The sequence below is a fragment of the Syzygium oleosum genome, unplaced genomic scaffold, assembly GCF_021117445.2.
Source record: "Syzygium oleosum isolate NSW1041296 unplaced genomic scaffold, Sole_v2.1 Sole_v2.01, whole genome shotgun sequence".
Taxonomy (NCBI): domain Eukaryota; kingdom Viridiplantae; phylum Streptophyta; class Magnoliopsida; order Myrtales; family Myrtaceae; genus Syzygium; species Syzygium oleosum.
Window position 1 is genome coordinate 33,541,098 of NW_026607485.1, and position 71,207 is coordinate 33,612,304.

Below are 71,207 nucleotides of genomic sequence, written 5' to 3' on the forward strand. Positions count from 1 at the left end.
GAAGCTGGAGCTTGAGCCCGCGCTATGGCAGTTGTGATGGAAGCCCTCTCTCCATCTCTTAAATTTGTTTTCATTTATGTTGTTTAATGTGGTGTTTATCTTAATATTCTATGACAACCATATCAGGGTAATGAAGTGATGCTGGTGGAAAATCAGGTCTATGGCTAACCGTTCGGTAAAAAAGAATAAACTTTTAAAAAATTGAAAGTCCAATATATCTATATTATGTGCACATTGGGTATTTAGTATTCTTCATTTATGAATTCTTAAATATCATTGATTTTAATTTCGGAGAAATATTCCACCATCTAAAATTTGTAGTCAATTATTTCCTTTTCTTGAATAATGTCATTAGATTTGTTTCCTTAAATATTTACACAAATGCAAGACCCTGATTTTCTATTCCGGTTGCCCATAGTAGACAAGGTAAAACGAATGGCTCAAGTTGCAACGTTACTTATCAAATGTAACAGTGCCGTTAGCCAAGCATTTCCCTTTTATATATTAGTCTTAGTAAACACAACAAAAGAAATTTTTTTTTTTAAGTCACCCAAAGGAAACAAAAAATAGTAAGTGTCGCATTAGGGTCAATCAAATGCGACAAACTTGGGGTCGCCCAAAAGATACAAAATGTTATGTTTGTCTACAGTAGGCCGCCAAAGGATGACAAATTATATGGTTGTCGCCTTTGGTCATATCCTAAGGAGACAAATCAGAGTTTCGTCTCCTTAAGTTGTAAAGCTACAACAACAAACACGAAATTTCGTGCCTTGGGTAAGACCTAAAGTGACAAAGTCAATTTTGTATACCAATCTTAGTGACCATACTACTTCGACAATTTTTTTGATGACAAAAATCATCAAAAAATGGCGATCCGGTTTGTCAAGATCATTCCGGTAGCTCCAATCTATGAAAAGCAATAATTAAATTAAATTTGGATATATGGGGGGGGACCAAATTGCATCACTGTAAGCAAAACAAAACTTGACAGTTAAAGGATTAATCTTGGGCTTCAAACATGACTTTGATTTGACAGTTAGTCCTAAAAGGGGACTTCAATCAAGTAAAATAATGAATACTTTTTAGGAAGGGTTAAATCCCAAACCGCTAATCCAGAATATATTTATTCCAAATTCGTCTTACAAAAAATTTAAAATCGATATCCCTTACCCAAACCTACCCTTGATTAGCATCCGTTGAACATAAAGAGGATTAAGATTCTTTATTTGATAAGATGACTAAAACATGTATGATGAGTATATACCAGCCATTCAAGCGCCAAGATGAGAAATGTAAAGGCCACATACTATGGCAATGCAGAAATGCATGGACAAAAAAAATCTATATTTAGGGATCGTTTATTTCGTGAAAAACGTTTTTGGAAAAAGGTTTTCCTCAAAGAGGCCAGGCCCGAGACTTCGGTGTCCAGGATCAGGTCCTCGATGCCTGGGCCTGAGTCTATTTAGTCTTATCAAACAACGGAAAATATTTTTCAGTTCTTCTTCAGGCTTAGCCAAACACCAAAACATATTGTTATTTTTCCAGAAATGACTTTATGGAAAACATATTCCAGAAATGTCACATTTTCCGCGAAACAAACGAAGCCTAGATCTTGTTTTAAATATATCGATATTGGGCATCCTATTTAGGAAATCTTGATGTCACTATGGAAAATTCATTTGTACCTTGCAATTATGAATTTATGTCGATAAATTTATATCGATATTGGGCATCCTATTTAGGGAATCTTGATGTCAGCAAATTCATTATAACTTCCAATAATGAATTTATGTTGGTGTATTTGAATGTGTGATTAATAACAAATGTTGAAGAAAACAAATTAATCCCACATTCCAATTAACTGACATACATTTATAATTGCAAGTTACAAATGAATTTGCTGTAGTGACATCAAGATTTCCTAAATAGGATGCCAAGTATTATTCATACATTACTATATTGCCATTGTAATTTCCCTTCACATTGATTCATCTTACAGCTTACATAGCAAAAATCTAATCCTCATACATTACTATATTGCCATTGTAATTTCCCTTCACATTGATTCATCTTAGAGCTTACATAGCAAAAATCTAATCCTCATACGTGATTTAGCCAGATTACCAAATAAAGCCACCTTATTCCTCTTTAAATCGATTGGTCCATCGTGCCTCTATATGCATATTTCAACAAAAAGAAAAACAAAGGTTACAAATATGAAGTCGTCCCTTATACCTTTTGTGGTATTCATGATCATTGCTGCCCTCCTGCAAGCTTGCTCCGGAGACATATATATAAGTGAAAAAGTCTCTGTCCAAATCTTCAACAATTTACCCGGAGGAATAACTCTAACTGTTCATTGCAAATCCAAGGACGACGACCTTGGCTTTCACCCGATCCCTCCTAATGGCATGTGGCAATTTCGTTTCAGGGGCAACTTTTGGGGAACCACCCTCTTCTCTTGTTGCTTCCAATGGCCTGGTCAACTTCACTGCTATGATATATATGTTGAGAAAAGAGATTTTGAGCGTTGTTTTGATTTGTGTCAGTGGTATGTAAAGCCTGATGGCCCGTGTCTTAAGAAGACAGACTGTGACAAATGGAAATCCTAAAATTTCCCATCATATTGTAATAGTATGATGTTTGGCCATGAATAAGATGCTACAAGCTCCTCCTTTGGATGAAATTAAAATAGTTGGTAGATATCTTTCCATAGTATTGAGTGTAAAGATTTCCTTTTGTGCCTTTACTTTTTAGTTTTTAACACTTAACAAGCATATATGCACAATTGATCACAATGACTGTATACTTAAGCCGATGATAAGAAAATAGATTAAAGTTGGTAAAAAATAGGAAAAATGATACAAATGATCCCTCAATTTTGGTCAAATATGCAATGTCGTCCATAAATTTTAATTTGTTCAATGTGGTCTCAAAGGTTTGGTCTTGCTTGAGGTTCAAGAGAGTAAGGCCAGCTCTAGCTGCTTGAACATGTTGCTAGAGCCAAACCAAGAATAGGATAAGAGAATGAGTGAGGTGGGTATGGACGTGTGCAGACATTTCCAGCAATGTATTGAGTTTAAAAGATGGTCTAAAAAAAAAATCCGGAACCAATAAGAAAAAATCTTCTTATAGAGAGAAAGTCAACCGCAAAAACTTATGTTAAGGCTATATATTGGGCCAAAGAAAGCTGCATAAGCAGCTCTACGATAGAATTATCAAAAAAATCTTAAATCTATTGCAATTATGTCAATTCAGTCGTACACTTTTTTTTAAAGCTAATTTATTTCTAGACCTTTTTCATTTGTATCAATTCAGTGCATCCGACCACTTTTGGTCAGGAGTCTCTGACATGGACACCAGTCGTCCTACGTGGCGTGGCCGGCACTCACGTGAATATTTTTAAATGATATTTTGATAATTTTCGAATTTATTTATTTATTCTTTTATTTTTCCTTTATTTTCTTTTCTTTCTTTCTCTTTATTTTTTTTTATTTCCTTCTTCCTTTGGCCGGTCACCTAGAAATTATGAAAATATCATTTAAAAATGTCCACGTCAGTGCCGGTCACGCCACGTAGGACGGCTGGCATCCATGTCAGCGATTCTCGATCAAAATTGACCGGATGGACTGAATTGACACAAATATAAAAGATTTATGACTTAATTGGCAAAAAAGGACAAAAAAAAGTTTAGGACTGAATTGACACAACTGTAATAGGTTTAGGATTTTTTTGGTAATTTTCCCCTCTCCCATAGCCAATACACACGCCCAAAATCAAACGCAGAAATAGAATAAAGCTGGAACCGATAGAGAGGGAATTGGAAAATCATGAGAGACCATGACATGAGTCTAGGAGGAGAGTTGGAGAAAGCTGTGAGCTAGCCATCATATTAGACCATATGAATTTCAAATATCTTGAGTACAAGTAAGAAAGGAGGTCCAGGATGGCGTGTGAGAAGAGAGACAAAACCAGCGCAAACCTAACAAGAAAAAAAAAAAGAGAGAACGGAGTAGCCCGTGTGACGGGGTGAAAGAAAATGAGAAATTCGTGAGTTTAGAGATAGAATTAGGCAAAACCTTGTACTAGAGATAGAAACTAAACTCCAACTTCAAGGAGCTGGGAGTGGTTGAAAGGCAGGCTCAGATTACCGTGAAAATATAGCCAAAACATGGGCTAATCGCGAAGGAGGGAAGGAGAGAGAATCAGGAAGAAATGGGAGACAGTTGGGTCAAACCACAAATAAGAGAACATACGAGGATGCTTACATAGGATAGGCAGAAAAAAAGTTCGGGTGGCCTTGAAATCGAGCTTAAAAGCCAAAGGAAAACTAGTGCCTGACTTTATAGCTAGGTTGAAAGCAACTTCATTCCCTTTAGTTTATCCTCCTTTCGTGCTAAAATAAATGTGAACCTTCATCCTGCGACTGGATCATGTCCAGCGTTATAAATAATTTCCCGACAACGTTGGCCGTGATTGCGAAACATTCGTGGAGTACCTCGCTTTAGAATACTTGGTACCGAACTGTGTATCCTTATTGGATTGGCAGGCCGTAACGCAGCGGTCATATCCTCCTCTCTCCTTTGGGTCCAAAGCCAAGAGGGCTGTCTAGGTGTAATATGTCCTTGGCGTGACTAGCATCCACTATTGCGAGATCAATGGATACGTGGGAGAGCATAGGGAGGTCGGTCGAAGGAGTGCATGGGTTGCTCCGTAGGTAGGTCTTGCAGAACTCGGGTCTTTCGTGACGCCACTGATGGCGAAGATAGTTTCGGCGGAGATCGTTTCGGCGGAAATCGCATTGGAAGAAGAAGGAAAAAAGAAGATAAAGATGACGAAAGGTGATGAGAGAATGGTCACAAAAGATGTATATGAGGTCATTTTTGGGTTGACAAGCAAGTGATCTTATGGTTCTTATTAAAAATCCGAAAAATAAATTTCTGGAAAAGTGTCAGAAAAGTCCTAAACTTATTGTATTTGTGCCAATTTGGTCCTAAACCTTTTGATTCTAATGCCAAGTTAGTCCTAAACTTTTTGATATAGTGCCAATTCAATTCTTCTTATTAATTTTGGCTAGATATTGCTGACGTGGACACCAGCCAACCTACATGGCACGGTCAGCGCTGACGTGGATAACTTTTAATAATATTTTAATATTTCTTTCGAATTTTTATTTTTTTCTTTTCTTTCTTTTTTTTCTTGCCTTCCCTTCTTCCTATAGCCGGTTGCCAAGCTCGTCGGCCACTGGCGAGGCTCAACCCTCATCAAACCTGGAGGAAGAAGGGAGGGTAGGGAAAAAAAAAGAAAATAAATAAATAAATAAATAATTAAAAAATATTAAAATATTTTTAAAAGTTGTCCATGTCAATGCTGACCATGCGACGTAGGCCAGCCGATGTCCATGTCAGCAATATCTATCCAAAATTAGCCGGAAGGACTGGATTGACACTATATCAAAAGGTTTACAACTAAATTGGTATCAATGAACCACTGGGGGTTTACCCCAGTGGCCACCCTTCTCACTTGAGAAGGGGGAGGTGGGGAGTTCGAATCCCCACCTTCGCAGGGGGGTAGGGGTGGGGCCGCGTAGTTTAAGATGTGGGTTTCGACGCCCACGCCCTGCAAGAGGTGGGGCGCAAATCTGAGTGTGTATCGTGAATGAGAGATAAAGTAGGATCGACAAAAAAAAAAAATTGGTATCAATGCAATTGGTTTAAGACTTTTCTGAAACTTTCCCAATAAAATTCTATACAGCAATGTAAGCAAGTGATGCGACGGGTCTAAACCAAGATTTTTGTTTGACCAATTAAATTAGTCTTTTGTAATGCACACCATCTGTTATTTCGGGATTACAGCATTCACTATATGCCAAGGCAGTAAATTTCGATATCTTATATATATATGTAAAAGAAAATCAAGCCATGCCATTGCACTGCGACTAGTTCTTTTATAAGTTATCTCTTCTGCGCAAAATGAACAAATGCAGAATCAAATGAAGATGAAAACGAATTGAATATTGACGTCATTATTCTTGCTTCCTTTAATTTTTTGGCTTGAGTAAGGCAACTCCAATCACATAAATAATCAACGAGGAAGTTTTATTCTTTCAAAGGCCTCTATCTCATCATTCCCTACATATAAATAGTGAGTATACACGTAATAAGCAGTTCTCGTCAACATATCGAGGTAGTTGGGCATGCCCCCCAAAATGGCATGGAAGCTAGAATCGAGTGCGTCATAACAGTCATATACATCTGTGACCTTAGGCGTCGCTTGCGTTATTTCCTTAAATCTCGATCAGTTGACAATAGACGACACTCGCTCAAATCGACTTGGAAAAGTGGATTCTGGCACCTTTTCTCTGCTATGGAAGCCGAAGTCCCGTTGTATTACAGCATAATTGAAGTAAATTGCATCGGCTCCTTTCATGGTCAATTCGATTGGATGAGTGGAAAGCAAAGGAATATCTGCTGATTTGTGCACGGATCGCTCAAGAAGTGCATCGCGCAAAATCCGGAATCTTTCTGTCCCTTTGCAAATGTCAAGTACTGCACCTGGGATAATTGCGACGGAAGGTGCAAAGAAGGTGATGAAGACTGATGATGTGAGAACAGTTACAAGACCAACTTTACCAACTATTTTGATGTACGTGTTGAGATTTCGAGCAATGTGACGACGTGTGTGTGGTATGTATTGCCCGCTGGTAGGCCCATCAAACGGGCGGATTGGGTTGGGCAAAAAATAATCTGACTCAAATTGACCCATTTAGCCGGTTTAACCCATTTATTTACAATGTAAATTTATCAACCATACCCAACCCGAGATTTATTTTAATTATTTTTTCTCCTTAAGTTATTTTCTTTGAAGAATGGGTTACTCCATGGACCGGTTCATTGAGTTAGTGAGGGAGCTTAGGGGTCAGGTTTTGGATGGGTGTCGTAGAAAGTCTGGCTCGGGCCATCCACAAATTATGATACAAATAAATATATGCTTTATGCCATCATAGTAGTATGCTATTGGGAAGAGCAATAGTATACAAGTGAGTGGAAACACTCCCACTAGGTATGTACTCATACGCACAAGAAGCTGTGTATGGTGTTTCTGGCAGTAGCGCAACAAAGACCCCAGATTCCGATGTTGAATAGACGATAGGAAGCGTACCTTGTAGGCAAACAGAGAAGAACAATACGATATCAAATACATAGAAATTCACCTAAAAGAGTTGCCCGTGTTGCACAAAGGAGATCAATAAACAATTGAAGGGAGAGGAAGCAATCTCATGCCATTCGTTGATTTAGATTCAAGCTACTCACCCTCAATAAGGCGTCACCAGAACACCATACAAAAAGAACAGGAGAGGTTAGCTAGATACCACAAATGAAGAAACAATGTAACCCATCCAATTGAACCAACAAACGAAGCGGCGCATCATCAACCCACAAAAATTGGCAGATTAAAATTAATAATAGAACCCCAAAACTCCGGAAGAAGCTCGCTTTCCTACTTGGGAAGCAGGGGCCTCGTCGAAATTCTTGGTTTTCCGTATAAACCAACAGGTACAATCAATCTGCCGCATCAACACGTTCTTGTTTGCTTTAAACGTTGTCGCGAGAGCCATGAGCTCCTGAACATAGCTTCCATAAAAAATTCTCAATTTCAGCTTTTAGACTGACACAAACTGAAGAGGAAGAGAATCGTAGAAGAATCGAAGAAGAAGTTTTATATTTTCAATACTTCAACTTGTTCTGTATTCATGCACAAGGTTCAATATATAGTACATTGTATGGACATTAAAAGGAAAGAATAAGAGAGGATTACATGAAATCAATTCTAATCCTGTATCAATTCAAGCATATCACCAATACTTCCCCTCAAGGTAGCGTCTCATATATGTCCAAGACGTTTAGCTTGCTCAGCAGATATGCGTGTTGTCTTTGACATAAATGCTTGGTGAAGATCTCCGCAAGCTGTTATGTGGTTCCTTTTCCTCTTGTCTTGATTATCCCTTTTTGGATCTTATCTTGAGTGAAGTGACAATCAACTTCTATACGCTTTGTTCTTTTATGAATTATGGGATTTGCCACTAGTTTGAGTGCCGCATCATTGTCGCAAAATAGCATAGTCAGTCCTTTAATTTGTACCCCAAGGTCTAGAAGCAGTCCTCGTATATACACTATTTCACAAACAGTTTTGGCTACGGCTCTATATTCAGCTTTAGCTGATGACAATGATACAGTTGATGGCTTCTTCATTTTCCATGAAACTAAAGATTTTCGAAGTTTAATGCAAAATCCAGTAATAGATCTTTGGCTCATGGGACAAGTAGCATAATCTGTTTCACAATAGGCTGTCATCTCCATATTGCATTCTCGAGAAAGAAGTATGTCGAGTCTCAGACATTTCTCCAAATATTTCACAACTTTTTGGGCTGCATTCATATGGGATTGCTTCGGGTTATGCATGAATTGACTAAGTGTTTGCACTGCATAGCATATGTCAGGTCTTGTTATGGTGAGGTAGATAAGTAGCTCGATGGATCCTTGAGCAATGGATTATATCTTGGGACAATGATCCCGCATCATAATCAATTGTGGTCAATTTGGATTCTAGTCGATATGAATAACGACTGGCTTGCATCCTAATAGACCTGCTTCTAATATGATCTCCTGAACAAATTTTTGTTGGCTAAGGGAGATTCCTAGGTCTAATCGGGCAATCTCAATGCCAAGGAAATACTTGAGAAATCCCAAATCCTTGATGTGGAAAGTGGAGAACATATATTCCGTAAGACTCTTGACGGTAGATTCATCATTTCCCATAATGAGTATGTCATTAACATATATAATCAAATAAATAGGTGACGTACCTTTTGTCCTTGTAAACATAGCATAATCATGTCTGGATTGTTTAAAACCGGCTACTGTAAATGTAGTAGTAAATTTGGTGTACCATTGTTGGGAAGTTTGCGTAAGATCATAGAGGGATTAACGCATATGGCATAATCTAGACTCCTCATGTCTCTGTAAATCCTGTGGAAAATCCATATAAATTTCTTCGTCTAGATCACCATGGAGAAAGGCATTATGAACATCCATTTTATGTAGCAGCTAGTCATGAAAAGCAGCAATCGATAGGAAAAAACAAACTGTGATGTCTTTTGCTACTAGGGAGAAAGTTTCATGGTAGTTGAAGCCTTGTCGTTGCACCAAGCCTTTGGCCACTAAACAAGCTTTATATCTTTCAATGGATCCATCTGCCTTATATTTGATCTTGTAAACTCAATTGCAACCTATTGGTTTACGATGAAGAGGTAAGGGTACAATATCCTAAGTCTTATTTTCAATTAAGGCATGTAACTCTGCTTTCATAGCCTTTTGCCAACGTGGATCGGTGGCTACTTCATTGTAAGAAGAAGGTTCTTGTTCCTCATATGTTCCGACGATAGCCGATGAAAGGAAACATAAGACGAAACTGGATAGTGAGTACCTAAAGAATTTAAGGTAGCACAAACATAGTCCTTAGTCCATGTGGATAGACGAGTAGTGCGGTCGCAGTGTCGAGGTGGATCATATTGACTCTATGCAAGTAGGAGAGAGAAAGATCCATCAACAGTAGTTGTTGGATGAGACTTCGTGGAAGAAGGGGTAGAGTTCTATTTTGAATGTATGACATATTGCTCGATCGAGTGATCCAGAGTTGATAATGAATCGGCAGCATTTTCTATCTCTGGAGATGACATCGGATGAGCAGGAGGTGGAATAAGAATATATTGTTGAATAGAAGATAAATCTTCTTTAGACAAGAATTGACGATAATCAAGCATTTGGCCATAATGCTCAGGCGAAGGTACTTGAAAAGGGAATATGTCTTCATGGAAAACAACATCTCTGCTCATAAAGAAATTACTTGCAGATGGTTCAAAAACACTATAACCCTTTTGAAGAGTTAGATACCCCATGAAGATGCATCGATGGGTGCGGGGACCCATTTTGTCTCATGGGCCCAAAGCAGTAACGTGGCATAAGCAACCAAAAACTCTCAAATGATGAATATTTGGTTTCTTCTAAAAAAAATTTCAAAATGAGTTTGTCCACCAAGAAACCGAGTCAGCATGCGATTGATTAGGTAAGCTGTCGTGACTACACAATCACCCCAAAAGGTTTCTAGACTAGAAGCCTGGAACTTAAGAGCACGTGCAACTTCTAAAAGATAACGGTGTTTACGCTCTACAATCCCATTTTGTTGTGGGGTGTAGGTGCATGAACTCTCATGTAGAATTCTATGAGAAGAGAAAAGAAGTGCACATTCATTGTTAAAGAATTCCTTGTCATTATCAGTTTGAATGCGCTGAATAGATTTCCCAAACTGATTCTTTGACAGAAAAAAGAAAATTTTTAAATGAGAAAACACTTGACTTTTGGATTGCATAAGGAAGACGCATGTGGCATGAGAGTAATTGTCCACAATGGTAATGAAGGATTGAGAGCCATCATCAAATGGGTTGCGATAAGGCCCCCAAACATCGATATGAATCAATGAAAAAATACTGGTGGCACGTAATATTCCAGTGGGAAAAAAGTGCATGCGATTACTTTGCTAAAGGGCAAATTTGGCATTGATAACATGGGAAAGAAGAACTATGACCCAATCACTGATGAAAAAGAAAAATTCTATCATTGGTAGGAGTATTACACAATGATTGATTATTCAAGGCAAAACATGATAAATCAATTTTTTTGGGAAAGCTGATTGAAAAATATAGCCCTTGTGAGATAATGCCTAAGCTCATCAGTTTACCAGTCGAAAGGGCCTAAAAGAAACAATTATCATAATTAAAGCAAGCACGACAAAAATTGTCCTCACAGACTCTAGAAACACAAATGAGATTGAAGTGAAAATCGGGAACATAAAGGGCGTTTTGGAGGGTAATGAAAGGACTGAGGTTTACAGTGCCAATTTTTGTGACATAGGTGACATTCCCGTTTGGAAGACATACAGAAATAGGTGAGTCTAGAGTTTCGTGAACATGTGAGAAAAAACCTTTCTCGCGGATAATGTAGTCACCAGCACTTGAATCAATTATACATGCATCATTTGAAATGGAATTCATCAAGCAATAAGAAGTACCTGAGAAGCTTGCCGTTTTATCATAATTATCCAATTTCCTTAAGGCCTTCATAAGCTAATGATATTGATCATGAGTAATTGGCCGGTTGATTTTGTCAGTATTTTGACCAGTGACCTAATAAGCTGAATTTTTTTTTCTTTCTTTCCCTTTTCTTTGGGCTTTCCTTTCCATTTCCAACAAGTGTATATTGTGTGGTGTGGACGCTTTTAGTAGTCATAGAATAATTAACTTTCCCTTTACGAAAGTTGTACGATCCATACGCGTAAAGAGATGCCCACGAGTCGTCTGATCGCATCGCCAAATCTGAGCCATCCATTCCGCCCTTCTTGAAGCTTCGATGATCTTCCTCGACATACCCTAATGCTGCACGCCTCCAATTCTCGGTTTGCGCTTTGCCCACAATTCCTCTCTGTTGGGGGTTCGTGGGAGCCGCAAGCAAGACACTTTTTCTACCCCTGATGTACTTCGATGAAGCGAGTTATTAGCTCTCCTCCTGGATGGCAAGCTGGTAAAGCGACGACACCGGATCCATGGCCAAGATTTGGCACCGAAAGGATAGGTAAGTCTCATTCAAAATTAAAAGGAATCGGGCTACCTTTTCTCTGTCCATCATGGCGTGGTACTGTTGTAGTGTCGATTCTGGTCCTTCAAGCTTTTCTTCGGCCGCCTCTAGTTCATTCTAGAGAGCTAAAAGCTTGTTAAACAAGCCGTGATGGACATATTCCCTTATTTCAGTTTCGACTGTGTCTGGGTCAATGAGAAAAGCTTGGCCCGATCGAGTTTCCCATACATTTCATTGATATTTTCCCACATATTTTTCGAGTGCTCCATCGGGGAAAGTCCGACCACGACTTCTGGGACAATGCAATTTCTTATCCATGTTTAGACAAGTTTGTTGCACTCTCTTTAGTGTCGCGCCAGACGCTTGTCGATCAGTATTGGGACGATTCCGTCAAAGAAACCATCTTTATTCTTTGTTACCAGTGCTCACTGGACAGTTGTTGGGTGATGAGCCACAGCTCTGGCCCGTCAGCCGTGGAAGTGAATTGTGGATCGCCAGACTCCGGGCGACCCCTGGCGGTAGGAAATGTATAAGGCATGAACGGGGTGGAAAACCGGATAGGGATTTGCTCCAAATCCTAATCCTAATGTACCCAATTCAGGTACTTGACCCACATGAAAACAGCTGGCCCAGGGGCTGGGCTTGCTCCAATCATGGCTAGTGGGCTTCCCTCGGCCTAAGCGTATTCTCCGTTCCCTTGGTTCACTGGCTTTTGAAAATTCAAGGCCTAATCTGATTGGGGGTTGGGCAATAGAGTAGTTTGGGTCGGCCCATACAACCATGGGTTGGACGAAACCTAGACAGGCAGTCACTCGATGGGATGGCTCGAAATGGGTTGCCCCTAGTTCGGTTAGGCCTGAAAAGGTTGCCACTGAATGGGCTGAGTCTAGATGAAGTGCCTCTGACTTGATATGGGCCGTATGGCTTCAACGGGTGGATCTAAGGTAGGTTCTTGATGTGGAGGTGCTTCCTCCATGGTCGAATATTCTGTATTTCTTTTTGGTCAGAAAAATTTCCTGTATTTCAAGTTCTTCTCATATGACTAATCTTTCGCCATGGTATCAGGGTAAAAAAAATGTTTTTCTTTTTTGATTTGGTTCAAATGCTGATTCCTACACCAGAGTGTTAACCTTATTTTGCAAATTAGTGTTTCCTGTAATAACAAGGGTAGAAAATTGAACGGAAGGCAATCGGTAATGAATTTGCGGAAGCTAGGCTAGAAACGGGAGCTCTTATACCATGACACATACTGAAGAGGAAGAGAGTAGCAGAAGAATTGAAGAAGTTTTATATTTTCAGTACTTCGACTTGTTCCGTTTTCATGTACAAGTTTCCATATATAGTACATTGCATGAACAATAAAAAGAAAGAATAAGAAAGAATTCATGAAATCAATTCTTATCCTAGATTGATTTATTCAATCAATTCCGATCCTGTGTCAATTCAAGCATATCTCCAACACAGAGTTTACTATCTACCTTGATCCACATCATCAAGGTCATCATCTTTGCTACTTCCAGCAGTGTTTGTTCTCTCTCTCCAATTCTCCACCTCACACGAATCTCTACCTCATTGTAGAACACCCGCAACTATGCGCGGTGGAGCATCAATCAACCATTGGTCCCGATACCATTGTTAGGAGCCCGATACCTTCGTCTAGGGAGATCTCCAAGGAGAGTCCATCAACATATTCAGTTAGATTCACTTTCACTTAGTCAATAAGTTATAAGTTGATATATTAACTACTCTACAGTACACCAGTTCTCTCATATTTAATTTTTTTAACACAACTCACACATGCATTTCAACAATCAGTATCAATGAAACTCTCCACCTTTAATTCCATATCAGTTTTTTGATTAACTATAAGATTTTATATGCATGACTAGTGAAAAAAATTGAATTTCCGTTAAATTACTTGGACCCATCATATTTTAACCAAAAAAAAATAGATCATTCGGTCGATCTCGAAGAGTTACTTAAGAAATCGTTGTCTGAATCTATTTGATTGGATAAATTAGTTGTTATTACGTATAGTTTTAAATCCAAGTACTGGAAAGCTACGGTTAAAAACCAATTCAATATGTATTATTTGATGGATCTAACAAATCTTGATTTGAGGTTTCATGGCAATTCTTCCACTAAATTTTAGCCAAAACATAGAGCAAAACGGGGCGAATATTATCCATTTTCACGATCTGGCGTCCGGTCCGACCCGGTACGTTTAAGATTTTTCCAACTGAAACTCGAAAGCCAAACTTAGACCGTCGCAAACCATCATTTCATTCGGTGTCGCCGCTGCCGCCGGTTTCACCCCCCAATTCACGCTCTTCTTCTTCTCCGACCTCCCATCTTTCCTCTCCTCCCATGGCGCTCTTGAGCTTAGCGTCTTCCTCGACCGCCCAGAACCCTGGGAGAGCGCTGGGGCACTTCGCCAACGCGAGGAAGCACAAGCATAGCTTCATACAGTTCGCCGCCATGACCGAGATCCTCCACCTGAGCCTCCAGTCGCTAGGCCAGAAGTACCGCATCCACGACCTCCTCGAGGACACCTCCGCCCTCAGGGAGGAGTGGGAGTGGCTCGCAGTTCGCGGGAGCAACATCAAGCGCGACCTCCGGCGCAAGGCGTCGTTGGACTCCACCAGGCTCTTGGCCTTGCGGCTTCGGTTCCTCTTCGGAGACTCGTTTTTTGCATTCGTTCTTTTCATCAGTTCATCAAAGGAACTAATTCATGATGTGTGTTTCGTGGTGCATTCAGGCGAAACTGAATGCCGAGTTTCCGGTCCCTTATACCACAACGACATTAGTATGTCTTATGGCTAGCCAACCAAATCTTCGCCAATTGGAGAGCACGTGCATCTCATGAAGGGCACGTGAGATGCACAAGAGAGGTACTTAAATGCACGAAACTGGTACGTGAGATTCACGTTCTCCCAGCGCTGACGTGGACAACCAATAATGATATGGCAATTTTTTAAATATTTTTTTGAATTTTTTTAATACTTTTTTTCTTTTATTTTCTTTCCCTTTTCATTTTTTTCCTCCCTTCATCCGGTGACTGGCGAGGCCAGCCTTGCTTGCCCTTCAACCTCGCCAGATCTCGCTTTACCATGTCTAAACTTCGCTTTATCATGTCTAAACTTCTAGAATTGCTTCATCAATAACATTTACAGTTCTTACTCTCTTTAATTGCCTGCATGAGAAGTTTAGCAGAAACTCAGTTTTATGTACAAGTACTGTAACTTTGAGGTTCAGTTTAGCCCAGTAGTGTCATAAACACATGACAAGAAATTCCTTTCATTTATGCTATGGCGAATTGAATTGGTCGACGATACTTCTCGGGTCACGGGATTTTTTGAATATCATCGAGACAACATGAAAAGATTGTTAAATCTGGACCAAAACTCATTCCAGACAATCGATGAAACTCGCCACCTTTGATTCTATATCGATTTCTTGATCAGCTATAAGATTTTATAGGGGTGACCAGTGATAGAAAAAAAAAATTGAATGTCGGTTAATTTACTTGAATCCATCGTATTTTAGCAAAATTAGTTGAAGAATTACTTTCGAAAATTGGTGTCCGAATCAATTTGAATTGATACTTATTTGGAATTAGACGTGGTTGCCATATTATTCAAACTAGAAGTCACTCTATGCCAATATCTGTCCTAATACATCAAAATCTTGCTCATGAACTGGAAGTTCCACTGAAAATTTGCAGGGCGTTCATGAACGTGCGCACTGAGCAATATACTCCCAGCCCTTACGTTCCTATTAGCACTGATCTTCCTAGGTGTACTTCAACAACAGTATTCATTTTCTTTTCCTGAACGTGATTGTCCGAATGCTGCATTTGGAATTCTTAAACAAGCTACTCACATTTTCTGTGTTTTGTCTGTAGACAAGAATCGCTCAAAATCAACCCGAATGCAGGAAAGGCGAAAGTGATTGGGATGCTCGTTTGCGCAAGCGGAGTAATGGTACTTTCTTTCTACCACGGACCCAACTTAGGAATCGGTTACTTGCGCATCCATTGGATGTATGCTGTGAAAATGACGGACAGACATCCCACCAGCAAAGGCAACTTCTTGTGTGTGTGGTTCATCCTCCAGGTGAGCGAAGCATTCACTTCTATCACCGATTCATTTTCTGCATTCGTTCTTTTCATCAGTTCATGAAAGGAACTAATTCGTGATGCGTGTTTTGTGTTGCATTCAGGCGAAACTGAATGCCAAGTTTCTGGGCCCTTATACCACCATGACATTAGTTTGTCTCGTGGCTAGCATCGAGTGTGCAGCCGTTAAGCACCATGTCGCTGTGTGGTCACTAAGATAGGGAATCCGCCTTATCTCGGCTTTTTTATGCTGTAGGTGAATTTTAGCGAATGATTTATTAGGGAAGTTTGTGCACTAAAGTAATGTTAGGGATTTAAATTCAGGGTTGCATATGTTCCGCCATGGCATTTTGCATTACGTCCTGGTGCATCAAGATAATGGGTCCTCTGTACACCGCGGTCTTCACCCTTTGTTTCTCTGGTCATCGCAGCCATCATGAGCTCGACACTTCTTCATGAGGAATTATCTGTCGAATGTAAGTTCAACAGTGCTACGGTTTTGACTTTCCCAATCCATTTGATGTTAGAACTGTTTACAAATTGCAATGAAGTTCACTGAGAGTTCTTCATTCTTCGTGTCTTTTGATTTCAGATTGGTGGGATCTACATTGATCATTGCCGGCCTCTACTCTGTTCTATGGGGAAAGGATAAGGCGGCAAAACTAGTAGAGATGGCAGCAGCAGCGGATAAAGAGAGAGAAGAGTTGGAGTTGCAGCCTCAGGCACACGGAAACGGCAACAATGTTCAACATGATAACAATTAAGTACAAGAAAACGATCCAATTTGACTTTCTCGTTTGGTTAAATTACTCGGACCCATCATAATTTAGCAGAAAAAAATCGATCATTCGATCGGTGTCCAAGAGTTACTTTCAACATCAACATCGGGATCCATCGCTAGCAAACTTTGTCCGAACTCACTAGCAAACCAAATATTTGCCGATTAAAGAGTACGTGCGTCTCATGAAGTGGCACGTGAGATGCACGAAAAAGGCACATAAGATGCACGAAACTGGCATGTGAGATGCACGTTCTCCCAACTGATGAAGATTTGGCCGACATGTGCATGACAATGCATGCATGGAAATGGCAAAGAGAAAAAGTGAGAAAAGTAAGAAAGGAGTGATAAGTATCGTAAACATACTAATCGTGTAGAAGTTGGCAATGGAGAGTGGAATGAGCCCATTGGTGCTGGTCACCCATCGCCAAGTCTTCGCCACCCTTGCCACCGCCTCTCTTGCTCTTCTCCGAGAAAGGTAACTCCAACAGCTTGGTCAAGAAACACTTAATTTTGATCTATAGCTTCTTTTGGGGAAAATTATCAAAACAGTCCTAAATTTATTGCAATTATACCAATTCATTCTTAAACTTTTTGCATTTGTGCCATTTCAATCCATCCGGCTAATTTTGGTTGGCCGGCAAACGATGACGTGGCAATTTTTTAAACATTTTTTTCGATTTTTTAATAATTCTTTTCTTTTCTTTTTTCCTTTTTTTTCTTTTCTTTCCCTTTCTTTTTTATTTCCTCCCTTCATCAGGCGACCGGCGAGGTTGGCCCCATCAGCCTCTGGCAAGGGTGAGTCTCGCCTAGGCATGGCGAGGCTAGTCCGCGCTAGCGACGACGAGGACGAGCCTCCCCTGAGAGGGCGAGGCCGACCTTGCCAGTTGCTGGCGAGTTCGAACCTCGCCTCTTTGCCCAATCACTGGTCTCGCAATAATTGGCGAGGACGAGCATCGCCTTGGCTGGGTGAAGCTCGACCTCGCCAAATCTCGCGAAGCTTGGCCTCGCTGTCGCTGGCGAGATTGACCTCACCCAGCGACGGTGAGTTCGAGCCTCGCTAGGGACGAACGAGGTTGACCTCGCCGACCCCTGCTTCTAGCCAGTAGTTGAAGATGAAGGGAGAAAAAAAACGAAGGAAGAAAAAGAAAAAAAATGAAAAAGAAAAGGAAAGAAATAGAATACAAAAATAAAAAAAAAATTGCAACATTAGCATTGGCCGAACGGCCGGCGTCCACGTCAGTGCCGTCTGGCCAAAATTAGCCGAATGAACTGAATTTGCACAAATACAAAATATTTATGACTAAATTGGTAGAAAAAAAAGGTTTAGAACTGAATTTGCATAATTGCAATAGGTTTAGGACTGTTTTGTAATTTTCCAGCTTCTTTTGTGATGAAAGTGCGAAGAAAATGGGTGGTGGGCCAACGTAGTAACTAGTGGACCTTACTGGGCCTTGGACGGCCCAAGTGGCTCAGTCAAGCCCATCATTGGGCCTTTTTCTCGAGACCTAGCGGTGGCCCCAGGACCAACAATGTTAAAAATTGCGAAATCGGCCCAAGTTATGTGAGCCTTTGTGAGGGAGAGCCTCCTAATTATGAGTGTAGTGAACATGGTTCCCACGAGAGTGCAAGCAGTGTAATGCCGGAGTAAATCACGTACTAGCATTCGAGATTTTATTTCTTGCGAAATGAAGTCGATTATTTCCATTTATTTTGTGCCCACCAATCTCTACAGAAACACCAGTTTGTCATTTAAGGGTGTTTACAGTTTTGGCCCGAAGATGGTCCAGCTTATGTGACATGTAAGCCGTGAAAATGGCACCCCAAAATCTTCATAACCAGAACACAGTGATTGAGAAAAGGGATTTACGCACTTGATTTTGGATCCATCGTTCTTGATGCAGAATAGCAATGATCCTGAGCACAAGTGCTTCTCTTGTATTACCTTTTGTATCATTGGTTCAATAAGATTACCTCATCACCATTGCATTCTCTAATTACTCCTTATGTGAGCTTATTTGTGCATCAGGGTTTAAAGGAGAGACTTGAGCACTATTTATAGAGTTTTCAGCCACAGACCCTCTCATCATAGGTCGGGCTTTATTTGACCCACACTAGTCAATCCCATATTAGATTAATTAAGAATCTTTATATCTTACTTTGTTAGGCCAACCCTGTAAAACGATAAATATCAATCTCAATTAATATAATCCACGTAAAAAAAAAACTCTTACATGACATTTGGGAAGATATTGTGCAAGCGATCGAGAACGAGCGAGGCAAGAGCAGTGTATGAGAAAGGTTGCCAAGCTACTCGAGGCGAAAATCCTTATATATGGCAGGTTAGTCTCTCTTTTGTGGTTGAACAACAAAAAGGGGTGGAGGTAAAAGATTCGAATCCTAACATAAATTCCATTGAGATGTGCAAGCCATAATCTGCAAGAATTGTTTCATAACCTGAGGGGAGTATTTGCTATTGTGAAGAAATCTGGATTAACTGGCAAAATTTGGAGCTGTTATAGGTGATTGATATAAAAAGCAATTTGAAACATCTTCTGCCACATCCGAGAACTTTCCAATGCTCTTGTATTTCCTGTCGAAGGTCCCCAGTAGCCGTAGTTGTAGGTTGCTATAGATGTGCTTCTTCTTTGTCATGCTGGATTTACTCAATGAACTTCACTGGCCTATCTTGTTTCCCCTGCTTCAATTCCATTTCTCTTCAAGCAGTGCTGGGCTGCATTGGAGAACAAGTTAGGGAACGTGAGGAGAGCGAGAGAATCGTTTGACGCGGCTACAGTCGCTGACGAGAGACATATTGCTGCCTGGCATGGATGGGCAGTTTGGGAGCTTAAACAGGGGAATGTTGAGAAGGGAAGGCATTCGCTTGCTCAAGGTCTTAAATACTGCGGTGGCAACTAGCATATATACCAAACACTCGCACGGTTGGAAGTGAGATCTAGCCGGTGCGAACAAGCCCGATATTCATTCAAGCAGACAACTAGATGTAATCCTAAAAGCTGTGCCAGTTGGCTTGTGAGTTTTTCTGCAGACCTTTACTACTTAGCTGAGATTTCCTTTTCTCCGTCCGGGTCTCGTATTGTTATCTTGGTTTTGATTATCGAGTTCATGTGAACAGGCGTGGGCACAGATGGAGATACAACTTGAAAACAACTTAGCTGCTAGAATATTATTTGAGGCAACTGTTCTTGTCGCTTGATGCAAGTGATTGTTTCAAACGTTTAAAAGAGAGCGTAGTGCGAATAGCCCGTGGTGTCTTTTATAATTCTCTATCCTTCTTTTGAGATTATGTCATAATGATTTCTTTTCGTCATCTCTTTGTTCTTTTGTTTTGTTAGAGAGCAGTCCAGGCAAGCCCAACAGGTTCGCTTGGCATGTTTGGGGATTTTTTGAAGCAAGCATGGGGAACATCGAGAAGGCAAGAAAGCTTCTGAAAATTGGTCGTGCGCTTAATCAAAAGGGATCCTGTTCTCCTGCAATCTCTTGCTTTATTGGAGCATAAGCACTCAACTGCAAATCTTGCTCGGGTGTTGTGCAGGAGAGCATCTGCATTGGATCCGAAGCATCAAGCAGTTTGGATTGCAAGAAGACTTTTCTTCTTTGTAAGTGCAATCCACTTAGCTCAACTCCTCCAGAGACTCAAAATTCTCTGCCAGCTCCTGTGTTGTCAACCATCTTCAGGTTGACTCTATACTTGGAATTCTGGCATCTTCAGGCTTTGGGGGTGGATGGTGTGGAAAGGAGGAAAGATCTCCACTGCCAGGAAGCTATACCGGAGAGCATCGTCAATTGATTCGACGACAGAAAGTGCTGCTCGATTTCTCCAGGTAAGTAACTCCATATTCACAGGTGGAGCTCTGGCAATGAAGCTCTGTGAGCTTCGTAGCTCCGTAGCTCCGTCTGTGTACTTATACGACGCCCTGGTTATAAATTGCAGGACTGGGGAGTTTCGGAGCAGAGGATTAGTAACCTATCAGCAGCTAGGAGATTGCTTAGATCCTCCCTGAACATAAACTCCCAGAGTTATATCACGAGGATGACCCGGGCATCTCCGGAAGAGGAGGAGCGAAGTAACTCTGTTCGTGCTGAGGAGATTCGAAACTCGTACTTCCAGCAGGTGAAGTAATTCCTTAGCCTAAGCAAACTGGTTTTGATTTATCATGTCTAAACTTCTAGAATCTCTTCATCAATAACAGTTACTGTTCTTTAACTCTCTTCAATTGCCTGCATGAGAAGTTTAGCAGAAACTCAGTTTCATGTACAGTACTGTTGCTTTGAGGTTCTGTTTAGTCCATTAGTGCCATAGACACACGACAAGAAATTTCTTTCATTTATGCTACGGCGAACTGAATTGGTCGACGACGCTTCTCGAGTCACGGGATTCTTGGATGTCATCGACCCTGCACTGGACAGCATCAAGTGATTGTTAAATCTGAACCAAAACTCATTCCAGGTAATCGATGAAATTCGCCATCTTTGATTCTATATCGATTTCTTAATCTGCTATGAGATTTTATACGCTTAACCAGTGATAGAAAAAAAAAATTTGAATGTCGGTTATATTACTTGGACCCATCGTACTTTAGCAAAATTAGTTGAAGAATTACCTTCGAAAATCGGTGTCCGAATCTATTTGATTGGATAAATTAGTTGGTTATTAAGGTATAGTTCTATATCCAAATATCCCAGAAAGCTAAGGTTAAAAACATAGAGCAAAAACGGGGCGGATATTATCCATTTTCGTGATCGGGCGTCCGGCCCGACCCGACCCGACCCGGTCCCTCAAGACTTCTCAGCTGAAACTCGAAAAGCCAGAACTCAGACCGTCGCAAACCGTCGTTTCATCCGCCGCCGCCGCTGCCGACCTCCATCTCTCCTCTCCTCCCATGGCGGTCCCGAGCTCGGCGTCTCCTTCCACCACCCGAAGCCCCGGGAGGGGCCTGGGGCTCTTCGCCAACGCGAGGAAGCACAAGCACAGCTTCATCCAGTTCGCCGCCATGACCGGGATCCTCCTCCTGAGCCTCCGGTCGCTGGGCCAGAAGTACCGCATCCACGGCCTCCTCGAGGACACCGCCGCCCTCCGGGAGGAGCGGGAGTCGCTCGCCGATCGCGCGGGCAACGTCAAGCGCGGCCTCCGGCGCGAGGCGTCGCTGGACCCCACCGGGCTCTTGGCCTCGCGGCTCCGGCTCCTCTTCGGAGACGACGAATGAACGCGGTGAGCGAGCGAGCGATGCTTAGTGCGGTTGGATGATTCAATTTGCCCGCTTCTGTTGCTAGGGTTTTGAATTGCTCTGTGCATAAATGGGGATGCATTTGTTTGATAATCTTCGGCTTCGAGATGGAGTTGCCATTGGAATTAGGAGTGTTTGCATGGTGTGTGAAATTGTTTGGCTTTGCTTGGGTTGTTTTGGCTCCTGGTTTTCAAGGTGCTTCATTTTGGGTCACCCCATTTGATGTGCTTTTGTGGTTGATTCATTGCAACGCCAATTTGATCTTCTTGTGAGAGATAGGTGACAGGGTAGGATGCAGTCGGTGGTAGTCGCGCGCCGTTCTATTGCAAATGTTGATGTAACAAGAATTGACCGAAGTCGCTTAAGCCTCCCTAATGGTCCTGATCCGAGGGGGGTTTGTCAGTGTTCCGATCAGATGTTTTAGGCACTTTGTGATGGCAAAAGGGGTTTCCGAAAGTGCACTGATTACCATGATTAGTAGTACCCTAATGTTTTTATTATAGCTGCGCCTTTTATTGAGATTTAGGAATTTCGTATATGTTCCAGTTGAAAACGAGAATGCGATAGTGAGAGGGCGTTCTGCAGTTATTCACATCATGTAAATCCTCCAACAAGCGAGCTTCTTTCTTATTTCGAACATGCTGCAGTGTTTTAAAGCTTACTCGAGGAAGTTGTCTTTCTTTGTTGAAAGGAAATTTACTCATGCGAGTGAAATTGCTTGTGGGAAAAGCATGTTGGACTTGGATGGTTTCGCCTTTTCATGAACTGTTCCAGATGTTGTGATGTTTATCATTTGCAATTTGTTGTTCCCCTGAAGGTTTAGTATTTGCAGTTGCTTTTCTATATTGCTATGGCCGTTTTGCATCTTCATCGGGTTTTTTCATTACTGTTTTGATTCTCGTCCTGTTTCATGCGAAATTCGACTGGTCAGTAATTGAATATTATGAATCCCGACTTCTGAAAACTTAGGCATAGAAATGTTGTGAGTCAAGCTTGAAGCTTGTAATTTGGTTTTCCTGCAGGTCTTATTCAGCATGCTTTGCATTTCTTAGGAAGAGGTATCGGCAGCAACTAAATTCTTGCGGTTCTTTTTAGCTCACAAGCTGCTGCAACAGTCGAGATGGTTTCTTTCTCATTTGCAGAGTTCTGTGAACGAGGTGTTTATTTTGAAAAATACATGTGGATCTGTCTTGGAGATATGTTAAATGACTTTTGGAAATATCCGACACACGCCGAGATAGCGTACTTGTAATTTGTCGAAGATTGTTAATAAGGTCCATTTGTTAATCATCAGCGAACTGCAGCTAGTGTTGATGATGGAGCTGGGAGTTGGTACCTCAGATAGCCGATATCGGTGTTTTAGTTAGCCATTCCTAGAAAGGAAATCGCAGAAAGCCCAAAAGAACATGTTTAGTGTAGACTTACTTGATTAGCATAATATCATTGCTGGTTTCTATTGTTCTGGCCAGTACCGGCTATGGTAAAGGTTATGCCGATGCAGTAGACATTTTTTGTGTGGCTGTGACCGTGGGGGCTCGGCAGCGGACAGTTGACGAATGTTTCCCGCAAAGGCTGGACATTGCATTCCGGTTGGTTCGCAGATTGATTTGGTCTCAATCTCGTGCTCATCTAGTAATTAGTGAATCATCAGCTAGCAGGGGAATCTCTTGGTTGTGTCTAAGTGATTTTTGTAACACGGGTGTTCTGGCCCAATGAGGCTGCTCGGCACATCCTTGAATTTCTTCAATGGATTGTGTCCCATGTCGGTCTTTAATTCCTTCGAGGCATTAGTTCTCGATGAATCTCGGTCTTTAGACCTAACTTGAATAGGGAAAATTTGTAATGAATATTGTTCAAATGGTGAAGTGGAGCACGAGCTTCCAAATAGTCTTCTCAATCCACTTCAGATTCAACCCAATAACCGCCGCGTCTGCCGTAATAGCCATGGAGAACTGGTGGATGGTTTTGCGAAATCGATAAGAGCAAGCCCGGCCGAGCAAATGGGGACTTTAGCTTTGGTCGAAACCCTAAAGCACTTGCTCAATGCCCACGCGTACGGGACAATCTATGTTCTGAATCTAGTTTTTTGTACCCGAACTCTTTGAGTTAGCTAATGAAAATTGCACTCTTCTGAAAAAAAAAAAAAAAAACCACATCCTCTGTAGGACGGCCAACAACCTATGCATCCTTTTATTTGGTACTCCCGAAACGATACGGATCGAGCCCATTCATTCTCGAAGTTATACATCGCCGATCGCCGTCCATTCACCGGAGGTACACATGCACGCAGGCAAAGAGCGTATAGTCTTGGCTCCACAAGAGTAAAAGCGTGTGACGAATTCCGATTTTGATGTGCTGGGCTCTGTACGCCACTTTCGATCGTCATGTCCGAGTGCGTGCATCCATAAGGAATACGCCTCTACGGCCGCGGAGGACTTGTAGACATCCAGATGGAGAAATTACAGGTGCTATCGAAGCATATGTGATAGTCCATCCAATCAATCATTAGAATGTCAATTGCTCGGAATCTCAATCTCCACAAAAAAGATGGTGAGATCTAGCAACATGTGCTAATGAAATCTAATGATTTCCACGAGCAATGCACACGTGGGTGAGTCTAAAACATCACTTGTGGACACTGTTTTGCAACAGAGTTGGTAACTGTTTGGCTCGCAAGGGATTGACTGGGTGGGTGGGTGGTCACTGAGATCCTTATCCCGATCTTCGCTTTATTCTCTCCATCATGCGGTGTCCTCGGACCCTCAAACGTCCTAAACACCTAAATATAATGATTTCCGCTTACCGATCATTTTCAGCAAACCAAACGTGTATAAAGATTAGGAAATTAATTTCGTGGAAAATTCTTTCGTTCAAATAAACGCACCCTCGATTTGGTTCTAATTTAACTTTCTCCAAACCAATTTCGAATCGTCAAATTAAGATGTTTATAGAATTATCTATCTTATTTATGTCTAAGCACGGTGATCGAACTTAAAGAATATTTTATTTGGGAAGATAAGTTCGTTTCATATATTAATTAAGAGTTAGTATCAAGAAAAATTATAAACTGGTATACATGTGACAAATTTACTCCAAATTAATTTTTAGATTACCAAAAATCCAAAACTGGTATACCTGCGATAATCTACCCCAAACCACCAAAAATCTCAAATCGGTACATGCGTGATACATTTACCCTCCGTTAGTTTTCGTCAAATTTTCCTGTGAAATTGCTAAGCTTGATAACACATGACAATAACTCAGTTGACATGGCAAGTCTATGTGAAAATTCATAACTCTCTCCCTTTGTTTCTCAATTAGCCCTAATTTGAAAACAAATAAGTAGGGGTGAGCGCGGTTCCAGGGTAGAACCGGACCCGGTGGATCCGGTTCGGTTCCAAGTTCCATGGATAGAGGCTCCGGTTCCCGGTTCCCCATTTTTAGGAACCGGCTGTTTCGGTTCCGATTCCCGGTTCCTATAGGAACCTGGAACCTAAACCGGAACTGGAACCAAAAACATAAACTTAGTATTAGAAACCCTAATTCCCAAATGCTCCCCTCTCCTCCTGAATCACACCCGATCCTCCAAAGCTCCCTCCCACTTCCGCTTCCGCCTCGCTCCTCGCTCCCGCTTCCGCTTCCACCTCGCCCTCGCTCCGCTTGCTTCCACGGTTCTCTCCCACTTCCGCCTCGCTCCGCCTCTCTTCGCCGCAGTCTGTGATCTCCCCACATGGATTCGCTCCAATTATTCGGGCTCGCCGCCGTCTTCCTCCTCTCAAGCTCCGTCGCTCCGATTAGATTAAACATCGACCCTACCTTATAAATACCGGCCATGTGCCTCATTGCCTTCCCAAATCTCTCAAATTTTCTCTCGGGGCCTAGGGTTTGTGCTCTCGTTTCAAGAACCGCAGCATTGTTCATCGATCTCGGTACATATTCTTGCTCTCCTTTTGATTCTTGAATGACTCGATTGGGCTTTGTTCGTTGATGCATTGCTAATCTCTTCGTAGATTGCGCGTAGTTCGGTGTTCACGATCGAATAGGGAGGTTTCGGTCTTCTGGGTCGTCTTTGTCTTTCGATTTCTTGTGAAAAACCAGGCACTAATTGTGAAATTCATTGGAATTGTTGTCTTTTCTGCGTTTTTGATTGGGACTGAGCGGGTATGGAAGAATCAGGGGAAAGAATTGTTCTTTCGCGATTTTGGATCGATAGAGAGATTGGTTTGAATTGTTTGAGGCTTTTCGTGGAAGGGTAGTCGACTCTTATAATGGCATGATAGAGGAAGACTTTTGTCTGATCTGTGATCTTTTTGAGTGAAACCGAATAAAAAGGGGTTTTTAATGTTTTCTCGTAGTGCATCGATTTCCTTATCTTTCCGAGAAACTAGAGTAGAATCGAAAGAATTTCACACGAGGCATATTTTCCATTCATCACAATAGTAAGAGTTCTCAATTGGGTTTTTATTATCGGGTGGAGATTACTCTTTCCGGGCTTCTCCGTTTCTAATTTTATTTTTCTTTGCTTAAATTGACTTTTGAATGCCCTTTTTATTCTAGATTACAAATTTTAAACTTTTGTGTGATAAGTAATTCTAGCCTGTATTATTGACCTGAACTGCATAGATTGAATGCACGGGTGCCAGGGTTAGGCCTGTATGAGCATTACATTTGGGATTTGTGGATTTATCATGTTTGATTGATTGTAGACTAAAAGCAGAAGGAACTAGAGCTATGGGGAAGAGAAAGTCTCGGGCAAAGCCACCTCCTAAGAAGAGGATGGACAGACTTGATACAGCTCTTGGTGCCCTTTCTGCAACCATGGCACAAGTGTGGAGTGCCGCCTATAAGTTTCAAAGTTCCTTGTGTTTCTGTCTTTTTCTCCTCTCATAGGAATGAGGCTGTTATAGGTTTATCCTCTGAACACTAACTTTGAAACTGCGCGACATGTTTTGTTTTTTGAAACATTGCATGATTATATCATAATTTTTTTTTATAGATTTAAGACCATTTTCCTACTGAAGTGTGTGATGATATTTTCTTTAAAGTATCAGATGAGGCCCTCTCAGCTAATGTTGTGCATTTCCAAGCATTTAACAATCCTGATGTATAATAGTACCACGCGGAAGTACAAACTAATAATTGAATCTCGCTGTCATCTAATTCTCGATGTTTAATCTAATCAACAATATCGTGTTCTCTGTTAATCCGTTGGCACTTCTTTATTTTGCGTGAGCGTGTGACTGGAGATATTATGCAAGGTTTCGGCTTTCTTCTTGCTTTGATCATAGTGAATCATCTGGGGATGATTTGGCTATGCACATTTATTATGAATGATAGGTTTTCTTCTTCTTCTTTTTTTCGAGGGGGGGTGTTTGATTGTATTGTATGGAATGGAATTGTAACCTGGAACCCAAATTTAAAAAAAGAACATGTTGGAACTTGGAACCGACCCTGGAACCTGTGACAGGGTAGGTTCCAAGTTCCACGTTCCGACGGGTAGGTTCCAGGTTCCAAGCGGAACCTACCCGGAACCTGGAACCGCTCACCCCTACAAATAAAACTATGCTCGAACGAGTTTCAATGCCTAGTCACGAAGACGAAGATGACGATGAAGAAGTATGCTTGATGAAGAGGAAGACGAAGAAGGATTAGAGTGCTGTGAGAGAGAGAGAGAGAGAGAGAGAGAGAGAGAGAGAGAGAGAGAGAGAGAGATGAGTTTTCATGTGAACTTGCCCCGTCAACTGAGAGAGAGAGAGAGAGAGAGAGAGAGAGAGATATATATATATATATATATATATATATATATATATATATATATGAGTTTTCATGTGAACTTGCCCCGTCAACTAAGTTATTGCTATATCTCATTTAACTTAATAATTTTATGATAAAATTTGACGAAAACTAATGGATGGTAAATGTGTCACGCGTATTACAGTTTGGGTTTTTCAGTTACCTAAAAATTAATTTAGGATAAATTTGTCACATGAGTACCAGTTTGAGATTTTTCGTGATATTAACCTTTTAATTAACTGGAGAATTTAAAAGAATTATAATTTCGTGCCAAATAGTTGAAGGAAAACTCAATAAAGAAAATTAAAACCTAAGTATTCAGTTTGGGTTGCGGGTTTATTTTTTCGATGTAATTTTATTTTGGAGATAGTATTTCAAGCATCATTTACATTGCTACCAGGGGAAATTGAACCATACATGACACGTTTAGTCACATTGTTGACATGGAAAATAAAGAATCCACCATTTGATAAAGTGATTGTGTGTCACTAGTAAACTTTCAACAATCTGCCTTAAGACTCTAGAGTCGAGACCAAGTATGATCCAATGAGTACATGATGAAGAATTTGAGCTTGGTAGATGCATACTCGAACCATCGAATACTTGTTCGATGGTCCGCTACATCTCAGGAAGGAAAAATCTATTTGTGCACTGACGATGTACGAATTCATCCATAAGTTGGACCCGTTTAACCACACTTTCACATGATCAACCGTGGTCGATAACAGGAGATTAGAAAATGTGGCTAAGTTGGCCCGTTTGTGGATGAGTTTGTACATCCGCGGTGCGCGGAAGATTTTTCCCAAGAAAAAAGAGAAATGCGAGAGTAACAATATCCCAGTAATATCTAGGCCCTTATTTTCTACGGCCGACATCTCTCCAGCTTTCTTTAGTAGACACTCAGAATAATCTCCCCTTGTTATTAGATCCACTTGCATGTATTGAGCCCTATCTTCTAAGATAATAGCTTTATTTAATGAAGTACTAATCCATGACCAACATGCACAGTGATGCCGGAGCATTCCTTGAAGACGTCAAGTTGTCGATTTCATCGATCAACTAACAAGTTGTCGATTTGCAAGCCAATTGTCAATTCCAAGTGAACTCATTGATCACGATGTGTTGAAGGTTGTTCGGTTCCTAGAAAAAACATGAAGGCCATTAATTCAGTCTTTGGAACTAGTAATGAATTGAGACCCACAACCGATTAAACTTAATTCTCATATCTTCAAGGTCTAGTAAGTGTTGTTCAAGTTTCTATTGTCCTTATTTATTTATGGTTGTTTTCTAGTAAATGTTGTTTGTATTTCCTATGAGTCTTTTGTCTTTCCAAAGAGTCTTGATAATTACTTGTGCTTGGAGGGTTGTTCCATGCTCATCTATATAAGCATGCTATGATGAATAACTAGAAAAAGACTTATTTTTTATTCAAAACTAATTGAGCTTTTGACTTAAGAATAAGAAGGATTTCTTGTTTACTCTTATCTCTTAGGTGGATTCTTACGAGTGGCGAGTATTGCTTTTATCTCTTAGGTTAATTACCTACGAGTGGCGAGCGACTTATCCATTAAAGTTCTCACTTGTGTTATCTCTCACTTCTCTACACTTTCTCTGGCGTCGCACAATTTGTATTTACACACAAAAGGAAAAAAGGAAAATGACACAAATGGTTCATGAACTTTGATCCAATGTGCAATATGATTTATGAACTTTTAATTTATTCATTGTGGTCTTTGAACTTTAACCCAATATGCAATGTTGTCTCTAAACTTTCAACTTATTCAATATGGTCTATGAGCTTTTAAATTCATGTTCAATCTAGTCCTTAGACTATACTGTTCCTGAATTTAAATTAATAGTATAATAATATTAGATATTTTCATATGATTCATGGACTAACTTGAACATATATTAAATTAGAAGTTCATGAATGACATTACCCTATAGATTAAAATTCAAAAATCATATTTGATAAATTAAAAATTTATGTATCATATTATTTATCGAGTCAAAGTTCAAAGCCATTTATGTTTACTATTCAAAAGGTCAAAAGCCGTAACAAAGAAGCAATATACAAGTACATCGAGAACTTGGTTAGGCCTTGGCCACGTATCCCAAATCCCACGGTGCATCGCTTCGAAGAGATCTTCTCGTCCGTATTTTATATAAATAATCAATCCTTAGTCCTTTTAATTAAATCGGTCCATTTGCTCGGAAATTGTTCCCACCTGCCCAGCATGACTCTCTTAGATAACTTAAGATATTCACTTTTGAACGTGGAAGCTGCTCGTGTGATCAGATAATCATAGTCTATGTCAAGATTCAAGAACCCTGTGGTTCTAAATCTGATTAATGCTAGAAAAAAAATTAGGTCGTACCAAGAACAGTGTATATATTTGGAAAAGTGCCATGTTTCCTTTTATGTCATGTAAAGGGACAGATCTCTCGGAGAGGGAAAAGAAACCTACATTGCACATGACACTACTATAGACCTAATTGATAATAATTTAAAAGAAAAGGCTAGCTATGATCTTTTTCTTTATTAAAATTTAATTTAACCCTAAGATTTAGTATTGCTTTTGGCTTGTTTATATATATTTCAATAAATCATGAGATGGGCGTCGAAGGATCGAGACTTTTCGGTGTTACGAGAATATGATACCTATCATTTACTCTAGTCAATTATCTCGCGAATAGTTTTGTCATTCCGAAAAGAAAAAGTAAATATACGACTTGACATGTGATAATTAGCACAATCGTTGAAGACGATGTCTCAGGATTTACACTTGAACTACTTAAATTCAAATTACAAACAGGAGATTTCAAAAAAATGTTGGATTCTTGAATATAATCTCGTCTTCTTCTCAAGATACCACGATTTCTTGCCGAATACTCGTGAACGGATGTTCCATTCTATCAATCAAAGTGCTGGAGAAGAAACTCGTATCAGATGAACCTCTCTACATACGAGCGGTTTAGGTTTTAGAAAAAGAAAGTCAAAACGCACAGAAATTGCAGAGGGAAACAGCGTGGTGGGTCATTTGGAATTACAGCAACTGCAGCACTCCTCCTGTAGAGAGAGAGAGAGAGAATCTGACAAGAAAAAAAGGACGACCACTGTGTCCTTTTTTAACTTTAGTTTTGTCCCTCTCTCTCTCTCTCTCTCTCTCTCTGTGACCCTAGAAAAGAGAAACCATGGCTTCATAGACACAAACGTTCGGTCTTAAATAAACCCTCACGCGTAGCCTTTCTAATCCGGTCTCTTTCCTTTCGCATCTCTCTCCTAACCTCACAGAAAAGGTGTTTAAGCACAATATTTTGAGTGGGTTTGCACTTTGCAGTCACAGCAAGATTAATTCTGGGCAAATAAACCAGACCTGAACCCAACCGGACACTGCTTCTCTCTCTCTCTCTCTCTCTTCCCAGGTTTCAATTTTCATTTGGGTTTGCAGAGAAGACAAGAACCCCAAGAAAGAAGATGGGGCCAATCTTATAGCACGCTTTTGAAAGAGATGGGTTTGACATGACATGGGCAATTTTACCCAATTCTTGCAACGAAAAATTGTCCGTCTTTTTCAGAAGTTGATGATGCTCTCTTCCCACGGACAAAGATTTTGTGTTTCTCTTTATGGCGGTGTTTCCGGGGCCTCGTGGTGTGTCGGCAGCAACGCGACGGAGTGCCTCTATTCCCAGTTAACTTCGGCTGGTTTTGAGACTTTAAGACAGAGACTCTCCAGTTAAATCATTCTGCTTAATGTGATTGTTTCTTGGCTTCGGTCAGCAACTTCCCTTGGCTGCAAATCCACAGGTAAGTCAAGTGTTCAGCTCCAATTTCAAGAAAGCCCTTTTCGTCTTGTTAGAACCCAAAGGAAGAGAAATATAAAAACAAAGAGTGGTTAATTATTACACTTGCTTTTAATCAGGTTTCATTATGCATGTCTAATCAAGGCTCAATCTGTTGCTTACGTCTTGGGGAATAGTTGAGTTGAGACCCAACTTCAGCGAAGATGGCAAAATGGGTTAGTGGGTTTAGCACCCAGAGAAACGTCCAAATCAGATGAAACTTTCAACTTCACTAGTGATTGTCCCTTTGGTTTAAGTCTCCTCTTTGATGGGATGTTTTAGATTAGGGTAGAGAAAAATTAGGGTTACTCATAAACTCCAGATATTGAAGGGGGGGAACAAACCTATTTGGGAGAGAAGAAAATCAGGTCACGAGATGGAGCCAAGAAGCGCAGAAGATCAAGCAAAAATCCCCAATTCTATGTTGTATGATGATCCAAGTCCAAGTCCACCCAACGGAGAGAGAAAGATAGGCCATGGCCAAGACCTTGTCATCTCACCTCAAACCCTAGATCAACCAAAGCCCAGAATTGATCATCTACTTCAACCATCAATTCCCACTTCAAGTCCAGCTACAGCTGAATTCTCCAGAATCATGACTTTGACCCCAGCGACGCCTCCGCCGGAGGCCAATTTCCGATATCGCGAGTGCCTCAAGAACCACGCGGTAAGCATCGGTGGCCACGTCGTCGACGGGTGTGGCGAGTTCATGCCAAGCGGGGATGAGGGCACGCCGGAGTTCTTCAGATGCGCCGCCTGCGGGTGCCACCGCAACTTCCACCGGAAGGAGATCGTAGACTGCGGCGGCAGCGAGCCGTGGCGCTCGACCAATTTCCAGTATAATCATCAAAACGGAAACGGCCCCCTCAATTATGGTCTAATCAGGCATGCAGCCAATTCAATCCCCCAGCAAACCCTCCTCCACCAAAGCAGCCGCCGGCACCAGGGCTTCTCACCGGGGCCTGGTCAGCCGGTGATGGTGGCGTTCGGCGGGGGTGGCGAGGCGGAGAGCTCAAGCGAGGATCTCGGCCGGCGCGGCGACGGGGGAGGGTGGCGACAAGAAGACATGGCGATGGTGGTGCAGTCGCAGCAATCACCAAAGAAGAGGTTCAGGACAAAATTCCGCGAGGAGCAGAAGGAGAGGATGATGGGGTTTGCTGAGAAGCTGGGGTGGAAGATGCAGAAGGGGGATGAAGATGAGGTGGTGAAGTTCTGTGAAGAGGTGGGGGTGAAGAGACAGGTGTTCAAAGTGTGGATGCACAACAACAAGCATGCCATGAAGAGGAAGCAACCGTGTTAACACGAGAGACACAGAAAGAGAGAGAGAGAGAGAGATTGTTCTTCTTAAGAACAATTTTGGTTTTAATTCAAGGGTTCGCTTGTGATAATCATAGGATGAAATAAGTTTGGGCAATGTGCGAAACTTTTCATTTCATTTCAAGCTCTTACAAGGGTAAAATAATCAGAAGGTAAGCATGACAAAAAAAAAAGAAAAAGCTCGAATGGTACGATCCTTTTATCACCCCAGAATGAAAGGAGCGATTTCGTAGTTCTTGGTCCATGAAGATACATTGTTAGGTGTTCCATTTTATTTTCTCGTCGTGGTCGAACTTAAACCTGTGCTCGAGAGATAGCTGTCCATATATTGATAAGGCATGTATAGATTCTCGAGAAAAGGGGAGCTGTGAGGTTTCCCAGACCGCTCGGATCTCACGAGTGAATAGAAAATTGGATCTATATTGGATTTTACCCGAATCGCTCCATCTATCCTCCTTAGGAGAGGTTTGGTTTCATTACAGCATTCCCTCATTTTTTACGATGTTGATATTGTTGGAGCACATCTGGTGGGGCTTTAGAGATGAAATATGTGGGGAATTTGGAAAAGTAGTAAAAAAAAAAAAGTATAGTCAAATGGTACCTATCTAGGGTATCACTGGATTGCTTGATTTTCGAATTTAATTTGGCTTCCAAATCTAATATATTATATTAAAAGTCGACTTTTGCATAATGCAGCAAGTATTAACGAAAGGAGTCTTTTTTTATTTTTTTTATAAATACAAACGTAAGAGTTTTTCAGAGGAAAAGTAAAAGTTTATAGGAAAATCACTGACATTTATTATTATTTCTGCACATTAAATACATTAAATTTTGATGAAAGGAGTCCTTTTTTCTTTTCCAAATGAAAATTTAATATTTCTTTTCAAGAAAAAGTGAAAGTTTAGCAGAAAATATCTTGGCAATAACTGAAAAAATTCACATATTAAATGATAAAATTTATTTAACAAAAGTAAGGGAAAATTTTCGAAAATATTAACATAGGCATATTACATATATTTAGTAATACCTAAAGTAATAAGTGGCAAAACTAACTTTATGAGAATGAGAAAATAATCATGTACATAATTTCATGTAAAATTGAATTTATCATGTACGATACGTGATGTGAAATATTAACTGAAAAAATATACATGTATATCTATGATCGTATCTCGTAATATGCACTGTAGAGAGTAATATGTCGAATATAATACACCATGTACGTTAATTAGTCATTTCAAATATCATGCAGAAATGAAATACGCACATGCATCCTATACTATTCACACATTTAGGAAAATCACATGATAAATGCACAAGAATTTAGCCACGGAATTTTCAGGGGTGCCCTGAAAACTCTTAGGTGTATAGAGTAACTAGTCCCCATTGGACCCGCCAAACTGTAGCACTTCCCTCATTGATTATATCTTTTTCGAAAGTTAAAATTCAAAATCAAAATGAACATAGTTCTTGAAAACTGCTCTAGATTCTAGATATGATTGTCCAAAAAGTAGTAAACATATTGTATGGTAATTAATTAAGTCCCGAACTTTTCAATTTTACTAATTTAATTTTAAACTTTTCAGCAATTTTCAATATAATCCATTTGATCAATTTTGGCTGAAAATCGCTAACGTGGCAGTCCAGTCATTGCCAGCTCTCCTACGTGACTCGGCCGGTGGTGATGCGGATTTTTTTTTCCTGAATTTTTCCTTTTTATTTTCCTTTTCTTTTCTTGTTTCTCCGCCGGTGGCTAGCCGCAACGCCCTTGCCTCTCGCCGCTTGAAAATTCAATGAAGGAAAAAAAGAAAAAGAAAAGAAAAAAATTCAGAAAAACTAACAAAAATCGTCCTTGTTAGAGCTGATCATTCTAGGTAGGATGGTCAGCATTGGCTGGTCCACCACGTTAGCAGTTTTCGGCTAAAATTGACCGGATGGATTACATTGGAAAATCATTGAAAGGTTTATGATTAAATTGGCAAAATTGAAAAGTTTAAGATTTGATTGATCTCTGCACGGTACGAATTGGACTTTTTGGATAATTTTCCTCTAGAGTCTATGGCCTATAAAGTCTTCCCTTCCCTAGGTTAGGATGAGCTACACTAACACGACCATGTAATTCAACCAATGTGCAAGTTTAAAACAGTGCAATTTTCATTCAGCATGTGATTTCAATCTTCGTGCAAATCTACATCAATGTGCCAAATCAATCAGTCATGTGATTAAGTCAGCGTGAAAGTTCAAAGATTAGTCAACGCGCATGTTCAATTTAACGCGCGAATTGAACCTTCGTGCACTTTACATTTGACACGTGTTAGCTAAAACTAATTTTGGACCTTTTCTATAATTTCAAGATATATGTATTAAAAAAAATCAAAAGCGATAGGACGGATTCATGGATCTATGGCGGTCGAGGTCTCCCCACCTCTTTGGTTCGTTTGGACCGATCCTCTCGGTACGTGGGCAAGGGGTCGGCTTTATTTAGACTTTCTTTATTTCGCAAAAAATGAATAATTTGAAGAATATTTTTTCAATAAATGATTACTTGTATCGCTTGAAATAATTAGCGAATAAAAATTACTTTCATTATCGACAGCAATTTATATAAATATTTTTCATTTATTCATTTTTGTTAGCGATACAAGTGATTATTTTTATGAAAAATGTTTTCAAGATCGTTCATTTTTCGCGATGCATGCAATTCCCTCCACACTAGAGGATATTCTCATGTTTATTTTGTATATAATTCTTGTTACAATTTCGCATTTTTTTATCTTCTTGTAGACCCTCGGAATAATTTTTGGGTTGTGCAAACCAAATAGTATGATGACCTTTGGGTTGTACCAAGTCCGAAACTAAGTGTATTTACTTTTTGTCCCATAATCCCCCACTATTATACATATAATGATATGTCATATCTGTGTACTTCTTTTTGTCTAACCAAAAGCATATAATAATTTCAGTAGAGTAACAACATATTTTTTCTACCAATATCCAGCTTTTATTTGAGGAACATCCTGATTTTGTTGCAGTCAATATTGAAGCAGATTTGCTTCTCGGATTCTAGGGGAAAACCAAAATGAACAAAATGATAGGGAAGAGCAGAGACAATATGAGGTTTGAGCCTAGGATGAGCTCACGGGTGGAAATCCTGCAGAAGGCCGGCCATGTCCATAGCCATCCTGATCCTGTTCTTCCAGGCCATATCAGGATCTTGCATAGCCATGACTGGATGTTAGGTTCTCTACTGATGCTAGACTCTTCAACTTTAGAATACGGAGACAGTGGACGGTATACACTAAAGTGGAGATTTTATGGAGAAAGATTACACCATCTGAGTAGAAAGTGTCAATAGAAACAGTTTGTCATTGAGGTGCCACAGTATGCTAGATCGAAAGACCGCTCTGATTCATCTCACTTTTCAGGAAAAACATTGGGACTTGAACTGTACAGTTTCTTTTTGAACCAAGTCATAAGATATGGGTAGACCTGAAGCACTGCTAAAATTGAAGCATCAATCATCCGAAATCACCTCAACAGAATAATGCCAAATGCGTCTGTTTTGACCATCTTGAGCTGTCTGCAAATTTCAAAACTGCATCATCGATAGATGCCTTGACAGCTCCAGGCAAATTCACAAAAGTTGCGGACGCATATGGATAGCCTCAAGTCTCTGTGAGTCTCAGGCCGTTGTGTCTTTTTTCTTCTGTCCGCACTGTCTTCTTTTTTGTTCTTTCTTTTGCTGGGCCTGTCTTTACTATCTAGGTAAGGCACATAACCTGCTCTTTTCGTGTCCCGTATTAGCAATTCAAGAATTTCATCCACCATAGAAACCATTTTATATCGAGCAACGAGGCTAAAAATCTGGTTTCCAATCTCAATCCAACAACTGCCAGTCTCTTTCTTGCTACCCATTCCCCTCATTAGCTTCCTAGCTCGTGCAAACTCCCCCCATATACCTTCAGCCGCAAAAATGTTTGATAGGGTCGCGTAGGTCCCGGCCAGCCATGGTCTCGAATCTAGAACCCTCCGAGCTACCAATTTTCCCAACTTCGACCAAAAAAAGTCCGTGTGCATGACCAGCTCCAAGTAGGGTGACCCGGACAGACTCATCAGGTCTAAATGGCACACTCTCTATCAGTTGGTAAGCCTCCTCCACTCTCCCTGCACGCCTAAGCAAATCCACCACACACCCATAAATCTCCTGGCTTGGGGTGACATTATATTCACCCATTAATTCGAAGTACCTTGACCCCTCTTTTACAAGACCTGCATGGCTGCAAGCACTCAGAACTGCCTAAAATCCAATTTTATCCGGTCTTACTCCTGATCTGACCATGTCATTGAACAATTTAATGGCCTCTCTTCTGCGTCCATGAGCCCCATATCCAACCATCATAGATGTCCAAGTGAGCAAGTTCCTGTGAGTCACGGAATTGAACATTCTGTGCGAATCATTTATGCTTCCACACTTGGCATACATATCAATGAGTGCATTAGCAAAGCCCCATGCTACCCTCAAGTCCTCTCTGAATGATTACTCCATGAATCGGTTGTCCACATTTCATAAGTGCGAAGTTACCACAGGCCGCGATAACACTTGTAAATGTGAAGCAGTTCGGTTGAAACCCTCGAGACTCCATTTTAGAGTACATAAGAAGGGCCACACCGGAATCTGATCTTTCATATCCAGCTATCAAGGTGTTGCACGTGATTACATCTTTCTCGTGCATTTCAAGGAAACATTGTTTTGCATCAGATAAGCAAAACCTGCAGTACATGTCTAATATGGAATTCATGACAGGAAGGTTGGAGTCAAGCCCGTGTTTGATAATTGATGCATGGAGTTGCAGGCCAAAAATCTGTGACCCAATTGAGGCGCAAGCTCTAACTGCAATTTAGAAGCTAAATGGGTTCAGTTTAGCTCCTTCCTGCTTTCACATAAAGTGCATAAATAATGTGAAAAACTACTTCATGTTGAGACCATTTGATAGGAAATTGAACTGTAGGCATCCTAAATGATCACATGCTTGAAACTATCAAACTAACTTCATCTAGAGCAAATTGAAAGCGAGCTGGAAGTTGAAATCATGACAGGTACGTACCAACAACATTTGGCGAAACACGTTAAGCCCACTGTAGCCGTCACCTCGGTGGGTAAACCCAGTGATCAACGTAGTCCAAGATACCTCATTCTTTGCACCAATATTACGAATAACCATGCAGGCATCATCCATGCTAACACAGCTAGTAGCGTACCAGTCGAGAAGTGCATTTTCAACATACATAGAAACATCCAAGCCAAGCTTGATTGCCCAGCCGTGAACTAGCATTCCACCCGAAAGACTTCTCATACCTTTACAAGCCTTCAAGACACTGGTTAAAGTAAACTCATTTGGCTCCATTTCATCCCGAACCATCTCAGAGAACAAAGCCCATGCTTCGTTGCGGTAACCACAAGAAGTATAGCCAGCAATCATGGCCGTCCAAGCAACAAAATCTCTGTAAGGCATTTCGTCGAACGTGACCCGAGCTTCATTCACTGATCCACTGTCAAAGTACGACTCGATCAAATTCACGGATAAAACTGATGGGTCCTTCCGCAAGTATGGCGGGTTTGGTTGGGTAACGCAGTTTCGGACCCGCCTAAGTGAGTTCAGCACTATCTTCAGGTATCGGCCGGTGATGGGTGGTTGATAGTAGTTTCTTGGCACTCGTGGATCGTGCCGTACCCGGTCATAGCCAAGCACAACCTCGCTTCATCGGTTTGACCGTCAAAACAGTCGCAGATCACAAATACAGTCAAAGGGAAACTACACACCCGGTGGCAGTTCCTTTGCACGGTCCAGAAGTAGCAAAAGTGGTCGCAAATTACATGAAATTCTACCAATAGGAAAGATCTAGCTTATGGTCTATCGTGCATTGGTGGATAAGCTCTAAATCCTTGTGACTAATCTTATGAACAAAGACAGTTCAACCATATGGTTGAAATATAATTGCTATGCACACGTTAAATCTACCAAATTACAAATTTTTAAGAGTACAAAACGGCATTACACGATGATCAAGGTAAACAGATAAATTAATAACATTATAAAGAATGTAATTTTCATATACATACGTCATCGCGTCATGTGATTAATTTGAGGTTAACCACAACTTTCTTCTCCATTTGAACTAATTATGATCTTTAAAGGGTTATCATTTTAGAATTTAGTTTGGTAAGACACGGACATTAGTGTTCTAAGGACATCGGAAAAATTTCTAATAGTTTCCAAATTAGCAACAGGACACAGTTGGCTTTCGAGGGCACACATTTAATAAACAAAAAATTGAAAAACAAGAAGAAAGGGAAGAAGAAGAATGTGAGGCTGGGGTGGGTCATTGTGTTATCCCAACTGGACAGAAACCAGCGAAAACCATTGCAGGTAGAAGCAGAGGGAGGGGCGGTGCGAGGGTGAGTCATGGCAAAGTTGGCGGCAGTGCAGCATCAACGCCACCCGCCTTCTTCACTCTCTCTCCTCCCTTCTTCTTTCTCCGACTTCAATAGCACCAGACTCCATGCTTGCATTCAGGTCCTCACCTTCCTTTCTCTCTCTCTCACAGTAGCTCAATCTCAAATTCTTGAAAATTTGGCATTTTTCTTTACTTGGTGTTTGCTCAAATTAACTTTGATCTTGGTTTTCGGCTGTTTTCACTAATGAATTTCTAGCATATATTCTGTTATGGACCAGAAGATGGAATGTGATTTTGCTATCTCTCTATCAATTAGAGTGTAGATTAACCTGCCGGGGTTGTTTCCTTTCCCATAATTCTTGATCTTTTCCTATGCAAAGAAAGTGACAAACTCTGCGAGGACAGAGCCATATAGCCTTATACGCTTGGTTGAAGTTGAAACTGAGGCTCAGACGTTTATCAGTTGTTCAGAAGAAGTCTGTATGAGAAATGAATAATTTGTTTCATCAGCCATATAAATAGCTGATTATAGGTTGTTTATAGTACAAGAGGAAGGTGTGGCAGCCGAAAGGAGCTCTGTGTGTCACCGCATCGAGCACCAAGAAGATCCTAATAATGGGAGGCACCCGTTTCATCAGTGAGTTTTTGTCGAGACTACTCGTCAAGGTTGGTCATCAGGTATTGCTAACTTACACCCCATCTTCGGATCTTATCCTCCTTTCCCGATGTCAATCTTCCATGGTGCCTTGCTATTTGCGATCGCCAATACAGCGTAATCATGCCTATCTTGCTATTTTGGCAGGTTACTTTGTTTACCAGAGTAGAAGCACCCATCATTCAACAATTGCCCGGTGAGTCGGACAAAGATCATGCTGATTTTTCTTCTAAGGTAACTGCATTTGGCGTAGCTAAGTTTCGCACATAATTCATTCGGTGAAATTCTGCGACAGGATGATTTGTGCTGAGCCTTTTTTCATTTGATGGTTAATTTTGGGGCAGATCCTGCATTTGAAAGGAGACGGAAAGGACTTTGAATTTGTTAAATCAAGCCTTGATTCGGAAGGCTTTGATGTTGTTTATGACTTTACATTCAAGTTTTCATTCACAATTGTCAGATGCCATACATCCTACTTGCAAGTTGACTAAAACTTGGAGCATTTACTTTGATTTGAAAATCTTCTAACGTATGGTCAGATTAAAGCTTTTGCAGTTTCAAGGAGGAGTGTGATGGCCTTGATCTTATCAAGTTGTATCTTCTCACAAATTGGTTTGGGCGACATTGCATTTGCAGAGCCGTCTGTCGGGTTAAGAGAGTACATCGATACCTTTGATGGTTACTCTTTCAAGTATCCTCAGAATTGGCTTCAAGTCCGAGGTGCTGGGGCTGACATATTCTTCAGAGACCCTTATGTTCTAGATGAAAATCTCTCAGTGGAGTTTTCATCTCCTTCATCATCCAGGTACAAGAGTGTTGAAGACTTGGGTCCGCCAGAAGAAGCTGGAAAGAAAGTACTCAAGCAGTACTTGACAGAATTCATGTCAACCAGACTCGGAGTCAGGCGCGAGTCCAATATCATTTCCACTTCTTCGAGAATCGCAGATGACGGTAAAATGTACTATCAAGTAGAGGTAAGTCTATTTTGCTGTTATTCGATTCCCTTTGTTTCAAAATAGGAATACATCCGCCATGTGCAGTTTTCTGTCCCTCTCTAAGCACTGGTTTCTGGTTTCAATGTAAGTAGTTGAAAGAGTCACCTTTTGTTTCAGGTGAACATAAAGTCGTATGCCAACAATAATGAACTGGCAGTTATGCCCCAAGATCGAGTGGTTCGTTTGGAATGGGATCGAAGGTACCTTTCAGTTCTTGGAGTTGAAAACAATAGGCTGTATGAGTTGAGACTACAAACTCCAGAAAACGTCTTTTTGGAAGAAGAGAATGATCTTCGCCAGGTCATGGACTCTTTTAGAGTAAACACGGTGGCCAGCTAATTTAACTTCGTTGAATCTTTTGTGGAAATGTAACATCCAGGTTTTTCTATGGCTTGAGGCTCTGTTTTTTTCTTTCCGCAAAACAATTTTGCATCTGCTGCCACAGTTTGAGTCCTGGATTTCTCCATTCAACCTGCAGTCGTATTGCAAAATTTTACACTGAAGTTTGTCTATGATGCTCAGTTTTGCTCTGTTCATTTGATACGCATGAAGTACCTAAAGCTTACAAAGAAACAGACCATATTCAGAGGGGACTTGACAAAAAGAATCTGCTAATCTTGATGTGATGATCATGTAAAATTGCAAACTGAAAGGAAAAAGACTCCTAAACCTGAATCGCTCGGCAGAATGAAGAACTACATCATTGATCAGCAACAGCCTCTCCCAGGATGTTTCAAGTAAAGCTGGGTCGGGATCATTGAAGAACAACAAAAAGGTGTTCCTCCACAATCCCTCAATTTCTTTGTGTAGGACTGCCTCCAAGGATAGACCCTCACAGCGGATTGAAGCACATCACGCCCTCACTTCCTAACTCGCTGCTCGAGCAAGAGCTCAGAAACCTTTGTAAGGACGGTTATAAAAGACTGATGTTCTGTCAATGAAGGGGCTTTATCGTTAGAAATCGGTCCCATTGGCCAAGAGCATTACGAACAATCAAACGAACGAGTACTATGAAATTACGCCAGCAAGTACCTTATTTCAAAGGAATGTTCAGTGTCCCACCATCTGAGTTCAAATCAACTGATGAATTGCAGGAGGCAATTGAAATTGCATACTGATCGAGTCAATTGTCTTTCCTGGATCATCCCATACTCCGACTAACAGGCTCAAACAGAATGTCCCAGCATCTGAAGTCAGCTGTGGCTTTCAGTGTAAGAAAGGAATCCTCTTCAGCTTTTTGACTCCGTATAAGAAAAGTAGCTAAACTAACCAGAGGCATTGACAATCAAAGGACAAAGCTCAAATTTTTTCCCCAGTCTCCATCCTAAACCACTGCCTCCTTTCTGAAGTCAATCTATTGAAAAGACCCGCTTCCCGGTTTGACCTTTATTAATTTAGCAGCTTATATGTACAAGCTAGGACACCACAAAAATCAAACGAAATTGCCGATACATCTGGAAACGAACACATTTATTCACAAATGTAGCTCATGAGCCGAAATTGTCCGAAATAGTCCATCAGGGGGGACAAAAGAAAGAATATCATGAGATTCCCATGTTTGATAACTCGCGCATGGATGAAATCCAACATCATCCAGATTACTTCTAATGAAAGGGTCGAATCAGGAAGACCGGAGTGGCGAGAGTTCACTTGAAATTAACCATAAATCTCGCATTAAGTAAATGTACCACCCGTAGGCAGCGCATAAGAGAGTATTCGTTAGTGTCGACCAGGTGAAGACATGAAATGTGCAGCTACACCAGAAAATGCACTATCAAATCATCAAAGCAAGAAGAAAAAAGGAAAGAGGGTGGTAAAGTCAGCTTTAAGGAAAGAGATATGAATCCTTAACGACCTCATTAAAAGGTTTTCAGCAGCATGCCTATATATGACCGGATCCATTTCTTCCACGAGATCAACATAGACTTCATTATTAGCGTACTTGGCGTCCGTCGTCCTCCACAAAGCACATGAGGCCGTTGCACCAGGAAGCGTCTCTCTCACATTCGAAACTGGGCCACTCTCACTCTCTCTCTCTCTCTCCCCAAATAACGAACAAAACTTGACAACATCTGAAGCTTTTCCTTATTCTCAGGTACACCTACTGCTCATTAACCTGAGTTTGATTCCAGGAGAAAGAAGGCATTCCCATTCGTGACCAGGAAAAGATGAGAGAAAACTATTAGCGTTTCTATTTTGCTTGATGCAGAAAATGGGATTGATACTTCCCTCGAGTATTTATACATAGTGATTTATGACCAGCATCACAAGCGAACGAATATCTGGTTTATGGACAATAGCACTTCACCTGAAGTGCATTTGCAGCCGAAGACCCGTCGTCCCGCATTATATTGTATCAAAGAAACAAAACCCTTCATGCAGGGAGATCTGAAGCTAAACCTCTTCAAAGAACCACTTGGTCATTTCTAGACGCATTTGGTGATTCATTCATCACATCTGCAGATGTCATAGACTTGTAGAGCATATGAAATCCCCATTATTTCAATTTTTTAGGTTGCAATAGAATAGATAGTATATTTCCTCAGTTTCTCTAGAAGCCCTTCAAGATACAAAACTACTGACATTTCAAAATGCATGCAGCATTTCTTTCCATCAGTTGAGAAAGCGAAGAGTGTGCTCGGGTGGAAACTGGAGTTCGGCCTGGTGGAAGGCCTTACTGACTCCTACAACCTAGACTTTGGCCGAGGGACATACTAAAAAGAGGCCAGATTCCACCACCCACGGCATGATCCTCGGAAAGAGTCTTCTTCTTCAGAGCACAACATATTTTTCTTTCTTTCCGCTCTCCACTATCCTTTTTTCCAAGCCCTCCTTGATATCATTATCATCAACTGAAGAGTTCTCCATCGGGCAAAGTCAGCAGAGAAGAAGAAAATTTGAATGTTGCAACTTTTGTAGCTTTGAATCGAACTAGAAAACATTACATTCAGAAACCATTTTTGCTAGAGAGATACTCTTTTGCTGAGTTTTACAAAGAGAAAATTCATTAGTTGGAAAAACCTGTTCAACATTCAACACATTGTCAGCAGCAGATGGATAAAGAGCAGAACACAAGTCCTTTACGATTGAGTAGACTCTAAACCCATGAGCATACAATAGTTTGAAGAGGGAAATACAAATGCGAAAGAATGAAAAGGCTCAGCCAGGATTGCACTCAAGAATATTCATGTTTGAAGTCCAAGGTTCATCCCTTAACTGTCATGTTTTGTTTTGCTCCTAGTGATGCAATTTGGTCCCACCCCCACATAATATCCAAATTCAATTGAATAATCGATTTTCATGAAACTAGAATAAGAAGTTGGAATGGATTGGAGCTACCGGAATGACTTTGAAGTACCGGCACCACCAAATGCAAGATTTCCATGTACAAAATGAGTCCGACACAACATTTAGTAAACCCATTTTTTCAACCAATCTTAACAAGCCTGTTATTTCTCAAAGGTGTTTTTGGTCCTAATTTGAGAAGTTTGATTAAATGTTTGAATGATGGTAAAGGTCCAATTAAAATCCATACCTTATATATGGCTGTATCTTCAGCATTTACTCCCACGCTATTTCCTTGGCTTAGTTATACTTTACATGCTTCTTCGCTTGCTAAACTGTAATACCAATCCCAATTTTATTCACTACTTGTGATCAAAATAGGAAAATTAATGAAAATTGCACAACTGGAATGTAATTGAAACCTCAGGTTAAGCGAAAATGGAGGACAAAGAAGAAGAAGCTTTTGCCTGAATCAAAAGGAAAAACCATTAGATAACGAGCCGATCATCGACGGGTTCAATTTCTTAGGGTTCTAAGGATGCTTTTTCACTCAAGTGTGCAATCGCATACTGTAACTCGCTCTTCAGAGTTTGCGAATCAAAATCGATCTATAATCCTGATCTCTTTAGCTATAATTTGTTGCACCGACAAACTGTAATTTGCTTTCGATAGAACTCGCAAGCTCTTTTGCCTTCGATAGAAATAGTCGGAACGATGACAAGCTTTTAATTGGATGGCTAACAAAACAAACTATTGTTGGCACTTGAATTTTCTCGATTGGTATCTCGGGAAATTTTGTGAATTATAAAAGATTGCAAAGACTCGGGTCGACCTAGTTTGACCGGGATTGACCCGGCCCATTAGGCTCAGCTAGATAGAGCTCGGCCCAATTCTACCTTAGGCCGCGCTTTTCTACCGCTGAAATTCTCATGCCACGTGGCACCTCCCCAACTGTCGGTATCTGACAAGCTAAAATGGCCAATATAGACGTACTTTCCCGAGTATGAAGTCACGCGAAGGTAGACTCGGCCATTACTTGAGGGGGTAGTTTGGTCTAATTACTCGTTAAAAGTGTGGCATTAGTCGTAAACTGCATTGTCACCGGCGATCAACAAGATGCCGACATCCAACACCATTGAGTCAGAAAAAAAAGTCAAAGTTGGCCACGTCAGCCGTCAAAGATTTCGGACAGCAAATAGTCTTGTCTACGTTTTTTTTCTTGTCTACGTTAACGCTCCACTACGAAGTTCATGCAAAATTTTCTGTTTTTCTGACTAGGGACCGACCCGGAGCCATGTCGCCACCGTTTCCGGCTCACCTCACCTACCTAACTCGGCAACGCCCCTATTTGAAAGCCGTTCGCCAACTCCGGGGGTGGCGGTAATTATGGAGGAGAAGATGGCGCCGACCACCGTGGAAAATGTTGGAGTTGGCGAATACTTCGGGGACCCTTATTTCTCATACCAGGCATGCTCATGTGAGCTTAAGGAAACCGAAGTACGAACCGACGACATGTGACCTCTACGCATGGAATGTTAGGGGTCCTGCTGCCTGGACAGCGGGCTGGGGTTCGGGGGATTCGGATAGGCTTGGGCGGATGGGGGCAGCGTTCCCGAAATAACATCGGGTCAGTATGTTTAGGCTTGTGTTTTAAGCTGACCCGTTTGTTGTGGGATCAAAGGGATTCGGATAGATTTGGGCTTTGAGCCCATTTTAAGTCATATATATTGTACTCGTATGAAAAATTATTGTGACAAGTTGTTGTGGTTGAAAACCTAAATATTATAGTGGAATCCTTTTGCAGGATGTAACCTTATTTTGAGGTGAACCTGGGTAAACTCGTGTGTCAATTTTTTCTATTATCTGTGTGATTATTCTGATTCTGCTTAGGATATAACCCATCAGAGATCAGGGGCCTCAGTTTCACGTACCCGGGGATCGACGGCCATCCTCCGCCTGGTTTCAGACCTCTCATCGACGACTTCTCTCTCGCCCTTGATTCTGGCGACTGCTGTCTCCTCATCAGATCCAACGGCGCAGGTTCGTTTCAGCTCAAGCCTGTCTTCTGCAAACTGCCCAGTCTTGTCTTGAATGTCTCTGTGTTAGTAGTGGATCATTACATGCCGATCTCAGCTAGTGGAAGACGTGGATCTCAGTGTCCTGTTGAGAAAATGATATTAGGGGTGGCATGTATAAATCCACAAAGAAGAGCTGAGCTAATCAAGGAGAAGCAATAACTTTCAGGACAGAAAATGATTCAAAAATTTTCAGAAACCAAAAAACCCTGCTGTATTTTTAAGTACCTACCAAATGTACATGCTGGACATTAATAAAGCTTACACAAAAGGTATATATGCTAGGATTTTTATTATTTATGAAAAAGTAGCTGACTTGGTCATTTACTTTTTTAGGTGCTAGACATTGATTTATCCTGGAGAATGCATAAGGTTTCTGATGGACAGAGAAGGCGAGTGCAAATCTGTATGGGACTCCTCAAGCCATTCAAGGTGCCTGCACCTTTTGATTCATGCAAGCATGGAGCCCTAATAGTGCTTCGTTTCTAAAGATGACGCCCTGTTGTTACTGTTTTGGATTTTGAAAATTCTTGTTGTTTACTTTTGCAAGTTTTGGCCTTTTGGGTACTTATGGAGTACATCTTTCCAAAAGTAGGTGCTTCTTCTTGATGAGATAACAGTCGACCTCGATGTGTTAGTGAGGGCTGATCTTTTGAGGTTTCTCAGAAAGGAATGTGAAGAGAGAGGTTCCACAATTATCTATGCCACCCATATTTTTGATGGCCTAAATGACTGGCCTACACTTGTTGTATGTACTTCTCCCCATAAGTTCATCATTTCACTTCTCGATATCAATGCTGGGATAGACTATAAATGTTTTGTATGGCATATCCCGTGTGGAAGCAAATTTATCGCCCCTTTTGCTGCAGGTGTATGTGGCTCATGGAAAGTGGCAGTTAGCATTGCCAATTGATAAGGTTAAGGAGAACAGCAAACTGTCGCTTATGGTAACTTTTCCCTTCAAAGGGGTTTCGTTTCTTTTAACTTCACTTGGTTGACACAGATGTTCGATCTATTATATCATGACAACTATCTTCACAGAGGGCGGTTGAGAGTTGGCTGAGGGGAGAAAGATATGAGGAGTGGCAGAGAAGGAAACAGAGGAAGGCAAAAGGTCTCTCTGAGTATGAACAGAAAATCGAAGGAAGCCGGGTCACCGGTGATCCGGCTTGTGTTGCTGCACGGCCGTTGAATAACGGTTGGGCTGATTGAAGGTTGCACTCGACCATTGCTGGTGAAGAAAGTTACTTCTTGAGCTCAAACAGAGTTCTCAGACGGTAGTCAAGCACAGACATCCCCAAAACTTTTCAAGCAGAATAATTCTCTCATTGATGGAAAGTTGGCTTCAGAGGTTTCACTAGTTGTGCCTTCAGTTTATCTGTAGATTTCATAGTCTAGGAAAACCATCTAAAAGGCAGAAAGTGTACAATATCTTTTTCCCATTTTGGCTGAAGAAAGTATTCAAAGCATTTTGCTCTTTCGTTCGACTATTTCGGTTACATATTCTTTTCATTTGTTAACTATATTTTTTCGTATGTTAGGCTTTGCAAGTTGTATCAAGCCTTTTTCTATTCAACCAGTACTAATTTGGCACCTGGGGGATGAATTGTATCGTCTTGTCTATTGCTGAAAACTAAGGAAAGTTTGATTCTGCATTTGGAAAGATTTTTCATCGCTCTGCTTTCTGAAGCGTCTTGTTTTCTGTTCACTCAAATGCAAGCCTGAGTGGCATTTACATGCCAAATGAATTTGGATCTGCCTGATCTGTAAGACACGGCAGTGAGTGATCGTCATTGATCATGAATCAGAACGGAAGAGCTTGGAGTGGTTTTAGAAGTGAAGAGCACATTGCAGCAACTGGATTTGATTCTTCCATAATTTAATAGCGTGCTATTTCTTAATGCATGATACATAGATTAAGCTCCTTGCGTTTGCATCAGAGCTAAGCTTGACAGAGACCTGAAACCTCAAAGACGCAGAAGATACATAAACATGATCAAGATGTCTGAGAACTAGCGAAACAGCACCAAAACTTTGTTAATACCCAATATAGAAGTCGAATTAAATCATCTTCTTGTATGCTAAATACTCAGTTGTGATTTGTGTTGATCGTCGCCGCCATTTCTGTGTGCCAAGGTTTTGTCCCTGACACAGCAGAAGCTACTACCAAATTAATTGAGAAAATTTAATAATGAAAACTCGTTCAATAAAACATGAATGAAATACAAGTAGATCTTCAAATTTGACAAAAAAAACAATTACATGTACAAGTGCCCTAGTGATGACTAAAAACAAATCACGCCTAAGATAATATCTAATTAATTCATTGTCTTCTGAGCTATGTCTCTCACAATGATTTGACAAAGAAAGTATCGTCATTGTCTCTTCTTCACGTTCGGCACATTTGGCTGAAGTCAGTTCTAGCAATAACTAATCATACTTGAAACAGTCATTTCCAAATATTTCATACTCAAGTTGCCCCTATTATCTTCCAATCGGTAGCTAGTACTCAACGTGCACTCTAATGATATTAAAGACGCCGGTGGGGTCAATAAGTCAGGAACATGGTAAAAAGAATTGGAAAATGCAAAGTTCTGCTCTTTCACCACTTCTGAACATCAATGCTGTCTTTGCCAACTCTTTGAATGTACTTGAAGTAGTTTGTTCGAGTAAGTCTCAACCTCACTGGTAGATTACAACTAAAAGCTAGTGGATATCGGGGGAGTATTCTTCTTTTTCACGAGGCAAGTTACGATACGAATTTCTGGGCATTGCTTGACGAGGGTGTCATCTCCATTTATAGGGTGGAGTTCGTCGAATCAATTGGTGTTGCATTATACATACTTCGGTGCCAATTCCTCACCATTGCCAATATCTGCTTCACTCGGACCTCCTCACACTGTCCCAAATTTCTGTATGCATTATACACAACCAGAGTTTCGAGTCCCTCGAATTTGAACCTTAGTCCCTCGACATCGTTGCCCCTCTATGTCTCTCATCTCTCGTCCCTATCCGCAGCGACCTTGAACACGTCTCTGTCTATTCGCGCACACCAGGCGCGGCATGACCAGAGTCGGAGAAGAGGTGACGACAATGAGCTGATATCTTATCCTCGCCTCTGGTGGAGCTCGACAGAGATCTAGAGCTGGACTTGACCTCAAATCTAGGTCATGACTGGGTGGGATTTAGGCAACTCGGTGGTGGCCATCGAGCTCGAAGGTGACGCAGGATCGCCGGTGACATTGGGGGCGAGGGACAACCACTGCAGCATGACTGGGAAAATAGAAAATTTGGGGTTTGAGTGGATGGTTGGGATGATTTTGGTTTAAAGTAATATGCAAATCACTCATGCTCAAAGTCTCAACCAGATCTTGTCAACAAGGACAAGAGGAAAGAAGACCATAACGAGTATTGCTCACTTTACAACTCAGGATATTATCTCAAATCATTGTCATAGAGGATTTTAAAGTATTTCTAGTCCGTGGATATTTTATAAAGGGTAAAAAAAAAAAAAGAGAGAGGAGAGAACTGAATACCCGACCTAAAGTAACCTAACCCGAATCGCATTTTCGGCTCGGGACATATTCGGATCGAGTTTTGGTTTGGGATAGAACAGACATACAGTCCATACTCGAACCGAACCGTTGACATCCCTAACTGACGTCATGTCTAGAAATGGAACAACGGGGTTGCTTAACGAATAACTATTGGACATTGTATCATTGAAAGCCTATTATTACTGCAACAACCTTCTAATTTCTGTTCTTTGTTATGTCCTAATGTGTCGACAGAAAAGGTCCGTTGTACACCTCCATCTTCAGCCCTGTGTCGACAGCCATTTTCCGTTGTACAAATTGCAAAGTTCTATGAGGTAAGGGCAACGAAGCAGGGCAAGCAAGAATCACCGACGAGGTGGAAGCAGCAGCCATTACGAGAAAGAACTCGGAGTCATGGCTTCATTTGCATGTAAACGGCGAAAGCCGGCAAGATCCAAACTGATGTTCATGAGTTGCTTAACTAATGATCCAATATGATTCAACTTCTCAGGTCGTAATTTCTCAAATTCTATTCGATTGCACATGTTGACACCTCAAGAATCAGTAATCTTGGCATAATTGGAGAGCAGTCCTTCATTGAAATTGATTTACTTGAAAGACACCCGCTTGAGATCTCATAACTTTGAATATTTAATTAGGCCTAAGCATCATATAAATGTATTAACATGAATTGGTTTGACCAAGCCTATCAGGCCTAAATGGGCGGGCTTGAGCCTAAGCAAGGAAAATGCTTGTCCAAGGCCGCCCGGATTATGCATCAAGCCTAAGTGCCCAATAAGCCATCAAGCTTGTGATAAGATCTATTAATAGGATAGGATTGGATAAAAGCCTCTCAAAAATAAAATAAACAACTGTATAAGGCCCATGATGATTGCCCTCTCTAAATCTCAGTGGCCTGACATTCACTTAGCCGAAGGAACCATCAAAGTAATAGTCACTTGTGAGACAACGATAACTATCATAGTTGAAAAGCGGTGATCATTGAGATTGGAGATGATAGGTTTTAGGATGGGTAGGTTCTACATCAAAAACTTGGAAACTATCTTGTTAGAGTTGGTTCTCTTAAGAACCGGCCTTGAACCCAAATTGGCTAGTTTCTCCTGAGTTGGCATGGGAATCAGGGCCAACTTTAATGGGTTGCGCTTTTTCCACTTCTCTTTTGACTTAAACACTCCATTTTTCTATGTTTTGACCATATTTATTTCTTATGGGGCTCACCACTTCTGGTATAACTCTAGAATAGTGATATTTTTTTAATTATCCGGTCCTCCTTTTTTTTCCTTGCGATCCCACTTTCCTTTTTCTTCTTTCTTTCCACGCCTTTGACGTCTCGTTCTTCGCTCTTGCAAATCGTCTCTATATTTTCTCTTTGGTAGGCCATTCTCTTTCGCCTCGCACTCCTTCTTCTTTTGTAAATCTATTTTGCATCTGCAATCCCCAAAAGAACTGCTTACTTTAGCAATCCGCACCCTCCTCATTCGCTACCGAAGGTACGGTTCTGGCGAAAGCTTGTTTTTTCCATTTTAGTTTTCTTGGTTTCAAGTCATGCTCATTCCGGTTGCTATCGAGTATTTCTTGATATCTTTTCTTAAAAATGAATTTGACTTTTGGATTGTGGAAATGCTTGATTTTGTTATTCAATCCCGCGTTTAGAGCGTAGAGTGCATCAAAACAGTGTCTATGAATTAATTGTGCAGTTGCTTTGAAGTCTGTAGCATACTTGCGTCTTATAGACTTTTGCTTCCTCTGGGTTCAATTTCTTAATATCGTTTTTATAAGTTCTTCATCATCAGTTTGGGATGCTGTTGTGGTTTCTCATTAATTGACTTGTTGAAAATAACGATACATGATATGCTTAATCTGGTTGTTTGATCTCAGGGGAATTTGAGGTAATCTATTTTATTTGACGACAATGGAGGCCAAAGGGGATTTGCTAGAGGGGAGAACTAAGATGTCAAGAGCGTGGAAAGAAAGAAGAAGAAGGAAAGTGAGACGCGCAAGGAAAAAAAAAGAAACAAAATAAAAAGAGTTGACCAAATAAGTTAAAAAAGATCACTTTTGTAGAATTGTACCAAAAATGGTGGCCCCGACAAATGATAATATGGTCAAAACATAAAAAATGAGAGTGTTTAAGTCAAAGGAGGAGTAGAAAAAGCGCGACTCACTTTAGTTTATATAACTATTATTTTTAGATACATGCAATGTGAATAATTTGTGGCATAGTGATTAAGGTCTTGATGGATTTCCTAAACTTCCTAGGTTTAAAACCCGGCTTCAACGTATCTATCATGTTTTTAACAAAGAAAGGAAAAAAGAAGAAGAGAGATAACCATTCTACCCAAGAAAAGCCCATTCCTGATTCGGTTCCTGAGTTGAATTATTTTGATTGGTGACCCCTATCTGAAACCACCACACATTAGAAAGAAAGAGTCTCATCTCCATCACGGCTTGACACCACCGCGAGGGACTTCATATCACATATAATATGATAAATAATTACGCAATGCACAGTTGCACCCACTATGGCGGAAAAGGAAGAGCTTCACTTTACCCTCACCAAAGAGTTTTCTCAAATGTGTTTTTCACCCTTTCCTAATTGAACAATGATTTTAGCTTCATGGTCAGCATTTTTCATTTGAAGTCTGTCTATATAATCTAATGGGACTTACAACAAGGAATTAGTCATCATCCTTTTTTCAGATGTTGGCATTATCTTTTACACTAGCAAAAGAGCACATCATATGCGTCTAGAAAAATAAAAGAAACATTTTTTTTTATGGGAGAGAGTATGTTTGGAGAATTAATTTTGTGTAGTTAATTTAAATGGCGATGTTACGAAAGAAAATTAAGCTTGATTTCGAAACATGTTGTATTTCTCGTGTGGAGTCATTTGATGTCTTATTATGACCACTTAAATTATGATATCGCCTATGTTGTTAGAGATATTATTGCAAGAATGAAAATTTGGGGTAAAGTTTGAGCTTAAAAAATGTCAATGGGTTTGTTTTATGTGTGGTATATAGATAAGTAAATTTCCTAATTTTTTTTATAACATAACACTTCAATTGTATAGTTGCATGAATCCTTAGGCCCAGTTTGGTTACAGAGAATAGAACTAGTGAAAATATAAAAAATGGGATCCTCATCATATTTCTCGAGAGTGTTTGGTAGCATGAGATGAAGAGGAGTAATATCAAATATCAACATGAAAAATGCCATATTACCTTGTTTCCATTGACATATATAGCCACGCACCTATTGACAACTTTTTTATGAGAAGAAAATTTTAAAATGCTAAATGCATTTTATAAGTATTTAATTTTCTTAGTTTATAATAATTTACAAATACAAAATTGAATATATGAATTCATTTCAAAGTAAACCCAAGCGCGGTAAGCTAAGAATCAATTCCCATTCTTATTCCTTAATTATTTTTTATTCCAATTTTTTTACTAAGATATTATCTCTGGGGAAATTAGTAAGTTTATTGAAGGGAGTGACTTGTGGAGCCCTACTTTCATGAATGAGGCAGATGGATCAGGACAGGAGGAAGAGAAATCGCGAACCATCATAACCATGAATGGGACTTGAATTGTGTGATTTGGGTTCTGTCAACTTTGTTTTTTTTAGCCAGGCTTCGAAAGACTCGATGTGGAGCATGTTTCATTAATGAAGCACCAGAATCCCAAAAATGTAGTAATTATAAGGTTCAATTAATCAATTAAGAGTGCTTTTTTTTTTTGTCAAAATCTAGAGCAAATGGATGTTTAAGAGAACCGTGTAGGGTATTAGTTCTTTTTCTTTGGCCAACCAGGTAGGTGTCAGTTTCGGATTAATCAACTTTTGGAAAATACTTTTTTGTTTGCCGCGCATGCATAACAAATTAGGTTAATGCCATTAAAAATCATAAACTGGTATACCATGACACATTTATCTCAAACTAATTTTCCTCTCGCAAAAATTCTCAAACTGGTGGCCCCGACTCAAATCTACACTCCATTAGCAGTCCGCGATCTCACCTGGAGATTACATTGGCTCGATAGTACCAGTTTGTGATTTTTTTGTGAGACGCAAATTAATTTGGAGCAAATGCGTTATGTAGGTACTAGTTCAAGATTTTTTATGAAGGGATAGTTAATTTGGGATAAATTTGTCACAAGGATACCAATTTGGAATTTGATATTAATTCTGATAAATAAACTCTCTTGATTCTCCATTTGCAAATATCCGGTCTTCATGCAGGAGCTGTAGCGCATTAGATGCAACCCCCATTGAGCTAAATCACACCACCAATCATGGGAGTTAATGCCTCGGAACTTAATTTCTTGGTCATAATTAAACGCTTAATACAAATCAAAGATGGAGAGTCATGATTAATTCTGTTTACGCATAATGAACTTATACATGCTGACACGGGTCCAACACCTGCAGCAAACGCAATGAGCAACCAATTCACATGAATTTCGCTCTGAACAGAGATTACCACAATGGCACAATCCCACTATTTTTCACGGAATGAGCAACCGATTCACATGGATTTCACTAGCTTTCTGTTGCACTTGCATCTTCTCTCTCTCCTATAGATTGAAGTTCTCTCCCTCGCACCTCTCCGCAACCCCTCTCTCTTTCCCTCTCTCGAATCTGTCCAAAGAAGATCAATACATAAGCTAAGAAGGAGGGAGAGAGTGGGAAAAGAAATGGCGAATGTAGATTTCATGCCGTTGTTGGCCATGGTTGTTGTTCAAGTGGGCTTCGCGGGAATGACCATAACATCGAAGCTGGCCGTGGATAGTGGGATGAACCCTTTTGTGCTCATCACCTGTCGCCTTGCCACCATTCCTTTTGCTCTTATCTTGGAGAGGTATCTGAAACAATTTCTCGTTTTTTCCTCTCACTGTATAGGTGTGATCTTTAGAGCTTGACTGAGGCCGAAACCCTAAGCATGCTAAGTTAACTAGAAGCTGTCATCCATCATGATAGGCAAGTTAATTAAGGAGGAGTTGACGAGCTCTTAATGATGGATGACAGCTTCTAGTTAACTTAGCATGCTTAGGGTTTCGGCCTCAGTCAAGCTCTACAGATCACACCTATACAGTGAGGAAAAAACGAGAAGTGTTCTTATATATATATTAAGTTAACCTAAAATTTTCTCTCTAATTCCTTCTTTATTTCGACCAAAAAAAAAATTCCTTCTTCATCGCTACCAAACTATAATTTGGCATTCATTTATTATTTTTCTTTGTTTTGCAAAACACCAAACTATCGTCAGCTTAAAAGAATGGGAAAGACACTCCTGTTTCCTTTCTTCATTAGCATCTTCGTTTGGAAAGGCAAACACTTTTTTCTTGATCTCAACACTTAGTCAACTACAAAAGCACAATCAACCTTTCTTATTTCTTGAGGGGTTAGGCTGCGCATGGCAACCATTCTGTGCCCGAGAATAGATTCTGCTCAGAAATATTTCTTTTTTATTCTGTGCCCGGAAATAATTTCTAAGCATTTGAAGACGTTTGATAACTGCCCAAAATTTTTATTCTTAGAAGAGAAAAAGAACAGAAATGGGTTTGGTAACTACACAAAATTTCATTTTATTAATAATATTTTGAATTTTTTAATATTTCTTTTTTTTTTCTTTCTTTCCCTTCTCTTCCTTGGCCAAGGCCGGTCGCCGGCGTCGGCGACCGACCGCAGGCCAGGGCCGGCGAGGGCATCGCGGCCCTCGCCGCCGTCCTCGCCGGTCGCGACAGCGAGGTCGGCCTCGCCAAATCTGGGCGAGGTTCCCTTGGGTGGCGACGGCGAGGTCGGCCTCGCCGTCGCAGTCGCGAGCCGCCCTTGCCTAGCCAAGACGAGGCTGACCCTCGCCGGCTCGGGCCTACGGCCGGTCGCCAGCGGCCTATGGCCGGCGGCCGGCGGGTGGCGGGTTGTAGGTCGAAGAACAACAACAAACCAAAAAAAAGAAGAAAATGAAGAAGAATTAGAAATGGAAAAATTATTCCAGAATGAAGAAGCTACTTTTTTTTGCTTCTTGATTCTGTTCCAAAACTGATTCTGGGAACAATTTTTTGCAAAATTGTGCCCGGGCACAAAAAATTTAATAAACGGATTTCTGCTCCCAAACTGATTCCGGGAACAAAAGAACAGAAATTTTTATTATTTGGTAAGTTGCCAAACAGGCCCTTAATAGACAGAACAAAATCTGTACACATTGATCGATTTGAGTAGAAGTTAGAAGCTCTCCCTAGAGCCTGTGTGGCGCTTACGTTAGTCTTGGAGAACCAAAATAGAACACATGCATGGCCAAATGAACATTCGAGAATTATCACAATGCATGAAAAAATGATTAAGAAGAAGAACATCTTCCACACAAGCCCAAGATTTAGTTATCCTTTATCACAAAAGACATATGCATTGAAGATAGAAAAATAGAGTTCTCTTGATGGAGTTGTTTCAGATACCTCTCCAAGATAAGAGCGAAAGGGATGGTGGCAAGGGTGGCGAAGATCTGGCGATAGCTGACGAGCACAAAAGGGTTCATCCCACCATCCATGGCCAGCTTCGATGTTATGGTCATTCCTGCGAAGCCCACTTGAACAGCGACCATGGCCAAGAACGGCATGAAATCTACGTTCGCCATTTCTTTTCCCTCTCTCTTTCTTAGCTTATGTATTGATCTTCTTTGGACAGATGAGAGAGAGAGAGAGAGAGAGAGAGAGGTGTTGTGGAGAGATGCGAGGGAGAGAGCTTCAATATATAGGAGAGAGAGAGAGAGAGAAGGTGCAAGTGCAACAGAAAGCTAGCTCTTTTTTGAGTTTCATGGGGGAAAAAAGAGACGGGTCCATAATAAGTGAAAATGAGAGAGACGGTTCAAGAAAGATGACTTGCAACACCTGGGCGGATGCATGGGACAAGGGCTGCCACTATAACCTACTAGAAGTTATTGCGCCTTTCAGTTACAATTTGCTTGCCATGCTAACATCCGTCAGTCTGCAAAAACTGGTGTACTAAGTCTTATAATTAAGCGATTGTCATTAGGCCTTCAAACGATTTTTTTCTAATAATAGATTGTCACATGCCTCAATTTCTACCACATTAATAATGTATACGTCGATTTCATTGGTCAGTCTTGCAGCACTTACTACTTTTTATTTTATTCTTTGGCGTCTTTCTCTTCTCTCTTTCTGGCTTCTCGCGTATACAAAGCCTTCCAAGCAACCAAACGAGGCTTGAGTGCGCAGCAAATTATGGCAAAAACAAGGCGAGGCAAGAGACACAAAAGTTTGCTTTTTCTCGTGCCATTGCCATGCATGGCATTGTCATTGTATGTTAGCTAAGAAAGGCTGACGATGGAAGTCTTTATCTCGTGAAAATAGTGGGATTGTGCCATTGTGGTGATCTTTGTTCAGAGCAAAATTCATGCGAATCGGTTGCTCATTGCGTTTGCTGCAAGTGTTGGACTCGTGTCAGCATGTATAAGTTCATTATGTATAAACAAAATTAATCGTGACTTTCCATCTTTGATTTGTATTATGCGTTTCAATTATGACAAAAAAAATTGGGTTCCAAGGCATTCACTCACATGATTGGTGGTGTAATTTAGCTTAATGAGGATTGCATTTATTGCGCTACAGCTCCTGCATAAAGACCGGGTATTTGCAAATGGAGAATGAAGAGAGTTTATATATCAGAATTAACACCAAATTCCAAATTGATAACCTCGTGACAAGTTTATCCCAAACTAACTATCTCCTCATAAAAAATCTCAAACAGGCACCCCATGACACATTTACTCCAAATTAATTTGTTGTCACACATCCCAAACCCGTACCACCGAGCCAATGTACTCTGCAGGTCAGATCACAGGCTGCTAATAGAGCGTAGATTTGAGTCGAGGCTATCGGTTTGAGATTTTTCATGAGATGAAAATTAGTTTTGGATAAATGTATCGTGACATACCAGTTTATGATTTTTAATGGCATTAACCTAATTTGTTATGTGCGCGTGGCCGAAGAAAAAATATTTTTTAAATGTTGATTAATCCAGAAGAGAGGGTGCACAAATTTGAAGTTTTTTGAACTGATACCTACCTGGCTGGCCAATGAAAAGAACTACTACCCTAATCGGCTCGCTTAAATATCCATCTGCTCTAGATTTTGAAAAGAAAAAAAGCACTCTTAAAATGATTAATTGAACCTTATAATTACTACATTTTTGGGATTCCGGTGCTTCATTAATGAAACACGCTCCACATCGAGTCTCTGGAAACCCGGCTAAAAGAACAAAGTTGACCGAACCCAATTCACAATTCAAGTCCCATTCATGGTTATGGTTTATGATTTCTCTTCCTGCTGACCCATCTGTCCCATTATTGAAAGTAGGGCTCCTCAAGTCACTCCCTTCAATAAACTGCTAATTTCCCCATAGATAATATCTTAGTAAAAAATTGGAATAGAGATAATTAAGGAATAAGAATGGGAATTGCCTCTGAGTATGGAGTTAAACTGCTTCGTCTGAGGTCTCGTGCGGATCTCGACATCCCTCATACATTAAACACCTAGAGGGTATTTCCTCTTCTTAGGGAAGACAAAGATTCAGAAGGAATTAAAGGGGCTAGGCGTCCGGGCACCGACACATTAAACAATCAATGTAGTCCTGGTAGTTCACCATATGTATACACCTGAACAGGTGAGACAACCCCAGTCGGAGCTTCGAAATAATTAAGAAATAAGAATGGGAATTGGTTCCTAGCTTAGTGCGCTTGGGTTTACTTTAAAATGAATTCATATTTTCAATTTTATATATGTAAATTATTATAAACTAAGAAAATTACAAACTTATAAAATGCATTTAGCTTTTTAAAATTTTCTTCTCATAAAAAGTTTGTCAATAGGCGCATGGCTATATGTTAATGGGCAACAGGGTAACATAATATTTTCCATTTTAAGATTTGATATTACTCCTCTTCATCTCGTGCTACCAAACATAATTGAGAAATATAATGAGGATCTCATTTCCATTTTCACTAGTTCTATTCTCAGTAACCAAACGGGGCCTAAGGATTCATAAAAGTATACAATAGAAGTGTTATGTTACCAAAAAAAATTAGGCAATTTACTAATCTATATACTACACATAAACTAAACCCATTGACATTTTTTAAGCTCAAACTTTACCCCAAATTTTCATTCTTGCAATAATATCTCTAACGACATATACGAAATCATAATTTAAGCGGTCATAATAAAACATCAACTGACTCCTCACAAGAAATACATCACATTTCAAAATCAAGCTTAAATTTCTTTCACTACATTGCCATTTAAATTAATTTCCAAAAACTAATTCTCCAAACTTACTCTCTCCATTAAAAATGTTTCGTTTCTTTTTTAGACGCACATGATGTGGTCTTTTGCTAGTGTAAAAGATAATTCCAACATATGGAAAAAGGACCGATGGCCAATCCTTGCTGTAAGTCCCATTAAATTATATAGGCGGACTTCAAATGAAAAATGCTGAGCATGAAGCTAAAATCAGTGTTCAATTAAGAAAGGGTGAAAAACACATTCGAGAAACATCTTTGGTGAGGGTAAAGTGAACCTCTTTCTTTTCCGACATAGTGGGTTCAACTGTGCATTGTGTAATTATTTATCGTATTATATGTGATTTGGACTCCCTCTACGATGGAGCCGAAACTCTTTCTTTCTAATGTGCAGTTGCCTCAAATAGGGGTGACCAATTGAAACAATTCAACTCAAGCATGAAATTAGGAACGGGCCTTTCTCGGGTAGAACGATTTTCTCTCTTCTTCTTCTTTTTTCCTTTCTTTGTTAAAAACATGATAGATTCGTCAACGATGGGTTTCAAACCTAGCAAGTTTAGGAAATCCATCAAGACCTTAATCACTATGCCACAAATTATTCACATTGCATGTATCTAAAAATAATAGTTATATAAATTAAAGTTAGCCCTGATTCCCACGTCAACTCAAGAGAAACTAGCCAATTTGGGTTCAAAGCTGGTTCCTAAGAGAACCGACTCTGACAAGATAGGTTCGAAGTTTTTGATTTAGAACCTAGCCATCCTAGAACCTATCGTCTCTAATCTCAGTGCATCGCTTTACAACTATGGTCATTATTGATGTCTCACAAGTGACCATTACTTTGATGGTTCCTTTGGCTAAGTGAATGTCAGGCAACTGAGATTTAGAGAGGGCAATCATCATGGGCCTTATACAGTTGTTTATTTTATTTTTGAGAGGCTTTTGTCCAATCCTATCCTATTAATAGATCTTATCACAAGCTTGATGGCTTATTGAGAACTTAGGCTTTATGCATAATCTGGGCGGCCTTGGACAAGCATTTTCCTTGCTTAGGCTCAAGCCCGCCCATTTAGGCCTGATAGGCTTGGTCAAACCAATTCATGTTAATACATTTATTGTCACGCCCCGAACCCCATCGAGCATGCGACATCCCTCTTCGGTCGAATTAGTGCGACGTCCCAGGAAACGTCGCCGACCCAAACGAACCCATCAGAGTTTAATCGCGGCGAAAACAACAAACACCCAGACAATGATTTACCAGGGGTACTAGGGAGAATAAATTGCCAAACCACCAAATCTTATACTATACCTCAATTTAAGTACAATATCCATATACAATATAAACTTATGCCACAATCGCCCTTTACAAATCACAAAGCAAAATATGTACACTGAACTATTAAACTGTAAACCACCGATATCACAAAAAGATCAGTAGCCTGGGTAAGCACTACACCAATATGGGACACTTCCAAACTCTTCCTCAGCTCCAAAATAAATCCCTACGCCCTCCAGATGGCGTCCAATCTGACTCACTTTCTTCAGAATCCTCATCCGAATCTTCATCAGGCACATACTCATCCGATGACTCCGAATCAGCCTTAATCTCGATCGGGTATTCTACAACATCATGATCAGTGTGCATAACAATCCCAAAACGCTGCGGCGGCGGCGACGGAAGGTTCATGGCTCGGGCGGGTGCTCTGAAATGGTTTGGTTGATACAACCATGAGACACTTCTCACTAAGTACACAACCTAAACTTTACCTAGGTTACCACGTATTCCAGAAAAGTCCAGACACCGAATCAAGCCACACACAAACAACGTCCACACAATCGTACTTACCTGATTCTCAATTCACGCAACCTGCACGTTAGTCTTACAATAGCACTATTCCACTCACATGCATGTTCTCATGACATTTCATGCATTTGTTCCCGTTTCATCACATCTTTTCCATCCCACTCGCCAGTGACCCGCGTAATGGTACCGCCTCAGGTTCACTGCGACCATCTCATAACAACACTTCAAGGCCCGCGTAATGGTACTGCCTCAGGCCATGTATCTTGCCCGCGTAGTGGTACCGCCTCAGGCTCAACATCCGTCACCTAGCGCACAACCCGCGTAATGGTACCGCCTCAGGTTGGCTATATTCACAACACTTCTTGGCCCGCGTAGTGGTACCGCCTCAGGCCATGTATCTTGCCCGCGTAATGATACCGCCTCAGGCTCAACACCTACCACCTACGACACAACCTGCGTAATGGTACCGCCTCAGGTTGGTCGTCCTCTGGTAATACCGGGCATCGTCCCGCGTAGTCGTACCGCCTCAGGACGGATCAATTCCCCGCGTAATGATACCGCCTCAGGGATTTCCATTATCACACGTACCGCACCACACACGCTTTCTCACTCATTCACATACTCAACACTCACATGCCAACATATTGGCCATTCACACTTGGCCCGTGCACGCATCAAACCACGCATTTCTCATGCTCAATAAGCATCCAACACGGCCAATTGACAATCAATTCGATTCGGCCCGAGCGTGCACATAACAAAGCACATTTCAATCCATCAAATCACGGTACAATAAACACACAAGGCCACTCACGGGCCCATAAACACAGCCACGTTCATAGGCATAAATTCGACATTTCCAAGCATATTAAACACCACAATCCAGCCACACTACCACACACCAAACCGACACCATTTGTCCTTAAATCGAGCCCTAAGCTCGTCAATTCCATCCCACAACGTCCGACACTCTATTCAGTCTCACTCCAGCCTCGAAACATCCTCATTTCATCCTCAAATCAACTCATATAACACACATTCAAGCATAAATTCCAGTCACGAGGGCAGCAACTATTCAACCTCGACACCCCCACCATTCCGCTCATAAAAATGAACATCCATAGAATCAGGGTAAATCTGGGCAGTTTACACAGTGACCGAAATCCCATCAAAATAAATAGTAAACGAACTCCAAAAATTCTAAATTTTGGATATATCATAAAAAACATCTTGATAAACATTTCTTATGAAGAATACGAAATCCGGTTTAATCTGCAACCAAGCCTTTTTGTCAATCAGACCAAAATCAGTTCTCTCTAACAGGCTATTTTGTCCTCAAAATACATTTCTTTCAACACCCAAATCACCTTGAAAAGCTTTGAAATTTTTATATGTCATAGAAATGAAAGTCTCCAACAACTTTGTGAAGGGAGTTTCTTGAAAATAGATCTGGAAAATTATATAAAAATTCGGAAAGACAAGAAGGTCGGGATGAACAGTGTCCCGGGCAGTTTTAAGACGGTCTGAAAATGGGTTTTCGTGCGACCCAAATGGCCTCCAAAAATTCCAAATTTAAAATATGTTATACTTCAAGATGTTGGGAGCAACTTTCATGCAGAAAACTTCCTCAAATTAGGCCCACAAAATTCTCCATAAAAATAGTAAATCGGATGGGTTCAGTAGTCACGAATCCGAGTTTTGAACCAAACAACCAAGATTCAAGTTCGAGCTCACACCCATGGATCTTCAACCCACAAAACTCATTCCAAGATGTCTAATCCAACACGCAACAGCCAGAACAGCCATGATCAGCCACCAACAACCACGATCAACACCCTAATCAACCCCTAAACTACCCTAAACCGCGTCTAAACAAGTCCGATAATACCCGATGTCCTAGGCAAGGGTTCGATTGCGACTTACTTGGACTCTAGGCTAGCTCGGCTAGAGTGAAATGGGGTGGCGGTCGGCGGCCTCACGGCGGCGATCGGCGACGGCGAGCGGTTCGGCGACGGCGGACGGCGATCGGGCGGACGGTGGCGTGGCCAAGAGGGAGAGAGGGCGATCGGTGAGGGGGAGAGGGGAGAGAGAGAGTTTGCCATGAGGGAGGGGAGAGAGATGAGAGGTGAGAGAGAGAAAATGGGTTTAAATAATGCACCCAATCATTGAATTCCCTTTATGGACAAAATGACCATCTTGCCCCTCTCTCTACTTTTCAATCAACGGCCGAGATTCGTTCTTATCCTGAGATCGACGGCCTAGATCAAATCTTTTCCAAAAATATCCAAGGGCAATTTGGGAATTTCACATAATTCCAAGGGCAAAATTGTCCATTTATAAAGTTAGGGCAAAATGACCAAAATGCCCTTCTCCTTTAACACTTGTCCTTAATAAACTCTTAAGGGTAAAACGGTCATTTTCCATCCTTCGCCGAAATTTAATTTTTCTGAAGGATCCGGGAAAATCCAAGACTGAACATGCTAATAACAACGTCGTCCAAATGTCCTGTCGTGACTTCCTAAATTTTCAATGCCCAAATTGGTCTCTAATTTAATAACTGAATTTTAAATAACGTAACTTAAGCGTGTTTCGGACTAACGGGCGGCTTTTGGGGAAATTCGCATATTCAACCCGTGACTGATACTAAATCAAGTCACGTGCAAGTTCGTTCGGATCGTGACGACCTCGGTTGTCAATGTAATCGCGAGGATCGATCGCTAGTTTCGACGGGCGCGATCGTTCGGTATAGGTTCTGGATCGTTCGTCAACTCACCTCGTGGTTAAACGGAATCACCCGTGATCCACTCGTATGACAATGACGAATCGGCTCATAACTATCCTAAGATCGGCCTACATTGGCTCAAAATGTCACCTCGACGATTCTATGGTCGAATGTCAGTTCACGACCGAATTTCTTTAGTCGCACGAATTTAAATCCCTAATTAGCTTTTCCCTAACGGTTAGTATCCCAGGAATGGCCAGTTCCGAGCGAGACCTAGCTATAAGTACGTTCATAAAACCACTCATTTCATAAATCCCAAATGGGCAAATTTCGGAATGTCACATTTATATGATGCTATATTCAAAATTATGAGATCTCAAGCGGGTGTCTTTCAAGTAAATGACTTTCAATGAAGGACTGCTCTCCAATTATGCCGGGATTACAGATTCTTAAGGTGTCAACATGTGCAATCGAATAGATTTTGAGAAATCACGATATGAGAAGTCGATTCATATTGGATTGTTAGTTAAGCAACTCATGAACATCAATTTGGATCTTGCTAGCTTTTGTTGTTTACATGCAAATGAAGCCATGACTCCGAGTTCTTTCTCGCAATGGCTGTTGCTTCCACATCGTCTGTGATTCTTGCTTGCCCTGCTTCCTTGCCCTTACCTCATAGAACGGAGTAGAGCCCGAAAATGTTGAACACAACCCCCACCAATCTAAAATTCGAAAGGAAACAAAAAAAATCTCAGTGGATGCATTATTGTCAATTTGTAGATAGTTCTTAGAAATTGTACAACTTTGCATTTTATATATCCTAACTTAACATTGCCATAATATGGATACGTACATTCCAACATGTAGTTTCTCACAAAAGAGTGCCCAGCTCAGTAGGGACAACATGATGAGCAACAAAGGGATGAAGATGGAGGTGTAGAACGGGCCTTTTCTGTCGACACGCTAGGACATAACAAAGAACAGAGATTAGAAGGTTGTTGAAGTAATAATAGGTTTTCAATGATACAATGTCCAGCAGTTATTCGTTAAGCAACCCCGCTGCTCCATTTCTAGACACAAAGTCAGTTAGGGGTGTCAACAGTTCGGTTTAGGTCGGGTTTCTGTGACACCCAACTCAAATCACAACTGTATGGATTATGCGTCTGCTCTATCCCGAACCAACACCCAATCCGAATATGACCCGAACCGAAAATGCGATTCGGGTCGGGTTACTTTAGGTCGGGTATTTAGTTCTCTCCTCTTTTGTATTGGTTCATTCCTTCGCTCCATCCTCATAGAGTGTGTTTACCCCTACCCTTTGTAAAAAATCAACGGACTAGAAATACTTTGAAATCTTCCATGACAATATTTGAGATAATATCTTGAGTTGTAAAGTGAGCAGTACCCGTTATCGTCTTCTTTCCTCTTGTCCTTGTTGACAAGATCTGGTTGAGACTTGGAGCATGTGTGATTTGCATATTACTTTAAACCAAAATTATCCCAACCATCCATTCAAACCCCAAATTTCCTATTTTCCCAGTCGTGTCGCAGTGGCTGTCCCTCGCCCCCAATGTCACCGGCGATCCTGCGTCGCCTTCGAGCTTGATGGCCACAACCGAGTTGCCTAAATCCCACCCAGTCATGACCTAGATTCGAGGTCAAGTCCAGCTCTAGATCTCTGTCGAGCTCCACCGGAGGCTAGGATAAGATATCAGCTCATTGTCGTCACCTCTTCTCCGACTCTGGTCATGCCGCGCCTGGCGTGCGCGAATAGACAGAGACGTGTTCAAGGTCGCTGCAGATGGGGATGAGAGATGAGAGACACAGAAGGGCAACGATGTCGAGGGACTGAGGTTCAAATTTGAGGGACTCGAAACTCTGGTTGTGTATAATGCATACGGAAATTTGGGACAGTGTGAGGAGGTCCAAGTGAAGCAGATATTGATAATGGTAAGGAATTGGCACCGAATTATGTATAATGCAACACCAATTGATTCGACGAAGTCCACCCTATAAATGGAGATGACACCCACATCAAACAATGCCTAGAAATTCGTATTGTAGTTTGCCTCGTGAAAAAGAAGAATACTCCCCCGATATCCACTAGCTTTTAGTTGTAATCTACCAGTGAGGTTGAGACTTACTCGAACAAACTACTTCAAGTACATTGAAAGAGTTGGCAAAGACAGCATTGATGTTCAGAAGTGGTGAAAGAGCAGAACTTTGCATTTTCCAATTCTTTTTACCATGTTCGTGACTTATTGACCCCACCGGCGTCTTTAATATCATCAGAGTCCACGTTCAGTACTAGCTACCGATTGGAAGATAATAGTTGCAACTTGACTATGAAATATTTGGAAATGACTGTTTCAAGTATGATTAGTTATTGCAAGAACTGATTTCAGCCAAATGTGCCGAACGTGAAGAAGAGACAATGACGATACTTACTCTGTCAAATCATTGTGAGAGACATAGCTCAGAAGACAATGAATTAATTAGACATTATCTTAGGCGTAATTTGTTTTTAGTCATCACTAGGGCACTTGTACATGTAATTGTTTTTTTTTTCAAATTTGAAGATCTACTTGTATTTCATTCATGTTTCATAGAACTAGTTTTCATTATTAAATTTTCTCAATTAATTAATGAATTATATTTTTTAAAAAAATAAAAAAATTGTAGCCATTAACCAAAGGATACATTTTGCAGCAAGAAAAAACCCACCTAGTCAGTCTATAAATGGAGCTCCAATTATGTACGAGACATTCACAAATCACAAGTTGCAATCCTTTAGCAGACCGATATTCACAATTTTGGAAACTCTTACACTCTTCACGTTAGCAATCCAATCAGACAATATATGAGGGGTTTCAACATCAATGTCTCCGAATTGGGTAATCGACCGAAAGGAAGAGGCATCATCGTAAATGAGAATTGTTAGTAATTAAAGAAATCTTGAACCCGGACCGTCATTCGGTGTGCAATTCTTTTCTAGTGTACATTTAGTTAGCATTTAATTTATTTGAAGGAAAATTGTTTCTCTTTATTTGAAGGAAAATTGTTTCTCGAAAATTGTGTTCCAACTTTTTGAGGTTTAAATGACGGAAAACTAATTAATTTACAGAAAATACTTCATATAGACAAAAAACAACAAATTTAGTTTGGGGGAAAACGACTTCCCGTTTCTAGTAAGAAGGAAATCACTTTCTCTAAGCTACTAGACAAATTATAATTAATCATTTTTTTTGAAAATAACTTTTATTAAAAATATTTTCTTTCATTATGAAGTTTTCAATGAAATAAACGAATTTTAAGAAGAGCTACTTCCTCATTAATGAATTATTCCCCACGCCATCCTATCGACATCCATCGTTATACAACCAAAGCACAGAAGATAGTTCCGACGCAAGTCATATCATATAATCACACCATTTTGCAATTTGACTGCGATTTAATTCAAAAAAATAGGTGCATTTTATGGCTTCAAAAATATCTTTAACCTTTTTCTCCATCATCTAACACCTCATTAAAAGTTAAAACAACAACAACAACGATAATGAATATTTTGATCTCCAATTTTGTAAAATTGGCCCGATTCGCGATTTTAGTTTCTGCCTTTTCTCAAAATCTTACAATTCATTATACTTGGCCCTTTTTATTTGGAACTTATAAATTTTTCTCAATGTATATATTTTAACAAGTAAATTTATATGCATTACTTTCAAACTGCTTTAAACTTTCGAGTAATGTTTTACATATTTGTCGAGAAAAGGAAAATGTCTAATTTTCTTTGAAAATATTCGGTTTGGTTATGGCTCTTTTATGCCAAAAGCGACTTTTTTTACATCGCCGTCAAAATTCAAAATATTATTCTACATTCTGAAAGTTATAAGAAATTATATTTGCCACCCATATTTTTGATGGCATAGATGATTGGCCAACACATGTTGTATGTACTTCTCCCCATAAGTTCATCATTTCGCTTTCTCAAAATCAGTGCTGGGACAGAGTATAAAAGTTTTCTGTGGCATTTCCCGAGTGAAAGCAAATTTATCGCTCCTTTTGCTGCTGGTGTATTTGGCTCATGGAAAGTTGCAGTTAGCAATGCCAGTTGATTAAGTCAAGGAGAATAGCAAATTGTCGCTTATGGTAACTTTTCCCTTCAAAGGGGTTTCGTTTCTTTTAACTTCACTTGGTTGACGCAGATGTTCGATCTATTATATCATGACAATTATCTTCTGAGAGGGCGGTTGAGAGTTGGCTGAGGGGAGAAAGAGATGAGGAACGGCAGAGAAGGAAACAGAGGAAGGCAAAAGGTCTCTCTGAGTATGAACAGAACATCGAAGGAAGCCGGGTCACCGGTGATCCGGCTTGTGTTGTTGCACGGCCATTGAATAACGGATGGGCTGGTGGAAGGTTGCACTCCACCATTGCTGGTGAAGAAAGTCACTTCTTCAGCTCAAACAGTGGTCAACCACAGACATCCGCAAAACATTTCAAGCAGAATAATTCCCTTAGTGATGGAAGTTTGGCTTAAGAGGTTTCACTGGTTGTGCCTTTAGATTATCTGCAGATTTCATAGTCTAGGAAAACCACCTAAAAGGCAGAAAGTATTCAGTATCTTTTTCCCATTTTGGCTGAAGAAAGTATTCAAAACATTTTACTCTTTCATTTGACTATTACGATTACATATTATTTTCGTTTGTTAACCTTATTTTTTCAAATGATGAGCTTTGCAAGTTGTATCAAACTTTCTTCGGGAGAAGAACACTAGGAGTGCCAAAACTTGTGTACGGCGCTCACTTTAGTGCAAAAAGTTTTTGCCGGCTCACTTAAGTGCCAAATCGGAGGAAAAACGATCACTTAAGTGCTAACGGCGAGAAATTCCGGCCAAATTAATACATGGCTTTTATAATTAAAATTTTAATCCGAGTTGAATTTTTTTTAAAAAAAATCAGTCTATGTGGCATTTCCACGTGTATATTTCGATTTTTTAAATATTTTTTTTGATTTTTTTTCCTTCTTTTCTTTTTTTCTTCTCTTTCTTCTTTTTCTACCTTTGGTCGCAAGTGATCGGACACCAGTCACCGGCCTTGGCCGGCCGCCTGGCCTCGCCCGCCACAGGCGAGGCCCTGCCTACCCCTGCTTGGGCGAGGGTGGGCGAGCCCCAGCGGGGCCGACCCTCGCTTGGGTAAGGGCGAGCCTTGACAAGGGCTCCCCTTGCTAGATCCGGCGAGGCCAGCCCTCGCCCAGGCCGCAGCGGCCTCGCTAGGCATTGCTCAGGGGAAGGTGACGCCCGGTGAGGTCGCCGCGGCCTGGGCGAGGGCCGGCCTCGCCGAATCTGGCGAGCCCCGGTGAGGTGAGGCCGACCCTCGCTTGGGCAAGGGCGAGCCACAACGAGGGCTCCCCTTGCCAGATTCGACGAGGCCGGCCCTCACCCTAGCGGCGGCGGCCTCGCCGGGCGTCGCCCTCCATCGGCGAGGTGAGGCCAACCCTCGCTTGGGCAAGGGAGAGCCCTGGCGAGGCCGACCCTCGCCAGGTCGCAGCGGCCTCGCCGGATCTAGCGAGGGGAGCCCTCGCCGGGGCTCGCTTGTGGCGGGCGATGGCGGCCTCGTTTGGGCGAGGCCAGCCAACCCCACCATGGCTGGTGGCCGGCCGGCCACCGGCCAAAGGTCGAAGATGCAGAAAAAAAAAAGAAGGAAAAAAGAAAAAAATCAGAAAAAATAATTAAAAAATTTAAAAAATATTAAAATATTATTAAAAATATGGCCCCGTCAGCGCCGCGCGTGCCACGTAGGACTGATAAATTAATAAAATATGGCCACGTCAAATTTCCGGCGACCCAAATCGGAGTTGGCACTTAAGTAATCGTTTTTTTTTTAAATAGCACTTAAGTGAGTGGAAACAAACTTTTGGCACTAAAGTGAGTGCTGTACACAAGTTTTGGCACTTCTAGTGTTCTTGTCCCAACTTTCTTCTATTCTACCGGTCCTAATTTGGCACCTGGGGGATGAATTGTATCATCTTGTCTATTGCCGAAAACTAAAGGGCAGTTTGATTCTGCATTTGGAAAGATTTTTCATTGCTCTGCTTTGTGAAGTGTCTCGTCTTCTGTTCAGTCGGATGCAAGCCTTAGTGGCATTATGCCACTAAATTTGGATCTGCCTGATCTGTAAGACACGGCAGTGAGTGATTGTCATTGATCGTGAATCAGAAAGGAAGAGCTTTGAGTGGTTTTTGAAGTGAAGAGCACATTGCAGCAACTAGAGTTTATTCTTCCATACATAGATTAAGCTTCATGCGATTGCATCAGAGTTAAGCTTGACAGAGATGTGAAACCTAAAAGACGCAGAAGATACATAAGCATTATCAAGATGCCTGAGAACTAGCGAAACAGCATCAAAACTTTGTTGATACCCAATATAGAAGTCGAATTAAATTGTCTTCTTGTATGCAAAATACTCATTTGTGATCGTGTTGATCATTGCCGCCATTTCTGTGTGCCTCAACTTGCAACTCCAAGTCTTCTTTCTCTCTATTCTTCAGTGCTGCTTCCATCTCCTCAGTGACGTTTGCTTCTTTTGCCTCCGTATCCTTTCCCCATAGAACAGAGTAGAGTCCGGTAATGATCAATATAGACCCCACCAATCTGAAATCAAAAGAAATGAAACACTCTAAGTGAATGCTTTATTGCAATTTGTAAACAGCTCTAAAATCGTAGAATATTGTATACGTAACAACGTCGAATACATACGTTCCGACAAACAATTGCTCACGAAGAAGTGCCCAGCTCAAGATGGCCGTGATGATGAGCATCAAAGGGCTGAAGACCGAGGTGTAGAGAGGACCCTTTCTCTCAACGCACCAGGTCATAATGCAGAGTGCTAAGGCCGAACATATGAAACCCTGAATTAAATTACAATTAGCATTACGTTCGTCTACAAAATTTCCTAATAAATCATTGTTGCACAAAAGCTAAACGAGATTCCAACATCATTTGCTAAAGTTCGTTCAATGTCCATGAGACTGTACCGCATAAACAGCTGAGATAAGCCGGATTCCAGATCTTAGAGACCATGCCGCAACACGATGTTCGATAGCTGCACCAACGGCCGCACACTCGATGCTGGCCATGAGACACATCAATGCTGTGGTAGTGTATGGAGCTGGAAACTTAGTACTCAGTTTTGCCTGAATGCACATGAAACAAGCATAAGGAAAGTGAATTGAACTCTTAAACTCTCTCTTGTGAGGACATTGCTCTATACACAAAATAATTCCCGATAAGTGTGCACACTTATTCTAGCAAATTTGGACTTGAATATGTTCTTTATATGAATTGACGAAAAGAGCAATTGCAATATATAAATCTATGATAGAAGCGAAATGAATGTTTCACTCACTTGGATGATGAACCACAGTGCCCAGGCCACAGAGCTAGCAATGAGAAAGAAAGGTCCCAAGAAGTTGCTTTTATTGGTGGGGTTTTCGTCTGTCATTTTCTCTGCATATGTCCAATGGATAGCCGAGTTACCGATTCCGATGTTGCGTCCAT

The 71,207-nt window shown here is 40.8% G+C and overlaps 5 protein-coding genes and 2 pseudogenes across 8 annotated transcripts in view; 5 read left to right on the plus strand and 2 right to left on the minus strand.

Annotated features, from left to right (window-relative positions):
- The first annotated feature begins 18,819 nt into the window (after window positions 1-18,819).
- LOC115679122 (protein high chlorophyll fluorescent 107-like) lies at window positions 18,820-21,083 on the plus strand (annotated as a pseudogene).
- A 326-nt stretch (window positions 21,084-21,409) lies between these two features.
- LOC115683285 (uncharacterized) lies at window positions 21,410-23,302 on the plus strand. Of its 2 annotated transcripts, XM_056302319.1 has the most exons (3): window positions 21,410-21,818; window positions 22,857-22,892; window positions 22,977-23,302. In XM_056302319.1, exon 1 carries the CDS (start codon window positions 21,490-21,492, stop codon window positions 21,811-21,813), a length of 324 nt encoding a protein of 107 aa, XP_056158294.1. In that variant the 5' UTR covers window positions 21,410-21,489; the 3' UTR covers window positions 21,814-21,818; window positions 22,857-22,892; window positions 22,977-23,302. The 2 variants fall into 2 exon arrangements, with proteins under 2 accessions (XP_056158294.1, XP_030463616.2); XM_030607756.2 differs by having other exon boundaries at window positions 21,411-21,818; window positions 22,857-23,302.
- An 8,544-nt stretch (window positions 23,303-31,846) lies between these two features.
- Window positions 31,847-32,905, plus strand: LOC115678701 (zinc-finger homeodomain protein 6-like). Its single transcript, XM_056320622.1, has one exon. The coding sequence runs from the start codon at window positions 31,847-31,849 to the stop codon at window positions 32,768-32,770; it is 924 nt and encodes a 307-aa protein (XP_056176597.1). The 3' UTR covers window positions 32,771-32,905.
- A 3,224-nt stretch (window positions 32,906-36,129) lies between these two features.
- On the minus strand, window positions 36,130-38,913 carry LOC115680441 (putative pentatricopeptide repeat-containing protein At1g56570; annotated as a pseudogene).
- Window positions 38,914-39,150: 237 nt separating this feature from the next.
- LOC115681602 (psbP domain-containing protein 1, chloroplastic) lies at window positions 39,151-41,396 on the plus strand. Of its 3 annotated transcripts, none has more exons than XM_030605596.2 (5): window positions 39,151-39,362; window positions 39,787-39,921; window positions 40,046-40,132; window positions 40,438-40,872; window positions 41,011-41,396. In XM_030605596.2, the coding sequence occupies exons 1-5, from the start codon at window positions 39,252-39,254 to the stop codon at window positions 41,230-41,232; spliced, it is 990 nt and encodes a 329-aa protein (XP_030461456.2). In that variant the 5' UTR covers window positions 39,151-39,251; the 3' UTR covers window positions 41,233-41,396. The 3 variants fall into 3 exon arrangements, with proteins under 3 accessions (XP_030461456.2, XP_030461464.2, XP_030461473.2); XM_030605604.2 differs by having other exon boundaries at window positions 40,046-40,094; window positions 40,445-40,872; XM_030605613.2 differs by having other exon boundaries at window positions 40,046-40,094; window positions 40,454-40,872.
- Window positions 41,397-45,107: 3,711 nt separating this feature from the next.
- LOC115681638 (ABC transporter I family member 20-like) lies at window positions 45,108-47,596 on the plus strand. The gene is made up of 6 exons (XM_030605637.2): window positions 45,108-45,135; window positions 46,084-46,401; window positions 46,588-46,685; window positions 46,849-47,001; window positions 47,123-47,200; window positions 47,295-47,596. The coding sequence occupies exons 1-6, from the start codon at window positions 45,108-45,110 to the stop codon at window positions 47,463-47,465; spliced, it is 846 nt and encodes a 281-aa protein (XP_030461497.1). The 3' UTR covers window positions 47,466-47,596.
- A 22,518-nt stretch (window positions 47,597-70,114) lies between these two features.
- The window catches only part of LOC115680452 (WAT1-related protein At1g09380-like), a 3,053-nt gene continuing 1,960 nt past the window's right edge, over window positions 70,115-71,207 (minus strand). Inside the window, exons 4-7 of the mRNA XM_030604260.2 lie at window positions 71,056-71,207; window positions 70,685-70,843; window positions 70,407-70,558; window positions 70,115-70,301 (exon numbers count right to left, since the gene is read on the minus strand). The exon at window positions 71,056-71,207 is cut by the window's right edge and continues 95 nt beyond it. Of these exons, the coding sequence (XP_030460120.1) occupies window positions 70,115-70,301; window positions 70,407-70,558; window positions 70,685-70,843; window positions 71,056-71,207 (650 nt within the window). The remainder of the gene's footprint in view (window positions 70,302-70,406; window positions 70,559-70,684; window positions 70,844-71,055) is intronic.

Bases quoted from the DNA above. Each gene is read 5' to 3' on its own strand.
- LOC115683285 (XM_056302319.1), top strand. From the start codon at position 21,490: ATGGCGGTCCCGAGCTCGGCGTCTCCTTCCACCACCCGAAGCCCCGGG.
- LOC115678701 (XM_056320622.1), top strand. From the start codon at position 31,847: ATGGAGCCAAGAAGCGCAGAAGATCAAGCAAAAATCCCCAATTCTATG.
- LOC115681602 (XM_030605596.2), top strand. From the start codon at position 39,252: ATGGCAAAGTTGGCGGCAGTGCAGCATCAACGCCACCCGCCTTCTTCA. The intron at 39,363-39,786 runs GTCCTCACCTTC...GGTTGTTTATAG, and splicing joins GACTCCATGCTTGCATTCAG to TACAAGAGGAAGGTGTGGCA. The intron at 39,922-40,045 runs GTATTGCTAACT...CTATTTTGGCAG, and splicing joins TCGTCAAGGTTGGTCATCAG to GTTACTTTGTTTACCAGAGT.
- LOC115681638 (XM_030605637.2), top strand. From the start codon at position 45,108: ATGCCACGTGGCACCTCCCCAACTGTCG. The intron at 46,686-46,848 runs GTGCCTGCACCT...TTCCAAAAGTAG, and splicing joins GACTCCTCAAGCCATTCAAG to GTGCTTCTTCTTGATGAGAT. The intron at 47,201-47,294 runs GTAACTTTTCCC...CTATCTTCACAG, and splicing joins ACAGCAAACTGTCGCTTATG to AGGGCGGTTGAGAGTTGGCT.